This window comes from Coffea arabica, chromosome 4c (genome assembly GCF_036785885.1).
Source record: "Coffea arabica cultivar ET-39 chromosome 4c, Coffea Arabica ET-39 HiFi, whole genome shotgun sequence".
Classification (NCBI taxonomy): Eukaryota; Viridiplantae; Streptophyta; class Magnoliopsida; order Gentianales; family Rubiaceae; genus Coffea; species Coffea arabica.
The window spans coordinates 13,153,414-13,225,502 of record NC_092316.1 but is presented as its reverse complement, the minus strand read 5'-3'; the positions used below and the strand labels follow the sequence as shown (position 1 = coordinate 13,225,502).

General features: G+C 33.1%; 4 protein-coding genes and 1 non-coding gene across 5 annotated transcripts; 1 reads left to right on the top strand and 4 right to left on the bottom strand.

Annotated features, from left to right (window-relative positions):
* Positions 1-17,915: 17,915 nt before the first annotated feature.
* Positions 17,916-21,876, bottom strand: LOC113742996 (uncharacterized). Its single transcript, XM_072046082.1, has 2 exons — positions 21,632-21,876; positions 17,916-21,403 (listed from the first exon to the last, which is right to left on the bottom strand). Exon 2 carries the CDS (start codon positions 21,335-21,337, stop codon positions 18,254-18,256), a length of 3,084 nt encoding a protein of 1,027 aa, XP_071902183.1. The 5' UTR covers positions 21,338-21,403; positions 21,632-21,876; the 3' UTR covers positions 17,916-18,253.
* Positions 21,877-36,717: 14,841 nt separating this feature from the next.
* On the bottom strand, positions 36,718-36,789 carry TRNAP-UGG (transfer RNA proline (anticodon UGG)). Its single transcript has one exon. It is a non-coding gene; the product is annotated as a tRNA-Pro (tRNA).
* Positions 36,790-36,973: 184 nt separating this feature from the next.
* On the bottom strand, positions 36,974-51,461 carry LOC140005295 (pantothenate kinase 2-like). The gene is made up of 22 exons (XM_072046077.1): positions 50,914-51,461; positions 50,052-50,264; positions 49,832-49,887; positions 49,266-49,382; positions 48,295-48,414; positions 48,118-48,212; positions 47,938-48,031; positions 46,833-46,964; positions 45,603-45,715; positions 45,236-45,428; positions 44,030-44,238; positions 43,453-43,497; positions 43,303-43,351; positions 42,407-42,489; positions 41,352-41,468; positions 41,042-41,105; positions 40,175-40,321; positions 39,896-40,054; positions 39,627-39,710; positions 38,827-39,021; positions 38,336-38,407; positions 36,974-37,507 (listed from the first exon to the last, which is right to left on the bottom strand). The coding sequence occupies exons 1-22, from the start codon at positions 51,230-51,232 to the stop codon at positions 37,418-37,420; spliced, it is 2,766 nt and encodes a 921-aa protein (XP_071902178.1). The 5' UTR covers positions 51,233-51,461; the 3' UTR covers positions 36,974-37,417.
* Positions 51,462-55,259: 3,798 nt separating this feature from the next.
* LOC140004689 (B3 domain-containing protein Os03g0212300-like) lies at positions 55,260-59,233 on the top strand. The gene is made up of 6 exons (XM_072044831.1): positions 55,260-55,372; positions 57,698-57,923; positions 58,055-58,117; positions 58,204-58,543; positions 58,658-58,758; positions 58,877-59,233. Exons 1-6 carry the CDS (start codon positions 55,260-55,262, stop codon positions 59,171-59,173), a joined length of 1,140 nt encoding a protein of 379 aa, XP_071900932.1. The 3' UTR covers positions 59,174-59,233.
* Positions 59,234-60,164: 931 nt separating this feature from the next.
* Positions 60,165-65,078, bottom strand: LOC140005293 (iron-sulfur cluster assembly protein 1-like). The gene is made up of 3 exons (XM_072046076.1): positions 64,630-65,078; positions 63,175-63,229; positions 60,165-60,616 (listed from the first exon to the last, which is right to left on the bottom strand). The coding sequence occupies exons 1-3, from the start codon at positions 64,934-64,936 to the stop codon at positions 60,460-60,462; spliced, it is 519 nt and encodes a 172-aa protein (XP_071902177.1). The 5' UTR covers positions 64,937-65,078; the 3' UTR covers positions 60,165-60,459.
* Positions 65,079-72,089: the final 7,011 nt, after the last annotated feature.

Here is a 72,089-nt window from a genome sequence, read left to right as displayed (position 1 = left end):
TATTTTTACGGATGCTACTAAAGCTTACATCTATATCCCTCTAAGTCCACCCCCGCCTCCTCTCTTCCCTCCTGATCTGGTCTAGAGAGGACGGAGATGGGTGGTGAGAGAAGGGGAGGGTGGTGGTTGATAGGAGAAAAAAGATATTAATATGTGGATAATTTTTATATTTTTATGTAATTTTCAAGTATTATTTGAATGTTCCAAGCAAAAACAGGCATCCAAGTACATTTTTTCACAAAATTTCATGTAAAATATAGATCAAACTTTAACTTGATGTACACATCATTGGTTTTTGCTTTTTTCTCTTGAACGCTACAAGACAAGAGAAAAAGGAAAATGATATTAATACTCCTTAAAAAAAAAAAACTCAAGCACTCATTAAATATATTTCGAGAAAATTTGTTAGATATACTTTAGCATGGACTAAATGCAAAGATGCCGTGCATTAGAGATTTGCTCCATGTACTAGAATTACGTGGCACCAATTGTGTCTGAGTGCTCTCAAGTCATCCATGATGTGATGTGTAATTACGTCATAACTTGTAAAATAAGTAATACAAAATTCAACCACTAGCCTTTGTCTCCTCCATCCAAGTATAAGAGTAGTTGTAAATAATTACCCTTTGACCAAAAAAAAAAAAAGAAAAATTCTACTAAGGAATTGACGGACTACAATCTTTTCCTTTTTGATATAAAAATTAAAAACAAAAAGTAATCAATAATATACACATAATATTTTTAGTTTCTTGAACATTTCCAGCATGACCTTTGACTGTACTGCTTTAGTTGTATTGGTGGATAAGGAGAGGCATATTATAGCACTTTTTTTTTTGTTTAAAAAAAATGCTTTTTTTTTAGGCAAGGAAATAAATGGTTCCGTATAGCATCCAATTTGAATGGTTAGAAAACTTGTTATAAATACGTATGTACTGATCCACTAGTAATTACATAAAAAAAAAACATATTTTCCATGTAATATTTTGTTAGAAAAATACATGAAGTAAGGCTACAAATCATGGACAAATTAATTAAGTTTGAAATCTGTTACCAGCAGATGGTAATTTTCTGTAAAATTCTATTTCTTTCAACCCACTCCCGTGCTGGACAGCCAAACTATAGGATTGACATAACAAACTAAGGCAATAAGGTCTGAAAAGTACTTTTAAATTCTGCCAAATAATTTATGTAAAGCCCCTTATTTGACTAAATTGATAGAGGCATTCCATTCAAATCAATGTTACAATTTGTCAAGAAAAATTCCTGCTCACCATCTCTGGTCCAAAAGTTCCTTGTTTTAGTAAGAGCAAATTACCCGACTAGCCACTTAACCTTTCAAATAGTGGAGTTTTGCTCACTTAACTTTTAAATGTATATATTTACCTATTAAACTATCAAAAGTGTAAATTTTGCCTCATTCCATCTATTTCAACCATTAAGCCTGTCAGATCTGGTTGTCTTGTGACTCGTGTGACCCTTAGATTGGTAGATTTAATTGTAACATGCCAATACATATTCTTAAAAGTTGAGTCGTCAAAACTCCATTATTGGAAAAGTTTAATGACTTTCCAGATAATTTGCTCTTTCGGTTATTATTGCACTGCCATGTAATTTGTGAAAGGGCTTAACAATATCCCAAAATTCTTGAGAAAAGGAACTCGCATTGAGAAAAGTTCTCTATTAGTAAACTAGTCCAGTGTGCTTTAGCCATGAACATCTTAGAAGCAGCCCCCTTGTTCGAACAACGAAAAACTACATATATCCCACCTATCCAGGAGAAACACCAGAAGCAAATGGAGCATTACAAACCAAATATCGTGATAATTATGGGGAATTTCTCATAGAGATACAATTCCAAGAAAGAGATACACAATCATCTTTTACAGACAAAATTCAAAGAATCTTAGAGAAAACTTTTGTTTAAACAAAATACAAAGAATCTTAGAAAAAAACTTCAGTGCACTCAAGAACAATTAAAATACCAACCAAAGTTGTGTAATACTTGCAAAAAAAAAAAATTGATAACAAGCTATTACAATAGCCCTAAGTATACAGGCACAAAACTACTAAAAATGATTAAAGAACAAAACACGAAAGCTACCAAAAAAAATATGGGGAACAAGCATGAAAAATACTTAAAGAACACAAAATTGCTAAACAAAAGTGTCGTTATGTACGACGAGAGTTTGAACTCGTAGAGGATTCGACACTAAATCAGCCAGGCTCCAAACTTAAGAAGCTAGTCGACCTTCTCGACAGCTAGCTATGTTCCTCTTGTTGTGATAATTTTGCAATTTTTCTAACAGCACCAACCTCTAGACAAATGTACGTCCCCATTTGGCAAATGAATTTTTTGAATGTTTGTTTAAAACTTTACTATAAAAGTTGGAGAAAATTTTTTTGAAATATATAAGCTTTTAAATATTTTGAAGTGTATAATTTTAAAATTTTGAAAAGTTTTTGCGATTACTATAGTTAAAATTGTTAAAAAATTTGTAGCAGACAAACTTATTTGCCAAACAGGCCCGTAGTTTAAATTTAACACACATACATCTGAAAAACACTAAAAATAAATAAAAATATTAAAGAAAATTATGACAACTACGCTAATTAAAAACCTTGAAAAATTTCTTGGGTAGTTTTATTGAAGGAAGCTTGTCAAACTCGAACTTAAGATTGCACGTCTCGTATCAAATCCTTCCACTTTAAAAGAAACTCGCCCTCATGTTTCACGAACAACCTCTGGATGCAAAAACAACCTGTAGAAAAGGCCACTGACCCTTCCACGAATTTTGCACGGCCTATGCTTTCTCAAAAAGTGGGATAAATGGCACCAGGTTGAATTGGACTAGTGGTCTCAGTTTTGCAAGACTAATTCATTTCCTATTGGGCTTTGCTTTTGTAAGCAATAGCACTCACTTTGGAGCGGCCGTGATGAGTTGGTTCCGTAGAAAGTATGTTGGGAGGGGCCCTCAAATTCTGAAAATCTCCATCATACCCTAAAAGAGTTTTTGATGTGTATTAAATTGGTTATAGTTAATAATTTGCACCCCTCAAACTATACGAATTTTGTGTTGCACCCTACTTAAAACTAGTGTAGAATAACAAAGAAGTCAAAGATAATTAACTGTTAGGAACCAAAATAATGCATAAAAGGTCAACAATATTCATATTGGACTAGGAGTAATGTGGAAGCAAAATGTAATTGATCATGTATCTAAGGAAGAAACAAGTTAATTATGGAGAAAGAAAAAAATGAACAGAGAGATAAAGAGCTAAATTTGGAACCATGTAGAAAAAATATACCTGAGATATTTTATCGGTTAAATTTGAATGACCATTCACTAGTAATTTTTTTTAGTCAATTAGCCACTAACGTACTCTTGGATGATTTGTAATCGCGTAACTTATTTGGGCATTGAATGCTTTTGTACATTTAATCATTGACTGAATACATATATTAACTAGTGACTTAAGCTCAACAAATTATTGGGGAAAAACTCGAGATATTGTACAAATAGCCCCAGAAGTTATTTAATCAATCTAGGACCCTATTGCTTAAGCAAGCTTTATCAATTAAACCCATAATATTGTACGACAAGGGGATGAAAGTTGACATTAGCAGTATAATTTATGACACAGAGCTATAAAAGATCCTTGGCTCCTTGCCACGTCACGAACCATTTTTCTTTTTTTTTTTTTTTCTTACCTCTACCCGTTCATGTTACCCTTGGGGCGAAAATACAATTTGTTTGTATAGTAGATTATTTGTTTGTATTATCAATATTTTATTCAATCACCTTTTTATCTCATATATATTACATAAAAAAAAAAATACTACAGTATTTTTTCAAAATATTATTCTAAATAATCTACTATTCAAACACAACACACAATTGTAAATAATTCGTATTGTGACTTGAAGCTTGGTCCACTGCCATATATATATATACACCAACACTAGCAAAGAGTCCCACGCAACGCGTGGGAGCTGATACCTGTGTGGTGAATAAGTAGTTAGAGTAGCAATTAACAAATTTGTAATATTCAGTTGAAAAGAGCATGGGACAAAGTAAAAAAGAACTGTCAATATGTAATACTCTAAATTGAGTCTTCTAAATATATAGAACTCATCATTCATAACAAGTGAGTGGTTTAATCGGTAAATTCACCGTGAAATAAAGCATGATTTTGTATAGAATAAAAAATATTATTTTCTTAAAAATGAGGGAACCTAGTACCGAAAAAAAATAGAGGAGATCAAGGCTATAAAAGTGAAACAGGTGCATCGCACTCTCATAAGATGAATAATAATAAGTTGAGTTTTCAAATGTATAAATTACCTGTAAGTAGTTGCACACCATACCTGGAACAATATCATCAGCTGAACCAATGATTATAATAGGAAATTTAGGATGAAAACACATTGCTCAAATACCATGGCCTTCAAGCATTCCGAGACAACTTTTGGCTTGATCATCCCACAGCTGATTGGAGTAAGACATGAAAAGGAGATCAGAATTGTATATAAATTTAAACTATTTAATGGATCTTAAGTATATAAGGATATGAAAAGCAAACCTTAATAGTGGGATCATCAAATCCAATGATTAGTTAAACCTGCGTCTACCAGGACTTAAACAATTAAACAAAAGCAAATTCCAAAAAAAAAAAAGATACAACCCATTGATATCTTATCATACATATATAACAATGCTAACATGGAAAAAAGAACATCGGATTTTTTGAATCAAAGAACTTAAATAACAAAAATCAAACTTTTCAAATCTAATCAAAGAATATAAGAAGGAGAAGGGTAAAAAAATAAGCATACCTTCATGAAGGGTTGAAATGGAAACCACAAGGAAAGGAAAGAAAAAGAGTAACAACATGTGGTATGAACCATAACCAACTGAACCAATGAGGTTTTATATTAACAACCCTCATTATTCCAACTACCTCAAAAATTTGCTCAACAAATGCTACTGAAGAGGAAGAGTTTTGCAGTTACACTTTAAAGATGCTTTCCAAGAGATTCGTCATCTCTCATGCATTACTCCTATCTTTAAGATGCCATAATTGCTCATTTTGATCATCCCACTCTTTGTATGAGTTCAATTGCACATGCATAAGTTCAAGAGAGGAAAACGTCTACAGTTGCACCTCCATTATAGAGTAGTCAATTAATCATCATCTTGATGCATTCATATGGTCTTAATGATACTTCAGTTACTGAATTCAATTAATCCTACTCTTTGCACAAGTTTAAATTCCAAATTCACCCAACTACCTCTTTGTCTTAAAAACAGATTTAACGGATGGTTAAAAGGGTAAAGCTGTCACTACTGCTACATAAGCTTAATTTGAGAATGTAATCATCATGCCACCAAGGGTACGCTTATCAACTCACATAGCAATAAGCATAGTATGCTTGCACTCGAAACTGGATCAGTTGTACTATGCCAACATGTTACCTAAATTACCCCTAAAAAAGTCGGATGAAAAACAACGAACAGTCAAATACCAACTCCTTTTTATATATATATAGGATTTGTGAAACACTAGGATTAATCAAATAACTTATGAGATCTGATTGCAGTTTGCTTTGTGATCTGTACTTCTGTATTTAAATAACTGAACAGTAAAAGCAAAATTCGTGAACTTGAAGTTTTATAACCTGAGAAATTTAATTAAAAATATATGATAGGGTTTAGGTTTTTTTTTTTTTTTTAGTGAAGTGGAAGGACTTGAATCCGAAACTTTTCACTTACATTCCTTCCTTCGGAACTATCCAACCCATCCCTCAACCCAAGGTTTAGGTTAACAAAGAGGAAGAAGTAATTATAAAAGATTGTATATCGTGTTAAATTAGTTACAATATTCTTTCTAATAGTTGTCCCTACATATATAACGTATATACTCATTATAATAATTTTTTTGTAAAATTAATAAAAAATTTCCTATTTGAAGATTAATTCATGTTTTGTCTTGTATTAAGTAAATGTTGTAGAATTAATTTTAATTCAAATTTTCATATAATGACCACTGCTTTTGAAGGAACATAGTAGCCTGTTCATTGCATAGGATTATAGCAAGTGCCAAATAGTGGCGGATCTTCAATGGGGGCACTAGTCCCCACTGGCCCCTAAATTTTACTAGCAGCCTCACAATTTTCTTAAAATTGCACTATTACCCTCACTAAATTGTTTAGAAGTAAACATAAAAATGAATAGTTTTGTAACTTGATGGAGAGGGACTATTAAAGAATTTAAAACAAAAGGCCTTTTTCTTCAATCATTTAATTTTCTTGGAACTCGTAATAATTTGTTAATTATTAGTTAATTAATCGATTGGATTTTTTCTTTCAAGAAAACAAGAAAATACAAAATATCTACTAATGCGTAAATCAAGAGTAGTTTTTTGGATGAGTTAAAATCAATCAGATGTGACTTTTTTCCATAAAGCAGATGAGACTGTTATTAATTAAAAAAAAAAGATCTGCAGGTCCATTAGGAACTATTAAAGATTTCTTATGATTTTAAAAGAAAATTACTGGTCCATTATTTAATTTGAGTATGTTGCTTTAGTTATATTATTGATGAAACAATGCAATACTCCCTCCCCTTTTTTATAACTGACGTTTAAGGTTTTGCACACCAATTAAGAAAAGTTTTTCATTGTTTAAATCTATACACTACTTTCCTTTTGTACCCTCATTAATTGTCCAATTCACCCATGTTTTCTCTCACTAGAGTATTAAATGGTGCTGTTTTACTAGGCCAAAAGCAATGCAAACTAACTCCCACCAATTATGAAAAGAGAGATAAAAGGGTAAAATTGTGAAAAAATAATTAATGCTGCATGGGGATAATAAAACGACAGATAAAAGTACTTAAGAGCAAATTTCTTAAACGTCAATTATAAAAAAAGGGAGGGAGTACTTTTTATGTGAATATTGTTGTTATGTCCTATTTTTAGCAAAGACAAAAAAAGAAATTTCCATCTTGTATTTGCTCCCAGTAAATGTACTCTTGACTCTGCAACTGGTTTGTAAAGATTAAAAGCTATTGATGATAAGCTAGGATATTAAAGACGATGAGAAAGAGAAAGAAGGAAAGTGACAAATAGAATGTGGGATGATTAAAGCTTGTGATTGATGTCCCTTATGCACGAAACATCTATTTAGAGAAGCCGATTTGTTTGAAATTAGTGTCGTATAATGGAAATAAACGGATAGTTTAGTGAAATAATGCATCAGTTGACAGCGGAAAGCAAGATTACAGATCTTATCAGTTACCTTGACCAATTTATATAAACATGCATCACGAGATATTCAAGAATATCCAAAGAGAGATGATGCAGATTTCAGTTAATCAATTAAAAGTTGGCATCATTTAATGCAATAATTGGTGAAATATATATATATATATATATATATATATATATATATATATATATATATAAAATGAAAGAAGAAATTTGGTATCTAATAGCTAAGGTTTCAAATCAGTCAAACTCAATGGAATCACTCGTTGACTTGCTCATTTAAAGTTTGAATCAAAACTCGCATTAATCAAATTTAAGTCAAAAAATATGTATAAAGAAAGAAGAAATTTGGTATCTAATAGCTAAGGTTTCAAATCAGTCAAAACTCAATCAAATCACTCATTGAGTTGCTCATTTAAAGTAGTTTGATTAAAACTCGCGTTAATTAAGTTTAAGTCAAATTCTAGCTGTTCAATTAGTTTGACAAGCTCACTAACTTGTTGGAAGTCATCACTTCAAACTTATCTCACACTTCAAAAATGCTACTAAAACTATTTCCTCTGTCTCATTTTATTGTCTTGATTTTTTTTTGGCATTTTAAATTCTATTTAGTTTGTCTCAAATTAATTATTTGTCAAAATCTTAAAAAAGAAAAAAAGGAACTAACCTCCCCATTTTATTCTTCATGCAATTTTCAAATAGGGCATTAATATCATGTTTCAACATTTAATATATACTTTAATAAAACATTGTAATATTTGAAAATTCAGATAAATTAACCAAATTCAAATCTAAATTAAGAAGTAATCACCCAGAAAGTTACTTGTTTCAAGGCACGTCGATACTATGCTGTAACTACAACACACTAAATTTATCCAAAAACAAGATAACAACACATATTAAACCATGATATTCCTGTTTCACAGCTCTACGAACGAGGTCTAATTAAAGCAAAAGTTTCGACATTAGCAGGGATACTCCCAACTTCTCCCCCCTCCTCAAGTACAGAGAACACCTCTGCAATCATGCTATGGGTGGCCATGTCTCTCAGGTTCTGAAATTTGCATGCAAGAATTCATTAATTCCCCAAATTGTCTTGTGATTTTATGGAGGACTACAAGAGAGAAAGAAACACAATGAAGTAGTTTAGTCACTAGAATTGTTCAAATGTATGTATTATAGTTTTACAGCAGTACAAACTGGACAGAGTCCATATGGAATACATATAGTCTATATAGATAAGGTCTAAGAACATTATATTTGCTATACTGAACATGGATGAGTCTCTCATCCATCACACACTGCATCTACATTGCAGCATTATTCATAAGCCAATGACACAAACAATAAACCATTGGTATTACTAGTGCAACTGTCACCGCTTGAGGTCTTCTATTACATGTTTCCACATTTCTTTGTCACACAGCTTCTTAAAATGACAAATGTCCCGTACAGAGAGAGATTTCAAAACTTGGACTCTTATTTATCATTGCATAGTACAGGTGTTAATCAGATAGATAGTGTAACAAAAGTATAACGGGAAAAGTTGTAATAGGGGATCCTTTGCCTTTGTTCTTCAATAGAGCATTGCGGAGATCATGATATTTGTTGGCGCACAATTGTGGAGCATTGCAGTCACTGCTGCATGCAAATACACAAAATGCATAACAACCAAATTTTTTCCACCAGACTTGCTTTTCACAGCATTTGAAAGCGTTTTCACAATCGTTTTCGCAAAATTTTTGGAGATTTTCCAGCTCATCACTTGATGAAGATCCAGGAAAACGAAGATGTACCACCTCTCCGACCCTGTTGGGAACCGCCCCAACAAAGGCTGTGGTGAACAGCATTAGCACGATGAGTTGGGCTGTGAAAATCTTCCCAGTCGTGTTATCGGCCATGATCCCTTTATTGTGAGGATTAGATTGGAGAGACTAAGTTCTTTGCAGTTGATTATGAGCTATAGTTTGGTAACTTGTAGCTAGTTGTATGAATAAAGCTCCACGGATTATGCAGCTATTTAGAGTTTGCTACATCTCGAAGTGACAAAAAAAATGATGGTGATTCTTTTTAAACTCAAATCTTGGTATAGTAGTTTTGCACATGTCATTTGTTTACAAAAGAATAAAATACCATGATAAGACACAAAAGGGGCACGAGGAAATCATTTACCATATGAAAGTTTCTGCATTCATGTCAACTTGTGCATGCTTGGACTGCATTGGTCTCCTGGCACATAAAGTAGCTACATACGTACGAAAAATACTTGTGAAAGCTTAATCGACAAGTGTATATAGCAGATAAATTTTTTTGCATCATCATGCACATGTATTTGCCTTATTATATTATTTTCTGTTAATGTCAAAGGAATAGTAGGTTTCAGATTAATGTATGTAAATAAGTGAAATTGTAATCCTTAAGAATCAGCTTAGCTGGAACATTAACCAAGTGACAGTGAGATTTTTTATCCTCTCGAAAAATAAAAGGGTAAATTACACTTTACCCCCTATAATTTAACGTTTTTTCACGTAACTTCCTATGATTTTAAAAACTATATATAGTTTCCTTATGATTTGGATTAAAAGTGCCAAAGTGATGGAATTTGTATTTCATAATGGAGTCAACTAAAATGCCAAAAATATCCATACATGAAGTTGTAAATTATTTATTAATCACAGTGAAATTATGTATATATTTTGAAAGTTATAAAGAGATTATATGATAAAACATTAAATCATAATGAAGTTATGTGGTAAAATACAAAACTATAAAGAATTAAAGTGTCATGCATAAATCCCCTGATTCACGAGGAAGCCAAGAAAAGATAAAACAAACTCCTGATTCATGTGGAAAACATTAACACCAAAAAGAAACTAAATTCTTGATCTACTAGGTAATTACATTAAGTATTCAAAAGGCCCTGGTCAAGGATAGGACAGCAATACATCATTATACTATGGTCTTAGTTCAACCTTCCTGGGCAAGTAGTATCATATTTAGGTGAGCATGCTTTGATACATTTTCTTGCTACCTTGAGATGTTGACTAACCACCAACTCCTTTCCCTGGAAATCTTTAGCATTGAAGACATGGTCATAGTAATTAAAATGAGTTGAAGAAGCTTGAACTTTAAGCAAGATCAGTAATTAGTGGTGCCGATTTTGAGTTATTTATTATCCCATATGGCTCATTGTCTACTTGAACAAATATTAAAAGACAACTGATGTTCTGCTAGGTTACATTGATATGAGCATCAGTGGAGGATGAGCGGAAGCAGAATTTTTGAGCCCCAATCTCCACTTCTATAGACTGACAATGAAGCAGTCCAGGTTCATGTATATTACAAGCGCAGTCCAGGTGGATGGAGATCAGCATCTTTCATGCTGGGTTAGTAAACATATAAAAGTACATACATAGTCCTACTAAGGTATTTCCCAATAATTGCTAAAGTTCTTTAAGCATTACCTTCTTTTTGTCCAATTTTCTAAGAACTAGTAATGATTTAGAAGCAAAACAAAGTTTATGCGGAATGCAACCTGATCATTATGATTTGACTGGGTTGACTATAATCTATAGCTGGAGGATCTCTGAAGAGGTTTGCCTATTATGGAGTAGAATCTAATCTGATTAGCTGTCTTACCGGACCACTTGGAGAATCCGTGGCAACAGCAGCTGCAAATGTCAATACATGGATTGGTGTAGTTTCACTTGTACCAGTTTTAGGAGCATATTTGGCTGATTCTTTCCTTGGTCGATGTCGATCAATTATCATTGCTTCCATTCTCTATATCTTGGTCAGCTCACAATTTTATTTTTATAAATTGTTATTGGCATTTCCTTGTTTGTTAATGTAACTTTTGTGCACTTTTCTAGTCATACAAAAAGATAAAGATATCTACATTTTTGTCACTTGAAGTAAAATTTGACTAGATGGGAGTGATTGTGAATGCAATGAAGTATATGGGTACTTTAATTCAAGTCAGAGGATCAGAACCTCAAACGGCGAGCCAAATACAAATAAGGGGGTGAAATTGTGAAAATAACAAGTCTCCATCTCTTTGGAATTGTACATACTTCAAGCTCTTATTACTCTCTATGGTGATAGTGCTGAAAATGTAGCAGGGACTTGGTTTTTTGAGACTCTCTGCATCAATTAGTCCAACTTTTCTCAGCAGCTCAAGCTATCAAGCCATAACCAAGAAATCAGGCTTGGATACGGGAAACCAAGTTTGTTTTTTGTCTCACTTTACGCGACTGCATTGGCTAAAGGATGTAAACCTTGTGTTCAAGCTTTCGGAGCTGATCAATTCAACGGAAAACATCAGGAAAAGAGCAAAGCCAAGAGCTCATTTTTCAATTGGTGGCTCTGTGGCCTATGCATTGGTTCTATAGCAGCACATTTGATCTTGCACTATATTCAAGACAACATTAGTTGGACAATTGGTTTTGGAATTCCATGTCATGTTATGATTCTTGGGCTAATTCTCTTTTTACTTGGACACGGACATAGAACTTACTTTTTGATGTTAAAAGAGGTGGTGAAGAGAGCCCTTATAGGAGGATCTACTGGGGCATAGCTAAAGAGAGGGTGATGCTTTGATCAATAGAGCACAGGCATCAAGCAGTCAAGAAGAGTGTCAAGAATATTTGTTGTCGAAAACTCAACAAAGATCTCAAGATTATAGGCAAGGAAATAATACCAGACCAGTAAGAAATTTTTTGATCATACAATAAATTATGGAGTTCTCAATTAAATCTTCCTGAACAATTTATCCAGTTACCAGAGATTCAGAGAAGGTAACTCACCGTTTTACCCTTTAAGAAAGGAAAATGAAATCGGTCCAATTTCTTTTGTGAACAGAAATTTTGCATTTTGTAGCCAACCTTTTCAAGAATCTTCTGTTCTTTCCCTTTATTATTTTACATTCAATTATGTCAAGTAGGCAAAGGTCTAAAAAGCTAATCAAAGTTACTTTTACTTTAATGTTTTGCTCATCTCCGTATTTACTACTTATTTTCTTCTTTAATGCAGAAAAAGGCTGTTCATTCAACCTTTTTGGAAGATTGGTGAATAATATCGAAATTTCCAGCACGAGTCTTTGCCTTTGACTGACCGACATTGGAGATGAAGATGTCTTTTTTTCATGCAGCTCACTTACAAGTTTTCTACTTCTTTATTTCAATAGCCTTTTGTAAAACTACCTTATTTTGATGTAAAATTTGGGACGGATAGACCACTTATCGAAACATTTGTTTTGTGATGTAGAACTTATATGACATTTGAAGATAATTTGTGGTATATTGGCATCCAGCTTCTCATGCAGTTATTGCTTTTATTTGTTAACATGTCAAGATATATTTTTTCTTTTTATTTTATCATGAGTACTGTTGGCAAAAAAAAATTAATTGAAAATTTTCATTGACAAATTAAGTTGTCACAGAAAAAACACCTATCTAACAAAAAGAACTTCCTCTATCACAACATAATGTCCTCACTAGCACCAAATCATATTATCGACAAAAACTGTTGTCGGTAACGTGACAATATAAGTGACATCACCAATTTTTAGTGATGATCTGCATCCAGATATTTTTGACAACAGGTTCAAGTCATCGATAAAACTGGATCCATAATGTCGTCACTAAAAATGATACAGTATTTCATTGACGACTTTTAAGGTCGTCATTGGTTATTTTTACCGATAGAGGTGTAGTGACGACCTTTTGACGATTTGAAAGTCACCAATAATTATCGTTTTTGACGACTTTTTACTATTCTGTGACAATTCTATGCTGTCACTGATGACCTATTTTCTTGTAGTGATATTATGTTTATATATTTTGATTATTTCATTCATTTCAGTTTTTAAACAAGAGTAATCTTGACATTTCTATGGATTCCATTACAGTGGATCATTTCTGTCAATTTGACATTTTAATCCATATCATCAGAGAGTTTTATATAACTTTTGAAACTATAGCCTTATTTTAGTTCAAAATTCGCTCTTGTTTTGCTAGAATAACTAAAAAGAATAAACAAAATTCATGAACTTAAAGTTTTATAACCTAAGAAATTTAATCAACACTATATGATAGGCGTTAGGTTAATAAAGAGGAAGAAGTAACTATAAGAGATTGTATATCGTGTTAAATTAGTTACAATTTTCTTTCTAATAGTTGACCCTACATATATATAATGTACTAAACTCAATACAATGAAATTTATTTTGTAAAACTTAATAAAGGTTTCTTATTGGAAGATTGATTCATGTTTCCTCTTGTATTAAGTAATGTAGTGGAATTAATTTTCATTCAAATTTTTATATAATGACCACTGCTTTTTGAAGGAACATGGTAACCTGTGTATTGCATAGGATTATAGCCAATTTGGAACAGTAGAGGATCCTCAATGGGGCAATAGGGACCCTCACTGCCCCACAAAATTTAACTAGTAGCCTTACAATTTTAAAAAATTTTTATTGTTGCTCCAATAAATTGACTAGAAGTTAACATACAAATGACTACTTTTTAAGGGACTATTACTGAATTTAAAACAAAAGGGCCTTTTACTTCAAAGATATATTCAATTCTCTTGGAACTTGTAATAGTTTGTTAGTCGTTTTCTAAATAAATTGATTGGGCATTTTTTTTTCCAAAAAAGCAAAGAAAATACAATGTTCACTAGTATGTAACTCAATATTGGTTTTGCTGCTTACTTAAAAGTAATCCATAAGTGACTTTTTTCAATAAAGCAGATGTGACTGTTACCAATAGGGGAAAAAAAATGGTCTACCAGGAACTGTTAAAGGTTTTTATGAAAAAAATGCAATAGTTTTGATGTGTATATTATTGTTATGTCCTACTTTTAGCTAAGACAAAAAAGAAATTATCATTTTGTGTTTTCCCTCAATAAAATGTGTTCCTGATTTTGCCACTGGTTTGAAAATAATAAAAGCTATTGATTAGAAGCTAAGAAATCAAAGAAGGTGAGAACCAGAAGCAGAAAAGTGACACATAGAATATCCAATGATTAAAGGCTGTGATTTTTTTTTCTTTTGGATCAAGACTAAATGTTATGATTGATGTCTCTTAAGCATGAAGTGCCTATCGTTATTTTTCTGACATAACTATTAGATTAAGGATCGTGGCAATGGCTCACTTTGAAACAAATGTACTTTAGGGAAGTTGATTGTGTGAAATTAATATCGTATAATGGATATAAATGGATAGTTTAGTGAAATAATTCATCAGTTAAAAGCGGAAAAGAAGATTTGCCAAACTAAAGCAAGATTAGAAATCTTATGGTAAGATTCTTATCAGTTACCTTGACTGAATACATATAATGAAAGGAGAAATTTGATACCTAATAGCTAAGGTTTCAAATGAGTCAAGTTAAATCCAACTACTCACTAGTTTGTTCAATTAAAAACTGAATTAAAACTTGTATCAACCGAGTTTAAATCAAGCTCTAAAAGTTCAAATAATTTGACGTGCTCAAATTCAATATGATACTCGAATATTGATTGAGTTTATAAAGCAAGGTCAAATGTCTATTGTACCTCTTAGTTAAAAATATATTAAAACAATGAATTTACTTTACTTAAACTCAAGTAGACTCGATCACATGCAAACTATTACTTAATTAAGGTTTTGTATTGTGTTGAAGTTACTCGAGTCAAGTTCAGGTAAGCTAAAATATTATCGAAACTTTAGTTCAAACTCAACTTTTGCTAGTAGTAGCTCTAAGTCAAACTCGAGTATTGCACTGTCCGATCTCAACTCAACTTGATTGTTTCCCTAGTAATAGCAATTAGATATGTCACTTAATATGATATTCATTTGCATTTCTTGATTTAGTGGCACGTTCCACTTCATTGGATTAATGCATTTAAAAAAGATAATATTTTTTCTACAATACATTAGATCAAACACAAAAACAAGATAATAACACACATTAAACCAACATATTCCTGTTTCACAGCTTTACGAACGAGTTCTAGCTAAAGCAGAAGTTTCAGAAATACTCCAACTTCTCCAGCCTTCTCAAGTACAGAAAGAAACATAATGAAATAGTTTAGCCACTAGAATATTAACTTAAAATTTACAGCAGTACAAACTTATGGAGAGAGTCCATATGAACTATTGACAAGTTCTAAGAACCTTATATTTACAATACTAAAGATATATATGTGATTCTCACACCCAATCACACATTGCATCTACATTGCAGCATTATTCACAAGCCAATGACACAGACAACAAACCAGTAGTAGTAGTAGTAGTACAATTGTCACAAGGACAGTTGAAACCACGCATATGTAAATTGAAAAGAAAGAGAGCCTGAATCAGTTCTCCAAATAGAGCGTTGTGGAGATCATGATATTTGTTGGTGCACAGCATTGGAGTATATTTGCATTTAGCCCTGCATACTTACTAATGCACAGTATGCATCACAGCCAAGTTTTTTCCACCAGACTTGCAGTTCAGAGCATTTGAGAGCGGCATCACAATTGTTTTTGCAACGTTATTGGAGATATCCGGACTCATCACTTGATGAAGCTCCAGGAAAACCAAGATGTACCAGCACCACCTCTCCGACCCTGTTGGGAACCGCCCCAACTAAGGCTGCAGTGAACAGTTTAGCATGATGAATGATGCTGTGAAAATCTTCCCAGTCGTGTTATCAGCCATAATCCCTTGATTGTGAGGATTAAATTGGAGAGACTAAATTCTTTTCAGTTGATTATGAGCTTTAGTTTGGTACCTCGTAGCTAGTTGTATGAATAAAGCCCCAGGGATTATGCAGCTATTTATAGTTGCTGCATCTAGAAATGACAAAAAATTTTGATGGTGGCTCTTTTTAAATCAAAAGAATAAAGTACTATGATAACGCACAAAGGGGCACGAGGAAACCTCGTTTGGAAGTTTCTCCATTCGTGTTGTTGTTGTAGTTGGATTATACTTGTGTATGTTTGGACTACACTCATCTCCTGGTACATAAAATAGCTACGAATGTACCAAAAATACTTGTCAAAGTTTTTAATCTACAAGTATATAGAATAGCTATATACTAAAATTTTTGCATCATCATACACGAGTATTTGCCTTTATATATTATATTCTATTGATGTTAAAGAATAGTACCTTTCAAAATACAAGTATTGGTGTACGCAAATAAGTGAAACAGTAGATCTTAAAATCCAGTTTAACTGATAGGGATATTAGTCAAGTGACCGTGAGATTTTTAGTTTAACTCTCGAATCTTCTCATTTCCAAGTGATTGCGAGGCACATTTGCCTAATTTTGTTCTTATACCCCATAATTGATTGAAAGTTGTATGTTATATGTGGGCCTATAAGTAATATATGATAATTTTTAATAGAAGAACAAGTTATAGACACAATTTTTAGACATTTAAAGTAAATGGATGACAAAGGACTAAAAATGATCAAGACCAAATTGAATTGGAAAATGCCCGAAACAATTATACTAACTAACAAAAACTCAGATTAGAAAGGCTATGCACATGAACAAAGTTAAAAAAAATTTTGTTGAAGTGAAATAAAAAAATCATATTAATTATCGAAATAGTTGATTGCTTTTATGTGGATTATTATTGATATAAAAAAGCTAATCCTTTATGTTAATACACCGGGATACAAACTAGTTAATATATATCAAGGGCAATGTAAAATTTTACTAAATCAACCATCAAGGATTCCTCTATTGTTTCAAGAACAATTTCCAAATCAACTAAAAATTCTGAGGATGATCCAGTTTTTCCTAAATTACACGTTACATAAAAATTGATTAAAAAGTTCTACAACTTTGCATATTGGCTTTTATTAGATTTGAGTTACTTTTTGCAGTATCAGCCCTAATATAATAGGTCCAAGACTTACAACCACAATGGCATGATTCATGTAAATATGGCCCAATTACTCCCTAAAAGAAATGGACAGATGAGATTACATTTTCAAGTGTTGGACCTTTGATTGAGCTTTGCTTATTAATTTCGAAGCACTTAGAAGTTAATTATTTTCCCCTTTTTAGATTAACGCAGAAATCTAATGTGTATTATTTGAAAATATTTTAAATAAATTGTATTATTTTATTATAGGGCATTAATTGTGCACGAGTGCTGAAGCCATGCATGCTGTGACATGCAAATACATGTAAAAGGGGAATAGGTTTGTCCAACCATATAAAAAGGAATTTTTCTTGATAAGATTTAACAACTTGATAGTTATGGTAGTGAATAAGGAGAGACATTTTCTTTTTCTTTTTTGGTTCCAAAGATAATATTAAATGCTTTTCTTTTTCTTCTAATTTTATAGGTAAGAGACACAAGAACTAAATAGTTACATATAGCAGCTTATTCAATAAGTTACAAAGATCAGTTATAATCCAGCAATATATCAAGAAGTATTTTTAAAATCTACCAAATAATCTATACGCACACCCCCTTATTTGGCTAAATTCATAAAGGCATTCCAAAGCAGGGCAAATCAGTGTTAAATCTTATCAAGAAAAACTTCCTGCTCACCATCTTTGGCCCAAAAGTTTGTACCACTATATAAAAATTGGAAGTTCCATCCTTGTGAGCAGCAAAAGGGCTCATCAACATCCCAAACTCCAACAGAATCAAAAGATCAAAAGAGACACGGAAGCTCCTTTAAGATATTAAAAAACTAGCATTGTAAAAAGTTCTAGATAACTAAACAAATCCAGTGCTTTAGCCATGAAAATCTTAGAAGCAGCTCCCTTGCTTAAACAACAAATCACTTGAGTCATCATCTAACAAAGATGTAACTATCCAAGAGAAACACCAGCAAGTGGAGCATTACAAACTATTCTCACACAGAGATGTATCAGAAACGAAAGGAGAAAGAAGAAGCTACACCTCTATGTAAAATATGTTATTGTCGCATACCCTTAAAGGTATCCTACCTCAACTAGACAAGGGAGAAATCACAGTCTGAAGTAAGCTAAGAGGACGAAGAACCAACCATGGAGCTGATCTTCTGCATAAAAGCTTTGATCTCACTTTCTAACTTTGCTCTCATCTCTGGTGAAAGATTGTTACCTGCCTTCTCCAATGTTGATTTCATCATCTCAAGATTCTTTTTGATAAACAAAAGATCAGGTGGATCACGATTCTGAGGATTTGAACCAGAAGGTTTTGCAGGGCTCTTGAGTCCATCCATGGGCAGAAGGGGTGGCACCAAAGGAGTCAATGAAGGGCCTGAAACACCAAGAGAATTCTGCACCTTATTGTGATTGGCACTAATATCCAGAACTGCAGCGGTAGACTTGTTTCTTCTCCTCCTTTTCCGTGGCGGTTTAGTTTGTGCCATAGCTGAGTTTGTATCTGTTGCATTATTTCCAGGTAAGACAGATTCAACAACATTACCATTCAAATCTGGGAGGTTTGAAGCTTTGTCCTTTCTTTTCCTGCGCACAGGTTTAGCAGCTGGAGACAATAAGGGTGTTGGCTGAAAGCTGTTTAATAGTGATCCAAATTGAATGCTGTTTCCACTGGCATCTGATTGCTGGGCAATGACTTCTGAAGTAAATGCAGTTTCACCCTGGATATTATTCTGCTGAGGAACAGTGTTCAGGAAATTCGGACTCATTGCTTGCACATCTTTCAACAACTGGACAAATTTAATGTTGTTTCGACTAGGATCAAGCAAGCCTACAGTTCTGGTATAAGCATTTTTTCTAGCTAAATCCTCCGTCTGTCTAATGTTTGGTTCTAGTCCACAATGAAATGCAGTAGTTCCTGGATCCTGGCAATCTTCGGCTGATGAGACTTGGATATTCCCATTCAAGTCTGGTAATCCAGTCGCCTCTTTAATATCAAGTACTCCTGGAACTGTTCCTGCCTCCGGCCGGCTGGGTACTTTTTCACTTTCTGGCATATCAGAACCCACTCCCTGGCATTTAATTACCACTGAACTACTTAATGCATTTATAGCTGAGCCAGACAAGAAAGTGCCTACTGAGGTTCCATCTTCCTTCTTTGTACGTCTCTTCTTAGGCTTGGCACTGGATGAATTGTGTTCAACTGAATCCTTTCCATTTGTTCCTTCTGAGTCATAATTTGAAGATTTAGTCATTCCATCCACCTTAATTTCAACTTCATCACCAATATGCTTATTAGCTATCTCAATGTCTAAAAATGAAAATCTCCTGAAATTGCATAAAAACCTGTTGACTGAACCAGAAAGTTGTCTTCTCTTGGGATGCAAACAATCAAGAGCAGTAACAAGGAGTTCAGAGAGTATTTCAGCCGAAGACGCCTTAATATCCTTCGCTTTGCCAAGCATATCAGAGGAATTAGTAGATCTATGTGGCCCAGCTTTCCGTGATTTCTTATCACCATTTGATTGTCCAGAGTTGCAGTTCATTTCCACATTTTCTCCAGAAGTTGGTGCATCTGCATTGCCCTTCTTGGGGTTTATGTAAGGATAGGATAAGTACTTGCTCTTCCTTCTTTCTCTTGCTTCATTGCCTTTTGCAGATCTGCTATCCATCCTCCGATCATTTTCTCCATCTAAAAGATCATCTTCGGTACCTTCTGCAGAAATGAAGGGGCTCAACTGCTGAGAAAAGACCTCAGCTTCACCAGTGTCATTCTCCTTTCCATCATTATTTAGGTCTTTGTCCTTTTCTCCCAAATTCAGACCATTATGACGACCATCTTTGGCATCAGCTGGCCTGAGTTGATGCATGGGCAATTGACAATGCCCCAAAGAATGATAAAACGCTGAAAGACAATTTTGGGTGATGGTTAATTTAATTTTACCAGGCACAGGTGCTCCCTGTGCAATATACTTTACCGATTGTAGAAAACTAGCAGGTTGAAAATGAGATCCCCAAAAAGCACTGGTACCCATTCGGTCCATTGATAAGTATCTCTTCACAGTTTGATCAGCAGACTGAGCAGAATTTTTTTGGTTTTCTTTTAAAGAACAAGAACAGGTCATCTCTGCCTTTACACGCCTACCAATCTCAATGACAGCCCTGTCTAGTGCCCCACGAAAGTTTCTAGAGTTGTTTTGATGAGACATCTCGTCAAAGTACTCAAGAAAATGCTTCAACTGAGATGAGGAGCACCAAATAAAATTAGCATTTCCATAATACTTAACCAGGAAAGATTCTTTTTTGTGGGAATCTGCAGCACCCTTTGATGAGTTTGAGGGATCAGTAATCATTCCAGGCCACCATAACTGTGTCTTGGTTTTAGCCCATACCAAATCACCAACATTAAAGCTGTTATTTCTATTGCATGAATCCTTGCCTGCCGTTTCATTCTTTACAGGTACTTCTTCACTTATTGGCCTATTCTTCATCACATCAAGTAAAGAATCACCAGCCTCTGAAACCTGGGCAATTGTCTCTTCGCCAGATGACAATGCTTCATTTCTTTGGCATGAATCTTCAAGATCAGGTCCGCCCTCTCTCAATGCATGCCAGTCACTGCAGTTCCCTTCATCAGCTTGATTAATACCGTCCATCGGACCGAAAACCTCCACAAACAAAGAAAAACCGTCACCAGAAACTTCAATCTTCCTCGGAGAATCTACTGCCTCAGACTGTTCCATTGCATCATTGCCTTTCTCAACTCCCTCCTCAGTCTCCACCTTTTCAACTTCAATCCCCTCATTCCCCTCAAGAATCAAAGCCTGGCTATTGGCACCATTCATCCCATTATTTTGTGGTTTCCCTATGTTTTCTTGTTGGACATCCAACCCCAGAGAGCCTCTTGTGTTCTGATTTTCTTCAGCAACAAGCTCACTCACTAAAGCTTCCCCTCTATTCACCAGACCATCTAATGTACAACCATTATCACCACCGTCAAAGCTTTTATTTATTTCCGTATCACTTACTTCAACGTCTCTACAATTTACATTAATCCCACCACCGTCTTCTCCTGCAACCAAAACTGAAGCGCTAGAATTCTCATAACCTTCTCGAGGCATTTGACCACAAGGTTTCAGACTTTGACTCTCTTTTAACTGCACAAAACCCCCCTCTACAGCTTTTGAGTCCTTTTGAGTTTCCATTTCAAGAATTCCATTAAAGGTCTCAACTTTTCCCAAGAGCAGTTAATCCCTCATCAATTTATTTCACTGTCATCCAAAACAGAACAAAATCACAAGGATTACAAAACACATTTTTCACAACTTGCTGCTAAAAGAAACTCTCCAAAAATGCAAAAAAGTCAATCTACAGCAAAAATAAGAAAAACCCACAAAAAATCTACCCATAACTAGTTAAAATCACACACACATTTACCAAGAAGTAACAGAAATGGACATTAAAAAACCTGCTTAAACAAGAAAAAAAACGTGAGGTACCTGGAGGAAGAACTGAAAACGATACTCATTTCAGAAACTAATTCTCAGGTAAAGAGGAGAGATTCCACTGACTAAAAGATTGATTCTTGAGGCAAAGGAATAGCTCTTTCTTTTGCGGGGGGATGTGGGATTTTTCTGCAAAGAGCGCACCGGAGTTTAGGCAGAAAAGACAGGTCCAGTAAAGAAAGAAAGAAGGGCTCTTTTGCTGCTGTGCTTGTTCATGTGGTTTGGTTAAAGAAACATGTCCTTTGTGCAACGGCATTGTCTTTGCTGTCACGTGTTTGTATTTTACTAGGATTAGCCCTCCACGTCTCCGTTCAACAAAAATTAAAAATAGAAAAAAGAAAAAATGAATTTTCTTTTTGATAAGAAAAAATGAATTATTACTTCATTTTTTTTCCAAAAATGAATTATTACTTCATTTGAAAGCCAAAAACTTAAATAGACTTGAGTTATTAGAACCAGTGACTTAAGTTTTATCACATCTTCATTGTGCATTTAATATTTGAATGGGTAAGATAATTTGACGAACTTTGAATCACTTGAATCTGCGGATGAAATTATAAATCAGGTCTATCCAAGTTTTTATCCATTTTGAAAATCATTTAATCAAAAAAATAGTCAAAATATATCTAATAATTAAATGAACAGGGGCATTTAATTTTGGTGGTGGCAGTCTGACACGTAAAGATGATACCGAGTTTCTGTCACCCAGCCGAGGAGCATTCTATCAGGGAGCATAGCATCAAAGGGGATTAAGTAAATAAGGAGCCGCAAGAAATGGAAAAATAAGGCCAAGAACAACCAACTCTTTGTCAAAAAAAAAAAAAAAAGAGGTCAAGTACAAGCAAAATAAAAGATTTTTTTTTTGTTGGTTTTCAAAGTATTGTGGGGGTAACGTTTTCAATTTTGATACTGAGTAAGAAAGACGGGAGAGGCCTAGGATAGTTTCTTGTGTGTTTTTCCAATGTTCATATTTTTAATATGTTTTTCTAATATTTCATGATCCATTGTCCACATGGATCACATTAGAATTTGGTTGATAATTATACTATTGTTAAATTTAAAAAGACAATTTAACAAGATAGAAAGAAGAAAGGAGAGTGGAGGGAAATGCAAGATGTAAGGAAATGAAATAGTGTATTTTACAATTATTATAGACTTGTACGATTGCTAAAATTAAAAAGATACAAAGCAAGAAAGGAGAGAATGGTAAAGGAAAATACAAAATGTGGAGCAGGATTGCACCCTTCAACTATACTTTGTTCTTAGTTTGATATTTAATTTAACATGTGACACTTTAATCCTTAAAATACAAAATATATCCCACTAAAGTATAAAATTTTGTCACACATTGGAGAATAAAGTACAATAAATATCATACTTTAGGGAACAAAAGTATAACAAGTGGGACAGATTTTATATTTTAGTGAATAAAATGTCCCACTATAAAATTTAAAAACTAAAATTGGAATTCGGATAGAGTTGGAGTGTGCAAAATAGAATTAACCCAAAGGAGTAAAATATTTTACGCTACAAGAAAGAAAGTGTTCTTCTAATTTAATTGTTTCATGACTTCCAAGCAATGCATGGACTGGTTTTATTCCAAAATCTTTCATTACTCGCGTATTTGAATGAGTTAGGGTTTACTACTTCAATTACCATTCTATCAATATCATCTGTTTTTAATCGATAATTATTATTTTGATAACTTATTTAATCATATATTGTCATTCCTTCCATCATTTAATTGCTCATTCTTGGTTTGGTACCTTATCATTAGTAGCTCAACTCTTCTTTACTGGTCATTTTGAACTTTGTGGGTTTTGTAACATGCTCCTCATGCTTTACTCTTTTATTACCTTTTCTAGTCAAATAATGGAAAAGTTAAGTAAACATCTTGCTTAAGTTTGAATTGTTAATACATCTTAACTTCATGGTTTTAAGTAATTCATCAATAGTTAATCTCCATATAACCCTTTCCTAGTTTTCAAATATGGCTGCCAAACTTTTGAAAAGTGGTAAAAAGGCTCTTATTTATTGAATATAATATCGTCTTTTTGTTTATTACTATTCATTTCTACATATGCATCTTAGAGAAACTATTACAATGACAATTTCCAAATTAGGATTCCTTGTTTCTTGTATTTTATGACAATCTAGATTAATTTTGAAACAGTGGGGTCTTTGATAACTCCACTAATTATTGAAGTTCATAAAGTAATTACTTTTTAAAACTCTATGCGTTTAGTAATGAAAGTTTTGTACTTCTATACATAGACAGAGTCAAACATTTTGTTGGGGAGGGATGAATAATGAAGAACATAAAAAATACAAAACAATGAAGCAAAAGAAAGTATCACAAATTGTAACTCAAAATTCAAAATTTTATAATTAATATTTTAATGCAATGACAAGTATAAACTAAAACACTCAAAATCAAATTCTCTACCATTTTAGAGTTTACCAATGCAAGTGTGATGTGATGAAAGATATTATTTTAGTATCACTCACTTTATAGAAAATTATGATTGATTTTACTTTTTTATAAAAAATTATCTTAGAATTCAAGAAAATTAACTGTAATTGGATATTAAGGTAAGAAAATATAGGGAAAAATTCCCATATTAACATATTGCATCAAAATTAGATGTGAAAAGAATAATCATGGATTAAGAAAAATTCTTTAAATAAAGAATAAGTAAAGATTGAAAATATAATATAGGAATTTCCAAAGAAAAATTTTTAAAATAGTAGTTGCCTTGGAATAGTTGCAGTTAGAGTCCGGAGACTGATAAGATAAAGTTGACTATAAGAAGTTCTGACTTTTTGTGTTTATCACAATGACAATTTGTGAGCTGTGTATGTCACAATTAGTTACAATTATGTTTTGACTTTTTATGTTGATTTTATTTTCATTTTATAATTTTGCTTTTGTTTTAATTAATATCTTAGTTTAGTTTAATTAGGATTTGATTAACATTTTACCCAACTTTAGGAGATTACAAGTTGGTATATCATGTGAAAGTTATGTAAAGAAGGGGAGTAAAAGATTATAGTTAATTGTATTTGGGAGACAAGAAAGGAGGAATTTTATTAATTTGTCATAAGAGGTATACAAAAAACAGGATTTTGAAAAATTTTGGGGTGGTGTGGGGGAGGGAGGGGGGAGGGATTGTCCCTCCATGCCTCTCCTATCTCCATCCTTGCCACTAAATATATTAAGCATCACTTAATTTGTCTACATATATTTTAAGTAAAACTTTTTATTTAATTTACTAAATTTTGGATAAATTTAAGAGTAAATCTTATATACAATAATGGTATATACACTATTACAGTTGGATATATGACACATATGCAAAAATTGAGTTTCAAATTTAAATTCGGATTATGTATTATACATCTAATGATGAAAGTATATATACTGTCAGTGTATAGAAGTTTAATCCTAAATTTAACAAGACAAATTAGTGGTGTATGAAATAATAACCTTTATATAATTTCTCTTTATGTTTCTTTATCACTATTGTTCATAAATTAACGACGGAAATTCACAAATGCATACTCTTCTCTTATTTATGCATGTACAAACAGTTTTCCTTCTCTCACACACTTGCACATATTATTCTCTTAACTCGTATATTTTTTTCAGACACATTCGCACATAGATAGTCTTTCATCTCTCTCTCATGTCCAAAAGCCATCTCCCAAAAGCAAACATGCTTAGTTTTATCTTTCTCCTGTACATACTTTCTGATAGTGTATGTATCTTTAGTTCTCTTTCATACATGTAGACTAGGGGTGGGGCATTGCCTATTAATTCCTCCCACCCCCGCCCTGTCCTGCTTCCCACGGGGTTTAAAAAATTTTGTTATATAATTTCATTATAATTAAATTTTAACAAATAATCAAGTACTAAAATATCAACATATCACCAAATTATTATTCATTGTAACTTCACAATTGAAACTCATAAAAATAATTAAACAAAGTTATTTGAATACAATCTAACATGATAAAATAAATATAACTAAAATAATCAAGTTTCCACTTTTGATACAAATACAAATCACTAAATTGTTATTGTGTTTTTTTTCTAAAAAAGTGTTATTGTATTAAGTGTAGTTAGGAATTTAATATAAATGTATTAATAAATTTAGTATAATTAATTAATAATTTTTATTAATAGACATGTATAATTAGTAGTATAATTGATAATATCAATTATATTACATATAATAATATACATTGAATGATACACATAACTAATAATATCATTATTATAAATTTATAACTAATTAAATTAAATATTATATATATAATTATGTACACATATAATAGTACCCCGCGAGGTGGGTGCCCCCATTGTCATCCTCAATGTAGACTCATGCATACTTTTTGTTCTCTGACATCACACACATTTGAACATATTATATTTTCTAAATCAAATTATGATATAAAAGAGAAAATATATATTGATTCAACATGTAAATTAGTTAGTTATACATGTTTTTGGAAAAATTTAGAAAAGGTAACAAAAAATAAAAATTTGCATGAAATATGTAAATTTTTACTAACTGCTAAGAAGAGATGATGTACGTTATTTAATAAAAAATAAAAATTAAATTAATTGACAACAATCATCATGCATAGGCATCAATGTTATTTCATTAAATTTTTAGATAAAAGCATTATCTCTAATGTTTGTATGGTCATCCTATAGGGTAATATATATATATATATATATATATATATATATATATATATGTTACTAGGATACTCCAACTCTAAAAAGGCCAAATATAATATACAAATGAAAATTCCTATGCTAATTACCTAGTCACATGCTGCTAACATAACTACCAAATATAATGTAATTAACAAACGAAATGTAGTATTATAACTATCACTTGGTTTAGTTTTAAAAAGTTTCAATGGATTCATACAAAAAATTATTTATTTTTATATTTGATGTAGTGCCTTTAGCACTTGTAACTATTAAAGTTCCAAATAACATTTTAGATAATTTTAGAACATGTGAAAATCAAAAGTTTTTCTTAGAATTTCATATCTATTCATCTCATATAACCCCACATTGGGAATTAAATATTTTGTAGTAATGCTATAATATATCTTAGTTATTTGTTCTTAGAGTTTATGAACATACCAAATTTATTTCATTTGATTTCATTTACTAAACTTTCTAAAATGTATGTAACTTAGATTCTCACCATTTTTCTCAGATTACATGTACATGCCAAATGTAGACATGTATTAGATTAATTTTATGATAAGAAAGCATTTAAAATAAGGAGTTTATTGCCATTATGATCTTCGTCTTAAAAAATATTTCCAAACTAACGCAATTTCAAAATTTATTCCCTTGTTAATATATTTGCTGCCATGTGGACTTTAAATATAGAAAACTAATCACACTTAAACTTTGGCTTTGATAATGATCATAGTTTAGTGTGAACTATAAAAGTTCCATTTTAAAGGAAAAGAGAAATGAAAAAAAAATCTCTGCATTTTTTTGACTCAATCACAGAGAATCTAAGTCATAATTAACATTAAAATTAACACCAAGGTTAGTTAATAGTCAATATCTGGAAAAGTTATCATTATGCATTCTAACAATAAAAAAATCATAAATTAACACAATAGATCTCTAAAGATTTCTATTTATCTATATGGCAATTCATCATACACAAGGCAAGAAAATTTTTTAGTTGCTGTGATGATTTAAGAAATTTCCAAATATATTAAGAATTTCCTCAAGGTAGGCAATGAACAATATATAGAGAAGAAGTAACAAAATTTGAGCTATTGAAAAATAATGAAGAATTCTTCTAATGTGAATTTTAATTAAACTCTTAAGAGTAGTTAATGACATTTTAATGGGATTTACCTTTCAAGTTCAAAGAAGATAAGAGCAAAAGTTTAAAAGTGATTAGTTTTCCTTATTTAAATTCCACATGGCAACAAACATATTAACAAGGGAATAAAATTTGAAACTGCATTAGTTTGGAAATATTTTTTAAGAGGAAGATTATTGTGGCAATAAACTCTTAAAATAAGAAAATAAACTAAAAATAATATAAAAACGTACATGTTATATAAGGCACATCATAGTACATAAATAAATAATACTAAATACAACTTTCTATCATATTTCGTTAAGATTAGAGTTTTGCTTTTCATACATTCAAGTAATACAACTTTGATTGTTGGAAATATTTGATGACTGGAAATGTCAATAACTTATTATTTGTTTTTATTTAGTAGTTTCGCAGATTCCACTAATTATACGTTCAGCATGCTAGATTCTTTTTTTTTAAGCAATTTTTTCAGAGGCTATTTTGCTATTTGCACACAATGTTCCTATTTCTTCCTCTTGCTTATTAGCTTAACTTAATGAGATTATGAGCCTGTAGATTGATGTTGAAACGTTTTTGAAGTTATCATGTATTAATAAGCATAAGGGTAAATTACTCCATGCATATCAGATTAATTTAGTTTAACGAGGGATGGCTATACTATCTTAATTATCCTCCACCTTATATTTTGTATGTGCCACTGCTATTATGAATCCTAATATAATTATTGTCAGTATCAATGGCGACAAGAGTTCCATGATGAATTTGCAGAGTTGGCACAATATATGTGAAAATCTCTCAGTCAGAATTATGGCTTTAAACAAGCGCATGGTGATTTGATGGAAGGATGGATTCCATTTATCCATAGTCAAACACATAATATATAGGAAATACTTCAAAAGAATCGAAAATGTTTACGATGTATATACCAATTTGTCGGAGGAAATGTTGTGATTCCTAAGTTTTTTTTTTTAGTTGCTAGGGAAGACTAACTTGTCTATTACAAATTTACAAGGCCGGGTGTTGTCACCCCCCATGAGATCAAAGGACATCTTATTGTGTGGCAACTATGATGGCTCAACTAGCAAATGCACCCCTGGTTGTAGGTTCTGACTCTGTTTTGCCAATGCATCAGCACACTGATTTCCCTCTCTCTAGTTTTGAAGTCTGTTTCTAACACCACCTTCCTTAGTCCCATCTCCCAAAGTAGTTTTAAACCTTGAGCAATCGCCCGCAGCTCAGCCGATAAACCCAAATTGATGCAGAACCTTTGTAACCATACACTTTTATCATCTCTAAGTAACCCTCCTCTTCTTGCTCTTCCTGGGTTATTTGTAGAAGCACTATCCATATTAATTTTAACCCAACCCAATGGAGGGGTTTCCCAAGTTGCGAATATATATATTTAAGATGTGATTGGATATAACTTGTCATTATTCTCTAATTGTCTTACTCCTAATCCTGAGACTAGTATTAATCCAATCTCATCAGACATTAAAAGTGACAGAATTTTCATGATGGATGTGTACGTCACGTGTAAAACTTGAATTTTAAATTCAAATTAATATTATCTGTTAGACTGATAGTGTATACATTATAAGTATATTGATGATTAATTTAAAAAAAAAAGAATTGTAGATGCCCCAATAATGAACCTATGTTCCTTAGGTAGAAGTTCTAAGTGGAGTAAATCTAAGACTATAAACATTCTTGTCTTTGCTCGTAGCTAGCTCTAATGCCACTATAAAAGTAAGTGGCAGATATTTTCACATAGGCATGAAGATAGAGACATTTGTGAAATTGAAAAAAATGTTTGATATGCCCAAATTAGAGTAGTTTGGCTTAAGGAAGGCATGGTAGGAATCAGCCATGTGTTGCATCTATCAAAATTAGATAGATCAAAATTATTTGGATGTGGCGGTGGTGGTTAAATAGGTGCTGAAATATATCTATCAAAATTATTTGGATATGGAGATGGTTAAATGAGAGGATAGATTACATAGTTTCTATGAATCCAACAGTCAATCAAATATGTATACATAGATTCTATCAATCCAACACTTAGTGAAGTATGTATCTATGAAAATAAAAATTTTCAAATAATCATAAATTGATTTTTTTTTTCCTGAACTGTGTATGCTTCTAGTTTTCCTTTATCTTTTGCCTATGCTTCATGCGAAAGATGTGTTTTTGAATAAGTATTAGTGAGGTAAGCACTTAAATTTGTTTTGATTTTAGTGTTTTTGCTCAGCTTCGATTTTGGTGAGAATATAGAGTGTTGTCCGATTAGATTCCTTATGTTTCATTGCTACCAATTCAATCTCTCATTTTTACAAAATATTAATGGAATTAATCACATGCATGGCATGTTTACCATTAGCAGTTACTATTTTGGTCCCTTATATTTAAGGTTTCATCAACCAATTTAAATCCTAATCCATAAAATAAATTCAATGTAAAAATTTTTTAATGAGAAACTTGAAAGTTCTAATGAAACTGGTGCATGCACCGCATTTGTACCATTAAAATAAGGAGTAGGAAAAAAATCCTACAAATCCAATTACAATTTTATTAACTTTTCTCTCTTAATTTTCCAAAATCCCTAATTATTAATGCATTAATTCATAAATTTTGTCTACCCTCTATTTATCTAATTACAATATCCATAATTTTAATATTAACAACACTGAGTGAAAATTCATGAATTTAAAGCCTCTATTACGAATATTAAAAGGCTAGAAAAAGAAAATCGATAGAGTTGTGCTTAAGGCTTGTAGGTTCTTTTTTCTAGTAGTACACATGACCAACTACAATAAGGTTATATTTTCTCAGCAAGTTATACATTAGATTTATTTTATGGAGACAAATAATTAACTTAATATGCGATGATATATAAGATATCCAAATGGTCATATTAACAGTGTTCTTGTGGTACATATGACCAATTCCATTAGAGTTTTTCTAATTTTCTATTAACTTTCTTTCTTTTGTAAAAATGATGGACTAAATTAAAAAAATAATAAATAAGAAACCAAATTGGTCAAGATCTCAAAGATAAGAGACCACATTCATTATTTTCCTTTTGGTGAAAAGTAATAAAGAGATTACAAATTCAAAAAATATATAGTTGCTGGAGTCTTCTTGACTCTAATCTTTGTTAATCTCTGAATTCACATTTAACTAATATGATTTTGCCTAAACAAAGGCCCCGTTAGAATTGTTTGCTTTGTTAAAATTTGAGTCTAAATGACTTAATTCCTTAAAACATTCCTTGAATAGGAAAAATAAATAATTGTTAATAGATGAAGTAGACTGGATTCATCTTTCTCTATATAATGAATTCATCTCTTATTATTGAATAATAGTAATGAAAGATGGAACAAAATATACAGAAGTTTCACTAAGCGAGCTTTTTCTCAGTTTTAATGAAAGTATGTTGCAATGTTGAATAAAACTTTTCAAAATTGTCATACAAACTCAAAATGACCATGGTTAAAGTGTTAGAATTTCAACTCATGAATTTGCATCTACTTAATTATACCATGATGAACTATATATACCTTAAATTGGTGATTGCTGGGATGCACATTGGAGTTTACAAGTATCTTGCTTGGTAATAACCACACTTCGTCATTTTTTTAAAAATTTTGTCGTAATAGAGACTTCAAATCTTACAAGGAAGAAATGGAAAAAAAAAAAAAAAAAGTGATTAAAATCACACTAGGGATCTCATGGTCACTTGACCGATATCCCTATCGATCACTTTGGATTCATCAATTAAAACAACAGGCTTTTGCTTATTTATCTATTTTTATGTGGAGAATTAGTGCGATGGGAGTGATGTAATTTAAATTGCAGCATAGTGTCAAAATAAAAGAATAATTGATGGTAGAAGAACCATTATATTTGTTACAAACCAAAGAACAATTGCGAGATCTCCAAATTATATCTATTAAAAATAGTTCAAGTCAAGTATTGACTTCATCAAGTGTTTCTCTTGGTACAGTTAACTTTAGAATTCAATGTTTTCTTTATATATGACATTCCTGTGAAAGTTAAATTGCATAAAATATATTTATCATATCCTCTAAGATATATTTTAACTTCAATATTACTTTCCTTTCAATTCGTATAAGCAACATGAGGGAGGTGCTACGATATATGCATTTAGATGTTTGAGATAGTTTATCATGTCCAATTTAGCTAATTGTTATTCTACTGTATTGTATCTAAACAATCACTAATGGTGTAAATACAATGCATGCTATCAAAACTCTTCAAACCCATGAACAAGGTATGCAAATTTTTTTGCTGCTAAGTTAATACATGAAACAAATGAACTCTAGGTTTTTAGTTCACCATTCAAACAAAACAAGCATATCTTTTTCATTTCCCTATCTTAGACTACTTTGGAAGTTGATTTTATTATTAGGAAATGCACCTTCGCTAACATCTATTGTAATTATATTAATCCAACGATAGATATAAGGGTGGCTGGGTAGAGGTAGCCGTCCCCCCAAACTTTCCAAAAAATTACATTTAAAGTTTTAGTTTTAAACTAGAACTTTATCAATTTTGCCCTCCCTCACCCCCCAAAACATATTTATCATTGGTTTTGTTAATTTCCTTTAATTTCTCCTTAAAAAGAGTGTCCTAGAATAAAAAGAGCTATAGTTTCCTTAGATTAAAAGTGTTAATTTCCTTTAATTTCTCCTTAAAAAGAATGTTCTAAAATAAAATAACTCTAGTTTCCTTAGATTAAAAAGTGTCTCACAATAAACAAACTCTATTTTCCGTATAATATAAGGTAACAAAATTTTAGTTTCTTTGTTAAGGTAGTTTCTTTATATCAATTAATGTTAGGAAAACGTTATACAAATAGGATACAAATGAAAATATTAGAGAAAATTCAACAATGGCATGCAATAATTCTATTTATACATCATCTATATGAAATAAAAAACAAAAAAAGAGAACAACCATGCATTATTTATGAGTTTGAAGCCAACTTCTGAAGCCAACAAATTTCTTGAGCAACCATGCATCAACATTTTGATTTTTCCCAATTTCCTTCAACTAATCTCAAACATCCACTTTTCCTTAAAGGTAAGTCTAATTTTTTCCCCTTTACAATTCCTTTAAATATATTTTGATTCATAATCATTAATTTTTTGTACATTTATATTTATTTTAAGTTTGTCATTTAGAAGTTTTTGATAATTAATTTATCAATTATTCTTACTTTTAATTTGTATCTTAAAAATTTAGTACTAATTTGCATAGCCTTAATATGATTTATAGAATTTAGTTAATTTTTGTATGATTTTGGCCTGTGAGTTTATTTTATCTTTCATAGTCAAACTTATGAAATATTTCAAGTTATAAAACAACAAAATAAGCATACCTCCAAAATTTGATTTTCTTGCCCATTTATTGATCACATATATTGAGAGAGGATTAGTTCAAGAAATTGATGCTAATTCAATATTAGATATATTTGATCAAGTGAAAGAGCAATGAGCACAATTTCATAAGCCTCGTACTGATATGAAATAGTGGAAAGTCTAATTTTATATTTTATTTTATATGGTGTCTTTTATTATTAAAAACATTTATTTGTTAATTATCATCTATTGAATTTTCATTGTAAATTCATGTACTTTATTTGTTAAGATTTTTTATCATTTTCTGAATGTCTATTCACCTGTTGATTTAATCCCTTGTCATAAATGTTTAAGTGTTATGATATATCATAATATCCCTCAAGATTCTCCTAAGCCAAAATTTTGCGTCCGTCACTGATAATATCTACTTCCTATTGAGGAATGTTATGATAAGCAATAACACATAAATATTTATAAAACCAAACTATCTATATAGTTTTGCTGCATCTTCATCTTACTTATAGCTCAGGATCAAAACAAAACGATGGCAATCTCTCCAATGTTAGAATCAACTCTAGTAAAATTAAAGTGAGGTCCTCCAAAATACAAAATACAAAATCACATAGTTATACTAAAAACATTTTTTTAACAAATTACGATTTATCGGTTTCTTCATCCAAAAGTTTATTTTTGAAAATATGTACCATCATGCATATTAAAAACTTCGTTTATAATTAATAGTAACCAAACAAACCAAACCAAACTCAGGGCATTTTCAAGCAATGCCTGAGGCCTCCAGTAATCTAGTAGAAATGAAAAATGATAACCACATTAGCATTCTTTATTAAAATATTAGAGAAATGAATTGCACAAATAAGTAAAATAATTTACAAAGTATCGTCTCCTCATTCCGAATCTAATCTGGTTATAAGAGGAAAAACTCATTCCAAATGGTTAATTTACTTTACTCTCAATAATAAACTGCAAATATAAGGAGTGGTTTTAGTTTTGACGTTTCTCCATCACGAGGAATTAAGTGAGTATAGGATGAAAATTACAAGTTACTCTCTTTTGTCCACATTAGATTGAGTTATGATATAAACTCTTTTTCATATTACATTAAATCTTAGTATGAACAATTACTTGAATTTCTTCTCCATTGTCATTCCATTGTTTGTAAGTAGCTTACTTTTATTAGAAAAAGAAAAGATCTTGTTTGTTAGTAACTAATATTTATTGAAAAAGAAAATGTGGTATATGAGTAGTTAACTTTTATAATATCCAATTAGGAGAGAAAATACAATTTCTTGAATTTCTTTCAGCTATTATCTCTCCGTTGTTTAGAAGTAGCTAATATGTAGTTAACTTTTATAACTTCCCATTTGGAATAGGAAAAAAAGATATTAGTTGCTAACTTTTATGGCTTCCTCATTCAAAAAAAAAAAAAATATTTCTTTTTGAATTTCTTCTATCCGCTCTCTCTTTCATTTATAAGTAGCTAACTTCTATGGCTTCTCTAGGTTGCAAGATAATTTCACAAACCTCCCCTACGGTTTATGACAAATGCAAGTAATTCCTTTCTTATTTCAAAAATTATGTTACTTCCCTTGGTAGTTTAAATGACTACCATACTCTTAAAATTATTCTATGCTTAAATACAAAAATACAAAAGAAAAAGTAAAAGAGAAGGCACTCACACTTTCTTGTTTTAAGTTTCTTTATTCCCTTTTCCATATTTAACTTGGTCAACCTAAAATCTCAAAATCCCTTAGTCAAGTCTGTACTCGCTTTTCGTAAATAAAGTGTCATTGTAATAGAACTGTACGATTAGGCTCCAAAACCACTACCTTTTTTCTCATTCTCTCTCAGCTTTTTCCTTCCAACAACACCAAATGTTGAGATTCTGGTTCCAATTATGACAAATCAAAAGCAGGGTAGACTTTAAAAGTTGAAAATTTAATAGAAAAATGCCCTCTCTAGCCTAGAAAATTTAGTTTTTATTTGTTAGTAAATATGATGATTTTTAATTGTTTGTTAGTAAATATATTGTTTGTTTGTTTATTCAATTATGAAAGGTAACTAATTGCTTGAAAATATTGTTTGTGCTGAATATGCTTGATATTGTAGAGAAGCCTATTGTAACTCTTTAAAAACAAGATTATACGAAGTTTTTTTCTCATGCCATTCTTAGTTTGTTTACAGAGCTTATAGAGGTCATTTTAGAATATTTATAGGCTATATTTGGCATGCATCATCAAATCGGATTTTTGTGCTATTCAAAACCTGGGGGTGTAATTGTAATATTTAAAATTAGAGGGTAGTTTCCTACAATTGTCATATACCTCAGGAGAGGTTTCTGAAACTATCCCCTTGGTCATTTATAGAGTTTTTTTGCCAAAATAACACTCTTTCTAAAAAATATTCCCAATGTGATTCACTTTCAAATTTTATTCTCAAATCGATGTTATTGTTGCCACTTAATTACCCTGATTGCCATGTAGGATAACAAGAAAGGAAAGCTTTAATCTAGTATATAGTTTCCAATAAAAACTAAAAATTTAAACTGTTTTATTATAGAGGCACAAGAAAATTTCATAACTTTGATAATTTCCTTATAATTATTTAAAATAAATTTTACCATTATTGACCTTGCTATTATTGCTCTCTGCAATTTTTTTAAATGTATCAAACTTATTGCATATATTTTTTCAAAAATAAATTTGCAAAATACAAAAATTGCAATGAACATTATAAGCAATAATAAGCAAAAGTTAAAAAACTTCAAGAGTATCATATTTGTTTATGTTATGCTTTCTACTCCTTGAAAAGTACTTTTACAAAAAGTAATCAAACTAATGCAATTAAGATAATGCTAAAGTTTCTCAAAAGTAACACAAGCCATTAATTGATATTGAATAAATGTGCAAAAATACTTCAAGTATACGAGATTATTTGATTATGTGATAGAGAGGCACTACAAATGAACATGCTTATATTGAGCATGAATTTATGTTGTTACGTAGTTTTCCTCTTAGACATTTTATCAAGCACGCGGTGTGAGAAATCATTTGTTAAAGCAATTAGTATTCAAATTTTTTTGAAGGCCATAGGAATGTTCCAAAAACTGCACAACAGAAAAGACAAGAGAATAATCTTCATTTACCTTGAAATTATCAATTCGAGGAGAATATTTTCATCTACAGATACAATATCAGGAATGATAATGAAGTTTTAGATGTTGTTAATATAAATATTGACTTTTAACAATTACATTTGACAAGGAAAAATAACGAAAGGACAAAAAATAATGAAGGAAAAAAAAGTGGGTAGGTTTAGAGAGAGAATCAGGGAAAATATTAATTGGGAAAGAGAGATAGTATGTGCCTCTATCTCTATCCTACCACATATACAACCTATGTGGAAAAAAAAGAATTATAAAGGTAATAAATTTTAAAATTAGGTTACTTTGGGTATATGTTTCAAAAGAAGAATTATTTTGGCAATAAACTCGCCATTTATAAGTTGCTAAGATTTATAGTTTCTAATTTGAAAAAGGAAGAAGGCAATACGTACGTAACCTATTTGGCTTCTAATTAAGGGGGGAGGGGGGGAAGGGATTTCAAATAAAAGGAAAAATCAAAAAAATAAAAGGAAAGGTCTTGCTGTTTTTTGTAATGGCTACTGTACTCCATACTCTATAGTGTATCGGTCCAAAAAAGGGAAAGAGGACTCCGATTAGAAAAGTGGAAAAATGAAACAATAGGATGAAAATAAAAGGTTTCACTCTTGTTTGCGTAGACGGAAATGCTGTAAATTATACAAAGGGGCATTCCGAGAATCGAACTCGGGACCTCTCGCACCCAAAGCGAGAATCATACCACTAGACCAAATGCCCAACTTGCACTTCGAGGTTCTGAAAATTTTATAAATAACTTTTAAAAGGTAATCAAATTTACACATTATTGACTTTAAATATTCCTGACGGAAATCTGGAGTCTAAACTTGCAGTTGCAGAAAAGAATTTACAATAACAATTAGTTTACTCTATATGTGATCTGATAAAACATGCAACTTACAGGTCCAGAAAATCAAAACCCATCTTTGATGAATTATAGATTATCCAAAGTATTAGAAAAGTATCCAAAGTATTAGAAAAGTATTAGAAAAGATTGGCCGCATCAACCTTCTTACAAGAATGTTGCATGACTTATCATGTCAAGGGAGAAACAAGTATAGAATCTCCTGACTTGATTTCAGAAATGTTATCTATTTAATTATCACATCAAGTCCTTGTCATTTGATGAATACTTCTGCTCTACATTTCCAAGCTGTACAGGTTTTGAGGCACTTGTATGGATGCCCAAAATTCAGAACATTAATTCACTTCCTAAGGCACTTTTGGTTGCTCTATAGGTATTTCATCAACAAATCCCAATCCCCAGTTTGAAGATATGGAATCAAATCCAAGATGCTGCACTCAGAGGAGTTCTCTTTTCCACTGGTAAGATGCATCAGTGTAGCTTTCAACTAGCTGGTTCAAATCTGCAGACACAGTCGTATATGCTCCCTTTGATTAACTTTTCAGCCAACCGTTGATTCTTCACCATGGCAAGCTGCAACATGAAATTGAAGTCATTAGATGACAAGTTCAGTTTAGTAAACCCCAATCTGCCTCTGGTATTTGCCCAATATCAATATAGGCACGTCGTTATTACTATCGTTGATCATTATTCCGTGTTACTAAGCACCTTTTAGGTCAAAACTCAAAAGCTAACGATTATTTCTTGAAACATGAAATCTATTCAGTATTTAAACAACCATATCAAAGATATAATTGTATTTGTAGTTGTACATACATATAAACAATGTACAAGAGAGCAACAGATAAAAAGTTTAATGATTAAAGGGTAGAATCCATTCAATGTCGAATGTGAAAACTATTAACATCACCTGGGAGCCTGGGGAAGAGATGAGGATATAAAAGCAGAACCAAACAAGTAGTGGGAGAAAAATGAAGGGTGAAGGGTGAGAGATTTCTGGAAGAAGGAAAGACAATAAATGAAATGAAAAAGGAAAAAAATGAGAGAAAAATTAAAATTTGAAACTCTTTAACATTTTTGTCCAAGAATGGAGTTAAGTGACACAAAATGAAGTTAACAGAGGCGTCACGATACCACTGGAGAGGGCATCAGATGTTGCACTAAGTATATAATTGAGAAAGCTGCTTTTTACCATTACTGTCCTTCAGATAGAAAGCATCCTCAATAGGTCAAAGTAGAACAAGATCTCCATGAACTACTAGTTGAGTACATGAATGCTATTGCTTAATTCAGAGGAGCACAATTTTTTTGCAATCATCAATTCACTATTAGCAAGTCAAGTCTAAAATGAACAATATTTTTTACGTGTCACAAGAATATTGTGGAATAGAACAATCCTACCTTAAGAGCGTCACATCTGAACTTTGCATTGAAATTTGTATGTAACGATCGTCCCATGCCCTCCAAGATTACCTGCAGGAAAACAAGCTTAAAGAATTGATGAAAGCATTACATTTAACCTTTACTAAATACGTGTTTCCAAAGAATTGCTCAGTTGCCCCAAGTTCAACAAAGAAATAGGCAGACAAATTAAGAAAGAGTCATAGAAAACAAAGGCAGAACTAGACCTGGGCTAGGGGTAGTCCTTAAGACTATTAAGTATTCTAGAGCTGATATGAAAATTCAAAAGTTTTGATTTTCCATTGGCTGAAATTGGTTAGGTCCTGAACAACTTTCCAACCCATCAGCCCCCACACCCCACTCCATAAAATGGTGTACTATTTAAACAAACACACAAAGGTTCTAAATCGTACTTTCCTCTTTTGCCTATTTCTTCCAAGATGATAACATGGTCGAATTAAAAAGAACACAGAGTTGGGGAAACATCATACCAAATCAGCCTCTTTGGCTGCAGCAGCCAACTCTGAGCTAACTTGTCTCAAGTCGATGCATGGGCTTCCACATCCATTCTCAACCACCATCAAAGGAACAGAAGATGAACTATCTATGGAACCATCTTGAATATTGATCATAGCATCCACAAGTAGGCCACCTGCTTCAGCAGCCCTCCGGAGAATGTCACAATGCTGTAAGAAAATTGTCAACCATCAGAAAATTTTCAGAAGAGAAAGGGTATGTAAAAGGAAGAAATGCTAGAAAAAGCTTGATCAACAGATGGGAGAGGCAACATGAAGCAGAGAAAAATTGATAGATCAAAATGAACGTACTAGGAACAAATCAAGACATATTTAATCAGACCAACCACTACCCAATTATAGCAGAAAGCGAAATGCCTTAAACTAAAAGTTCATTCGAGAGAAAGAGAGAGGGTTCTAGAAATGAGTGTGCAAATAGAGAATTTATTGATTCTAGAATCCAATAATTATCTACAATACCTTTTTTCTTTCTGACACCTATTCTGCACTTAAAAAAGTCCACCACCACTTTGGAATACAAAGAAAGAGAATACATCATTCAACAAGAAATTTAGGTCCAGAAGTCCAACTAGTAAAGAATAGCTCCATTTTCCGTAATAGGTCTCCATACGGAAATTTCAGTTAGTCAGTAGTCTGAAATAAGTGGAAGTACTTGTTTCTGTAGCAGCAAGAGGTAAATGAGTTGCTGAATAAATTCAGAAACCTTTTGAAGCGAGAGAATACTTCCTGATAAACAATTAGAGGTTCTTACACACCTTAGCAGCCTCGGCAACAATATCTGGTAATTCCATTGCAGTAACATCATTCAATGCTGGAAGGGAATTTGCTACCAGCACAACCTGCAAAAATGTTCTCATTAACTAATCCATAACATAAAAATGAAAACAGGCGATTTCTCAACATGGTAAAGAAAAGCAATTTCCAAGCCACAACTACCATGCAAACGACCAGGATAAGGCTTCTTGAAATCTACAGGTAAACTAACATATTTGAAAAATACCTCCAACACCTAAAAAAAACTTACTTCAGTTCCACGACGGAGAAGCTCCCTTGCTAGGGGAAGCATTCCAAGAATGATATCAGCACCTGAATTGTCTACAAAGAGCAAAGCTCTTTTATGTTGGTAAGGCTTTTTGTCTCCAAAGCCTAGCATTCTCTCTTTGAAAGCATCAAAATTGTCAACCTGGAAAGCCAGTGAGTTGAAATCTCATAATACAGCAAATTTCCTTTCTAAAATAGATCATTGAATGTCTTCAATATCTATTTTGAGTAGTTTCTGTAAGAAAGTTTTCATAATACTTGCCCGCCAAGGTCTTTGCATCTTGTTGCGGCTCATTCTGTATATTTCAATGATAGTTCCTTTGTGATAAAGATCAACACAAGCACGAGAGCCCCAGTCAAAGATGTTTGCAGCTAGGACACCTTCAACAAGTTTAAGCAGTCTTGTTTCCTGCAAGAAAAAAGAAAATGAGGAAATTGGAGAAAAGATTAGAGGGATGTTTCAAGATAGTAAATTTTTGACAGCTTTATCCAAAAATTTGGCACTAGTCAACAGAAACTAATGTAACTAATGTGCAAATGGTACATAAAATTACAGTCCTCATTGTTCAGCTACACCTTTGGATGCACTAAGCAAAAGCAAGTATCATAATAGATGTCAAATAGATTTTGAATCATTATGATTTGCCAAACTTAAAAAATAGGTTAAAGGCATGGGCGGATCTAGGGTAGGTGGCAAAAGATATGGATCTTACGATTATGTTCTCTTTCCCATAACAGAAAATGAACAATTCTGGTGATATCGTTACAAAGTTAAATTTCACCACCCCTAATGTACATATAAAGCTTCCATCTAGTGCATAATGCCTAATCTTGTATATCACCAGCAAAAATATTCTAAAACCTTGGCTGTGCCATTGGTTTGAAAAACGAACTTATCTAACAGCCGAACCATTTGAAATGGTAGAAACTTAAATACTCAAATCAAAATATAGTTTTAAAGGACAATATGAGCTATTAATTTCTTATCCCTCCAAAGATCCTTATTTTCTTTTCCGTCATTGTCTTGAAATACACAATTCCAGAAACAGGAAAAGAAATTTGTAGTATAGTTATTCAAACCCCAAAACACTGAGTAGCGAAAACAGCAATTTCATTAAATAAAAGATACCTCATCCATACTATCAATCTCCATAAGCAGATCAGGTAAAACAGCAAGTGACGCTTCATTCTCCCTGCAAGTACAAAAATGGGAGTTGACAGGAGAGATTGCACGGGCAAAATAACCAAGCTTGTAGGACAGCTAATGAGGCAGGACTTATGCACTGAGTGTAGCCGAATAAATGAATTAAAGAGTAACAGCTAAATTCCTTAAGTTTTATTAGAAGGATTATGTAGAATGTATGAAGATCGTGTACTGGTAAAGTGACACAATGAGCGTGGCTCAAGTTTCAAATCAATATATTTCAGCAAAAGCCCACCTCTGTTTTATGCTCCTGTAGGCATCAAAAAAATGAAATTCTCTCAAGCACTCTTCCCTTAATTCTAAAAGGTTTGCGAGCCCCAATTTTCCATAAGCTGCAGGCTCCTCCATCAACCTAAAAAAAACAATCCAAATGATGATGGTTACAACAGTCCAGTACTAGAAAAAGTTGCATGCCCGACATGTAGACACTGTAAAATAAGTAGCACAATACGGATGCCAAAATAAAATGCAAAAGTTAAAAACATTACGTTCCTGAAATATAAAATTTGACATATAGGCGCTGTGAAAAGGAATACTGGATAAGGTGGAGCTTGAGAAAGGTAGGAATGTGAAGTTCATAAGAGTAGTAAGGACATCCTGGGGATAACAAAAAGGGGCATTACACCAAAAGGGGACTCTTCTACTTCGTCAATAATTTGGTAGTTAAAGTTTTGGGAGGTCAAAACTATGGAAACTAAATAAAGACTTTGCAACAGCTTGACTTCATCCCAATTTTTTTTTAACTACATTCCTTACGGCAGAATTCTCCATAGCCACCTTAATTAAACCATAGAATAGAAATCAGTTTGCACGAGTATACACAGAGAAAAATGGTTAGTACAACAAGCACCAGTTCTTGAAGAACATAAAGAGCCAAAAGGTAACATATAAAGAAAACAGACAGAAACTTGTAGATGAGGGATTAAATAAATAAGATCTGTCTACTACTATATATGCACTTGTCGATACTGAACCAAAAAACACTACTAACATCGTGCATGAGAGAGAGAGAGAGAGAGATGGTGTTAAGGATGCAGGGAGTCTTTAGTATCAACATGAGTGTAAGCAGTTTAGTAACTAGCAGTAGTATTCAGACGACCAACGTGCTGGATGGGCTCATTCCACTCTTGAACCAAAGAACATTCGACCAACTGAAAGTTCTTCTACCAATGCAATTATAGTAGAACAAAAACAAGTTGCCAATATTGTTACCCAAACCTCTCATCTAGGATCTAATTTACAAGAGAATGAAGCAATGAACATTCAAAGTACATGGAAATATGAAAGTACCTTGCTAAATGAGCAGAAAATGCGCGAGCAAATGCATCACCTCTTCTTTTAGCATCATCTGTACCACCTTCACTTGCCACTGCCTGTGAATTCCACATCAAGATTACAGGTTGATTTTGCTAACAAGGGCTTCAGTTGTTGCTAATTCCAAACAAAGTATGACAATACTAGGCAAAAAAAGAAACAAATTTCAATCTCATGCAACCAACTCTTTAATTTTCCATTATGAGATTTTCCTTTTAAGAAATTCCAACTGAAAGTAAGGCATACACAAAACCTAAAGAGGTATGGGGAGAGACAGAGAGAGAAAAAGAACTGAAACTCAATAATTGATCTTTCTGAGTCCATCTCTTATGGCCAAGATTACTTCCCGTTCTCATTTCTTTTTGAGCCCAAAAGCTCCCCAAGAATGTCATTGGCAGATTATACCATGTAATTTGCATCAATTACTCCTTACCAAGGCAAACAAAATTAGGCACCATTGACAGGGCACCAAAGAATTGTTGCTTATGGGAATGATACCACTGACCAATAAATATATTTATAGCTTCTAATAGGACAGAAAGTTCTGAAAACTGAAGAGACATATTATTGTGTCCTTCAAAAGTTTAAATTCCAGAGAGAATTACTTGCTCTCCCGTGGCCTACTAAATCAACAAGTGCCCAGGCTAATATATGTTCCATTCACTTTCTTACATACCAATAGTAAAAGTAAAAAGAAAACTTGCTGTTGGCCTGTTAAGGTTGAATATCAAACAATTATATTAAATACTAATTCAACATGTTTAAAGATGAATCTGTTCTCAGATGAGTATTCTTTTTCTTTTCATTTATCACAAGAAGCAGCTTTAATATGGGGGAAGGAAGACAATAGAACAAAAATGTAGGTTGTTCACCTTGTCAACAAGGTCAGGCAAATGCCCTGACAGCACAGTGAACCAGTACCTACAGGAAAACACATAATTGAATAGTGAAGACTCCAAAATCCTAGAAAGACTTATAGAGCATAGCCTTTTCAATTAAGCATGCTGATGGCGTGAGCTCACTCTAGTTCACCAGGGTTTGAGAGATCTATTGTGTTTGGCTCATACCTGCAAATATGCACAACATTAGCTATTAAAGGTACTACTACAGTAACTAACCTTTACAAATAAGTCACACATGCTTATACTAGTTCAATCGATTCCTAAGAAACAATGAGTTGAGAAGGTTGGGCAGAGCGGGGAAGGAAATGAAATTATGGAAACATCATGTGCACACTGTTACCGAGACGGCTGTGGACAACACATTGCAAAACCACCAGTAGGTAACAGTTGGTATTTTCCTAAACCTTAGCCAATAAATAAACCATGACATGAAAATAGAGAGTTGAGTCCAAACTAGTTCCAAGAGAAAGATATCTCCTCTCAAGGAAAGAAGTCAGTTGAAATTAACCACCAAATTACAAAATTAATAAGCAAGTAAAACAAAAAGAAACCAACAATGTGAGATAATACGACACGATTTTAGAACCTGGAGGTCCTATTTCACCTCCTGAGAAACTGAGTAGCCCATAACAGAGTCTAGAACTAAACTCGAATAAAATTTGCAGCAAAAGCAACAAATTTCGAAAAATCTGCTTACATTTTCGGGTCTGCCAAAAGTGGAAATACCTCCAAAGTTGGCACCAGGTGGAGAACGCCAACATTTAATTTACTTGCATCTGGTCGCAAGATACCCCCTCTGGATGATGGAACTTCAAAGCCTCCAAGGCCGGTAGTTCCAGGGGGAGCCATTGGAACAGGAGCTGTAATTTCAGTTCCCTTCAGAATGAACTTTTCCATCCAAGAGATCTACGAAAAAATTCACATATTTTCTTTAACATAGCCCACAAAACCAACACAGGTACAGTAGATACAGTACACCATAAACATTAATTTCAAGTCCCATGTTTTCATTTGCTCAAGAAAAAATAAGAAATAATATTGCTGCAGAAACACGGTACTAAAAGAAGAGAATAAAAAAAAATCCCATATGCATGCTTGCTACCAAAACTATCAAGGTTTCTGAACAAGGAAAAATTTGTGGTCTCTAATCTGGAATCTGGAAGGAGTGACAGTAATAACATGGAAACTCAAGAAACAGACACCTTGAAGTCTACAGTATTGCCTTAAGAACTAATTCACAAAAGTAATTTTCATAGTTGGCATTAACTCCAGGTTACTAACCAAAGTGAAACATCAAGAAACACTAGACATCCTGTTACACTAAGTGAAGAGAGATCAATTACAAAGAACATGGCAGACTATGACGCAGTTAAATGGACATTTTAGACCTTGTCTGCTTATTAAAAAATTGGATTCCAGCATCTTTCCCATGACACATGGTCCCAGCTAGCTCCACAGGGGATATATTCTATGCCATGATCATCCAAAAGATTATCAGAAAAGATGGCAGGAGAATAATTATGAGAATATCACAAAAGAGAAAGGAAAAAGTAGGATGACAAACACAGCAGGTAGGCCATTTCTGATCAGAAGATCACTTTTCATGCAACTTGTATGTGCAAGTCTAGTAACACCAAAACATGGAAACTGAAGTATCTCATTTGAAACCCATTTATGAAAATAGAACCAGACATAAATTCTCTGGAATATAGATCAAATCAAACTAATACAAGAAGGAAATTGAAAGATTTGTTATATTTGCAGAAAACAAAAGCCAGGAAACCAATCAAACACGGTATATTACATGATTCAACGCCAAACTCACTCTTGAATATGTGAAACCAAAGTACATAGGATCAGTAGGTAGCTATATATTCAACCTAGGCATCAACCAAACACTTGCCTTCTCATTCAAATCTCCCAGGGGTGGCCCATGAACATTGCCTCCAATATATGGTGCACCCATCGGGAACCTTTCTACCAGCTGATGAACCATCAGATCGTCTAAACCATGCTTTTCATAGCTCATAAATGCACCTAAAGCTCCAAGAAACCCTTCATGTCGCAAAAACATAGCTTGTGATGTTCCCTTCGACCTAATAACCAAACCAGGAGGGAATGAAATAATGTATTAAAAAATAACATGAACAAAAACCAAACATTGAAAAGAAGAACAAACTGAATAAACGTGAACTGCATGGTTTACAGTAAACAAAATATTAGTACTTGTTATCATATTCTTTAGATAGTTTACATATATCCTCAGTTACCAGAATTGCACAGCAAATGAGATCGTGTCCATAGTATAAGCATGGCCCCTTATGAAAAATCCACCAAAAAAAATCCTTTTAAGTCCAAAGCGCAATGCATTCAGATATGATATCTACAGAAAAGAAACTGTAGGTCAGATGGACATCCAGAATTATACTCATAAAGACCAAGAATATGATGGCAGAGCTTAAGAGAGACATGTCACAATAAGCAAGAACTTCACAAGAGAAAGAAAATAAGCAGGTAAGTAGCAAATTATAAGTGAATAAGTATTTGGCGAGATAAGCCAACTGCTATAAGTGTTCAAAACCAAGATCATTTTCCATCAGACTTTTACATATAATAAATGGAGAAGACATATTAGCAATTAAAGTACGTAAAGAATTAATTACAGAGTCAGAAGACTCACTATGATATTACAATTTTCTAGAGTTGCTAATAGGTTGTTGCTACTGAACTTAATATCTTTTACAATTAAAGGCAGAATCCTACACACAAACTACAACCACAATAAAGCAGTGAGGATATAATGATGTTTCAACGGCAAGAGTAGGTAAAACATCAGTCATCAAACACTGCAGGAGTGTCATAGACTTGTCAAAGCAGCATAGTACATGATGATACATATAAAGGTAAACGAAGCACTAATACAGGGTTGTCTACTCCTAAAGTTCAATTGTTTCACTCTGTCAATCAAAGTCCACAATTTTTCATTTGCTGCCTCTCAAGCTCTTTCTTTCCTTTTGGGCATCCATCTAACCTCACAACCTGAGGCTCTGTATATCTTGAAGCTTCGACCACTGAACTTGTTCTATGTAATTAGTGTACGAAAACTACTCCGAATATCAATTTTGCAGCAAGATAATAGTTTTGTGTCGTGGAAAGAGTTGATTCATCAATCTTTAAGTTGCGAGAAATTATTTCCTTCTTCAACATTATTCCTGAAAGTGCAAACAACATTGCACATTTCTCTGTCCTCATTTACAAACTCTCTAGTTGAGAAACAAGATCGTTAGTAAAGATGAAGTAACAATTCCTATTTGCTGAACGAAGACAAGTAAAAATTAAGTTCCCTGAAACTAGTTTACACAGTACAGCATGCTATTAGTTTCTGCTCCCACTCAAAATCCAATAAAATAGAAAAATTTTAGAAAACTACCTTTGCAAAGTATTCTTAACGGGAAGGTATACTATTGAAGTATAATTTAACCTGCAGCCTTGGAACTGACCTGGCCAATGTTATACGAAATCATTCGGAGGAGGGACAAAGAAATATCTTCAGGTCTGTAGTCTTCAAGATCCTTATTATCAGAAATTGCCTTGCCGAAACTAGAAGCAATTGTTGATGCTGAAAGACCAATCTTCACAATAAGACATAAGAGACCAGTCAACTTAACATAAAAGAAATTTTAAAAGAGATCATATTCAAGAAAGCAGTTACAATATATCTGCATTGACATATTTCTCAAAAGGCAATGTTATTTGCTGGCATTCCGAACATTGTATTTTATTCCTTGAGTTCCCAAAATTACCCTTTGCCATCAGCCGCTCATCATGTTTCATCTGCCACTTGCTCATGTCCCAAATTCATGGACGTTGCTTTGCCAAATTACACTCATCTTTCCTCATGGATGGCAACTCAACATAGCCTTCTATCCCTAATAATCTCTTTTTCATTGTAATCTCTCAGTGTTGCTTAAAGCCTAAACCAGCCCCAGGATTTTTATTTAGCCTCAATGCATTCAAATATCGCCAACTATAGCCACCAATTACAGTGTAAATTACTACCCCCTCCAAACGAAGATCACCAAACTTCACAAAATCTAACTCACAGTACATAGTACATATTCTAATCTTTACTTAACTGCAAATTCTAAAGAAAAGAAAGAAACACTAAATTAACTTCAAATACTTTCACAAGAAAAAAATTATAACAAAAAAACTCAATAATCAAGAACTATTGAATTTTTTTTTTTAAGTTTATCCTTCAATATAGTGGATTACCCATACTCAGATGCTCCTTAATATTGCAAGTTTCAGGAATATGGTTCAATTTTGATCTAAAGCACTACATATTGAATATTAAAAGAGAGCCACCACCATCACCAAACTTCAATGACTGGCCACAATTGCAATACTTAATTTAGTACCCAAGAAGGATAGTTTCATGCATTCAATCAAAACTAAGTACCCAAGGAACACCAGAAGCTTTTTTAGGAGTGTGAATGTCATTAACCATCCAAAGATACGCTCAATTTATTCTTTAGACAGCCAAAAACCCATACATGGAATCGTAATGTGCGGAGTTAAACATGGTTTTGAAACAAACTGTACCTTTGAATAATCCATTCCACCATAAATGTCTCCAACAAGCATGTCGATGGTTCTATTATCACCTCTTTGACTCAGCTCAAGCAGTTCATCAAAGCTGGAGATTAATTAAGACTAATAATTAGAAAATAAGTTTAAGTTAAGCTGGGTACCGAATCAATATATATTGGAGACAATCATCACCTATTGCATTTTGTTAACAGTTTTCCCAATCCCCAGTAGGTACCACCACCAACATTCGTTCCACTAACCCGCTCAAACTTTCCATCACCGTCAACCTGAAATCAATATTATAAGTTTAATACTTGTTCGACCCTAAATTCAACCTCAAAATCAAGTGAAGAAGAGTAGGAATAATACCTTTATTATACTGACACCAGATCCAACATTGACAAGAAGATAAGGAAACAGATCATTTTGGTCTATCTGCACAAATGCTTTGTGACCCTCCATATGAGTGAAAGCTTCATGACGAATTGCCTATCAAGACCGAGTCCAGTTACATGGTATGATCATTGAAATCAACAAACAGAAGGCAGAATAAGTTATTTCATTCTCTTTTCAAGACTATTGCCATTTTAGCTCACCAAATTGTTAAGAGACTAAATCCATACAGCCTGGTTGAGTCTCACGTAAAACTGGAAAACTATTTTGTTTAGACTTTATTTGTTACGCTATCACATGCAAAAGGAGCACATCAATCATAATGTTTATATCCTCAGAAGATACCTAGGCCGAAGACACAAACAGAATTAAGAGATAAGGAGCAGATAGCATGCCCTTGGCAATAACGTGATTACATCCTAACAATTAGTAATCAAGCTCCACGAAGTGCAGATAATTGCAGAACATAAAATTGGTGGCTATGAATGGTGGATCCTCATCCAGAAATTATTGCATGTGAAAAGCTTCGTACTCTTTTTTTGAGTATCTACAGATAGAAGTACATACAGCATATTTACCCTCTCCACATTCTTAAAAAAAGAGCATTAGTAATCTTTTAGCTCTACAAAAAGGAGGGAAAAAAAAAATGCACAAGTATACACCCATAATTTTTAAAATTTACTAATATTGTCAGAAGCAATTAAGCTAAAAACAATAAAGATGACAATGGTCCATGACCAAAATGTGCACTTGCAATTTAGTGCAGAGTTGGGTTCCTGTCTCATGCTATGAGAAACTAGTCTAAAAATAGTTAAGCTGGCACTAATTACTAGCCAAAAGAAATGCTCTGCATGCATATTATTACAACAATTAACTATCTGCATGTGCATTATTCAGGGATAAACATCTCAAGGGCTCGATGAAAGCTTGCTGAGTTCTGATCGCACCTTAAGCAAAAAATTTGCACCAGCCACCAGACAATTCATTTCGTCTTCTTTCTCTATGCTGACTCCAAGCCTTTCCTTAAAGAGATCAGCATACTTGTATGCCCCACCACCTGTAGCCTTCTCACCAATCCAACTAGTTAGTTGATATAGCACATTCCAGTACATGCTAACCATAACATTAATGACCTGGTCAAACTTTAGGATGTAATTTAATCAGGTAAACAAGTTTTGAACTTAACAATTTCATTGAGTTTTGAACTAAATGATTTGACTGATAGCTACACAACAAAATACCAATCTCTGCAACATAGACCAGAAGGATATGCAAAATCACTTGCGTGTATGTGCTATTGTATTCTCTAGATGGCATAATTGGTGGAACTAATATTTTCACACTGCATTATATACTTGATTTAAGGTGATATCTACACTGTTTCATCATTTCAAGTTCACTTGCTATGTTTCAGTATGCTAGTTGCATACGTTTGCAGCTGGAGTAAAGTGAACATGCTTCAATATGTCAGTCGTATATATTTGCAGATGGAGTAAAATGAACATGAATTCACCTTAATTACTGCATTCTCATTTGAGACTCCCGAATGCCAAAGGTGAGCATCCATACCTATCCATTTCGAAAACAGGGTGAGAAGAGATGTGCAAAAAAACATAACCAAGATCCAGTTATATGGGGATGAAAAACTGAAGCGTACACATCCAAATACCGATATGAATTGACGCCATCGATGCAAATAAGAAATTTGCAAATTGAACATGGGAAAAATGTACCTCCACAATGAAGTTGCTTGGATGAGATAAAGTCCAAGCATTGGTTAATCTTGTTTGTCTCAAACTTCACAAAATGGAGTCGCCCCCCAAGGACAGGGTAACTTCTTCTGTTACCATTAGAGATTCCTAATCTCTCCTTGATCGTCTTCTTTATCCTGTCATTGACTGGACGATCCTCATGTCTTGAAAAATAAACCAACTTGATTAGAGATCCTGCAGCAAAACAATTCAAATTAACAAACTTCAACATAGAGAGCAAATACAACGACCACATTTAACATTTCTTGCAAACTAAATGGGCTTAAACAACACAGCATGTCATGACTAACAGAAGAAGACAACAGTGATAAGAGTGTCAATTAAAAAGAGTTCTACAAGAGTAAACATTTCAATGGCATTGCAGAGACAACTGTTTTAAACAATTCTATCACATAGTTTTTCAACAGTAACATCAAACTTGGTAGAAGTAGTCAGTCATAAAGGTTTAACTGCATTCATCATCTGGTGCAGACTCAGAGTGCAGAATGAAATCAAACAGGATAATTTAAACAGAGGCAGAGACAACCAGCAATAGAAATCCTATCTCCACCACCCCATGAAACTCACAAAAATAAAAAACTTAACAATTAATCAACAATTAACCAATTAAACCACATTAGTGACATAATAAAGACCAAAAACGCCATTTTGAAGGAAACAAAAGGAGAATCAGAAAAAACAAAGAAACAGGTACTAAAACAGCTAAACTTCACCAACAAAAACCCTTTACAGAATACAGAAAAAGCAATGCCAAAATAGACAAAAAGAAATAATAAAAGGTGCTATTCTTGGTCCAAACAAACAATAAAGCTCAAAAATGGACCTCCAATATCCAGAGCCAAATGGGATATATCATCAGACTGATTAGGCAAAAGAATTGTTGGGTCCCTCTCCTCAAAATTCCCCTGAATTGCAGCACCACTGACATCCAACTGTGGCCTAGAAGAAGATCTGTGAATTGGGTTTCCCCCTATCGGAGCCATATCTTGCTCCCCTCCTCCTTCTCTTTGTTCTCGTGCTTCTCTCTCTACAAAATCCTTGTCAGACTTATTGTTGTTTTTGGTATTGTTAAAACTAGTATTACTATCATTTAGGCAGTCATTTTTTGCAATTGTTTGTTGGATTTCTGTTAGATTAGCCATTACTCTTTCCCAGTTTCTTCTCTAACTGCTTCCTACCTCCCCCAAAGCTGCTATCCACCTATAACTTCTTTAGTCAAAGGGCCTTTTTTCGGTGGGGACCTTGCTATGGATTCAGACAAAATAAATGGTAATATTTAAAAATTGTTTCGATGGGTTGGTAGGATGAACTAGCAAGTCCCACTGTTCAGTACTTGTAATCTTTGAAGCTACCAAAATCGACCACCAAAACCAATCTAAATTTAGCCATTTTCACCTTAAGACTGGATGAGGAAGAAAAGGGTTGACGTACTTCTATCTGGAATGGGATAAAGATTGGATTTTTTTTGTAGTAAGTAATGACTTCAAGAAACTGGTGGCTTTCAGTGGTTGAATGAAATAGATTAAAGGGAAAAAGAGAGAAGGCTCTTGTTTCTTCTTTAGCCTCTATGGTGAATGAAGAGCAAAGGATTTTAATCATTCATGTAAAAAGAAGGCAAATACAGTTGTATTTTAATTTTGGAAAATTTTGAAAAAAAAAAGGGAATGGGAAGATTTATTATTTATAAGGAGAATGGGTTTTGGTTAGAATAAAATAATTGATGAATTCATTGTTAAATGACTAAATTATCCACATAGGAGTGTTCATTTTTATTTATTCAATACCAATATGTGCATTTTAATGAACAAAAATTGTAAACTTTAATCAACGTAAGTGTAAATCAAATTGTGTACATATCAATTGATATCGATACACATATGCGAAGGAAAATGTGCGCGCGCGCGCACACATACATATATATATATATATATGACTATTTGTAGACACATGAATCTAGTGTTTATAAAAATGCACCTTGATAAGAAATTATGTGTACATACAAATATGCACATACAAAATATATACAAAAACATACAAGTATATGCTCAAATGTGCATATGAGTACATGCAAGTATTCGTATATGCACATACTTAGACAAAAATGTTTTAGTCAATCAACAAGAATTTTATTATTATATTTCATGAAGAGTATATCACGATCCATTTCTAAATTTTACAAAAGTTACACTCCCCTTATGCATAAACATTCTTTCCATTCCTATTTTTCAAATTTTCCCTTTATTTTTATGTCCTATGAACATCGTTGTTTTGATATTTTTAATTTTAATGTGCATTCTCTTAGTTTTCTCAAGCATTTTAATTTGCATTGAGTAGTAGAAAAAGAAAAGGGAAAACTAAAAGTATAAAAGAGGACATAAATATCTGTGCCAATTTATGAGAGAGGCGTAAGAGAGTGTATGTTTTGGGATAATTACCAAAAGATGATGATCATTTTGAAAACCTTGGCTAGGGGTATGATAATTAGACATGCCTCCTCCACTTTTTGATAAATACACTTGTCTCTTTTGATGTTTGTTAATGACTTAAATTAACATGAAATTAAGATTCACTTTCTTTTTTTTTTTAAACCTTTTACCTCTTTTCATACCATTTTCACCTCCAATTATTAAATTCAAAATTCGAACCTTACATTTAATAACTGGGAGCACTCTAAGAGTCCTGCTTAGTAGTGCATATCATTTGAAAAGAATTTAGGAATAATTTCAGAAACCTCCCTTGAGGTTTCATAAAATATCACCTAGCTCCCCTAAATTTTTCAAAATCTCACTTAGCACCCTTGAAGTGATATTAGGGCCATATACTAATATCAAAGGTAATAAATTGTCAATAATACCCTCATATTTAAATTTTCTGAACTTGTTTTTCTTTCTCTAAATTTCCTACTTTTCTTTAACAATGTCTATACAAACATACAAACATACATACATATATATATATATATATATGTATATGTATAATTGAATTGCAAATGTCAATGAAATATAGGATTTAATCAATGAAATATTCAATGCATTTGGAGAAGAATAGCTGCAGGTTCTTTTTATTTTTTCCTTTTTTTGGTATTTCACAACTTTATTTATTTATTTATTTATTTATTCCTATTCATGTAGAGCGCAAGAGAAATAAAGTAATTGAAACTCCAAATAGTTTTTCAAATTCTGACTTTTTCTATAATAAAATTTTCATATTTCACACCCATAAAAAAAGTCTGTCTATTTTGAATAAATTTTTTGTATGATATTGAAGTTAAATTTCATCTATTACTAATTTTTTTTTTGCTCAAATGTATGATTTTACATGTTAATTACCTTCAACGCTATGAAGGGTTCTATTTGTAGAAATTGTTTAAAAAATAGTATTTGCTTTTACTATCTCTTCATATTGTAGAAATGACAATTGGTTGTAACATAAAATCTTATCAATTTTCATCTCCTCACTTTTAAGATGGTTGCAATTTAGTACTTTTGTTCCTTGGTTTGTAAAATGTTCATTTTTTTTATAGCCTAAGGGTATTAAAGGCACTAAAATAATCTCTCTCCTCAAACATGAATTTTTTAATATTACTTTTGGTTAGAAGGGCTTCCAATGTTACCAAAATGTCAATTCAAGAGGTGCTAAGTGAGATTTTAAAAACTTTAAGGGAGCTAGGTGATATTTCATAAAACCTCAGGGGAGGTTTATGAAATTATCCCAAAGATTTAACACCGTATACAAGGAGTAGAGGAAACGGGTGCGAGAGGAAGGCCAACATCCAGCCCCTGAACTGCCAACCTTGTCAAACATGTGCTGATTCTGCCCCTTTCCATTTCGTAAGTCACTTAGTCACCATTAGCTAAATTTCTCTAATTGCATACTATTCTAAATTTGTCATACAAATTATTACATGCACGTGTTGGAATTGATATTACAATTAGGGAGAAAAAAGGTTGTCAATTAACAATCAAAATGGGAGGTTTATGAGAAAAAGAAGTAACTTAAGCCATATTTGATAACCCAATTTAATGGATTCAGATATTTACAAATTCAGACACGTTTGATAACTAAAAAGAGAACATCTTAATTAATTAAGTGATGCTTAATTTTTTAGGAAAATTTACTCTAAAAAATAAGTAATAACCTATTCACTTATCACTCAATACAAAATATGCAAAATAACCTATTGGTTAGTTTAGAGTTCAATATTAATAGTCAATATCTAATACCAACAGTTCTAATTCTAGTCCAACAATCCATTGTACCATTTCATCAATAGGTATATATTCCATGACTAGTCTAAATCCAAACCAATTTAATCTAATCAATAATGAGATTTTTTTCATAAAATTTGCATTATTTTTTTCCTTGCACGTGATAATACAATAAGTTTTTTTTTTCTTTTTACATTCATTCCCATATTTTCTTAGAATCAATTTTATAATAATATGTGTTTAAACATAACTAAAAGAACTGGAACCATAACTGACAAAAACCGAAATTGGAGGTTCAAAAATTGTAATCATAATCGTAATCGTCCCTATAAGGGTGCCGATTTAGAACCACCTTTCAAAAGAATCGGAACAGTCAATATTTAAATTAGAATCGACGATTCTAGAATTGTAGCCATGTCTAGATAGTATAACGGCAATAGAAATTAAAGTATCATTATCATCCCTCAAATTCTGAATAAATCACTAATCTGTCACATGATGGGAGAAAAATATGCATTCTTATGTTTTAGACCAAGTTAATTAGCTATATAGCTTATTGGTGGCATTGATCAATGATAGGAGAATTTCTAAACATGGTCGAAATTTGGATATATCCGGTTTTTAAAAGTCCAATGACTCATATTGTATCAGATTACTTGATGAAATGGTGCGGTACAATCTAGACTATTTGGGCTTTTGAATATTAGATCTACTCGAGTGTGAGCTTCTAAACATAGCTTGATTGCTCAATTTTTATCTTCAAGTTAGTTTTAGTTTTAGGTAACATGGAGATATAACCAAGTAGCCTTTAGCACTTATCTCCCTCTTCTTTCATTTCCCCTACACTCACCGATAAAAACATGAATCTCTGAAATGCCTCAATTAAAGAGAAGTAGCAATAAAGAGAAGAAAAGGTGGATTAGCCAACGTGTGGGCATTTTTAGATGGTGGAAATAGACTTATGGAAAGGCAATTGCCTACGGCGGAGTATGGAGCAGGAATTAAGGCGTTCGTTTATGGAAAACTAAGAAGTGGCCAGAATGCAAAGGTTCTTATGGAGGTCTTTCCAAGGGCGTTGGGTTGTTGGAACTTGGGGGATCCAAAGAAAAGGGGATTATAAACAAGTGCCAGAAAAAAAAAAACAAAAAGAAAAGAAAAAAAAGAAGAAAAAAAAATAAATAAAAGAAGAAAGAAGAATGAAAAATAACAAGGAAGAGAATTTCCAACTGTTGTAACTAAATATGATAGCCATATTGCACCCTTTTATTTCTTGGCTTAGATGCCAAATATGGCAGTCATATTGCACCCTTCTATTTCTTGCTTTTATTTACTTTAATATTCAATTAAAACCTTGTTTGATAACTCAATTTATCACTTAAACTTAATAAATTTAGACCTTAATATGTTCAGACATATTTGATAAAAAAAAATAGAACATTTTAGTTAATTAAGTGGCTCTTAATTCCTAAGCAAAATTTACTCTGAAAAATAAGTGATAAATTATTCACTTATCACTTAATGCAGAATACACTCAAATATTATGATTTTAGTTCTTAATAATTTAGTATCTTAATAGATTCAGATTTCAGATTTTAGATTTTAAACTCCATATTTCAAATTTCAATGTTATCAAACACACCCTAAGAAAGTAAATACATAAGGAGCAGCAGTCACCCATAGATTAGAACACACCGTACAATAGACAGAACAATGCATATGCAAAAGGGCACCGCGCACAACATTTTGAATCCTAAAGGAAAGCCTGCAGCAGAAATCCTATAAAAAGGGCAACATTTCAAATCTTAAACCTATTTCGTAATTCTAATCTTATAACAATTAAAGATCTATATGGACCAATGAATCACGTGTAATACCTAATCACAGTAAATACTTGAGACATCCTTTAGGGTATTAGTTAAACGGCCTAATCGTATTACATGTTTGTCGAACAAACAACAGGACAGAAGCTCATGCATCTAACTTGGGATCTCCTTCGCATGCTTCCTTTGGCTCAGCTTTTATTTTCACGATTTTGGAAGAATATCTCTTTTCCTGATCAGCCATCAGGAATGGACCATACGTTCTTAAAAGTTCAATTTGATGGTACAATCAGCATTTATTTTCAGGGTGAGTGAGAGGTCTCGAACACACGGAATTTTTCACTTTCCTTTGAATTAACAGATAAACTTGGTAAAGTACCAACTCAACAATTACGGTCTCATTGGCAATTAATTGTACATTTGCACTGAAGGAAAAGCCCAATTATGCAATTAAGGACCTGATACACTTGGAAGCCTATTTCTGTAGCAACCCCTTTTTTGTTTTGTTTTGGTTGGTAAGCAATAGAAAATAGGCATTAGTAGTTAGTTCACGTACAAATTCGGGCAGATAAATTCACCTCAAGCTCTCCTTAGAGCTCGCTAATGTCTCTGGTTTAGGAAGGAAAACTGGAAGAGCACACAAATATCCGGAGGGTTTAGAAATTAGAACTAAAAACAGGAGACGGAGAATCAACTTTAAATCCCATCTTAGCTGATGCATCCCTGGAAAGCATTCAGCATTCTCTTCCATTCTGCTGCCTTGAAACCCTGCTTCCATTGCATATATATGGAAAGCTTTGAGTACTGGGAAACAGGCCTGTGCAGTTAATGACTCTGCTTAAAAGAGTAATAGCATTGCTGCATCACTCTTTCAACTTTCATTTTAAGGTGAGCTGATCCGACATCTCTGGCTTTCGGTGTAAATCAGGACGACTAACTACAGAAGCAGCTGGCGGGGCTTGCTTTTCTGACCAAACAAAAAGATGGAAATTGTACTTCTCCAAATGTTAAAGAGGGAACTAAGCAACCAATGAGAGGTGGACAACCCAGAGGAATGCATTAAGGATTAAGAAACCCAATGTAGTATTTGACAACTCTGAAGTTTGAAAGCTTTTGGTTCTCTTCCCAAGACAGAAAACACCACAAAGGATACTCAGCCAGCAGTATACCCCAAGAGCTAAGGCGAAACAAAGTTAGAAGTATTCTTCAGATTCGGCAAAGGGGAGATAGGAAGAAGTGAGACATTACTAACACCGCAAGCGGAGGTTAACTTTCAACTCCACTACAAGTCTGCAACACTAGGCGCATATTTCATGTGAGCATATTTTTCTTTTGGTTTGTATGGTTAGTTTTACATTTTGTTTACTACGTATGCGTCCATCAGAAAGCAACCTCAAGAGCATTTGATGGCCATTTATTTTTGTGGGATGAGTTAATAGGGGTGCCACAGGTACTTGTTTCATTTGTAGGACATTGAAAAGCACAGCAAGTATAGAAAAACCAGAGAAACTGTTTAGAATTCACAGAACCAACTACAGTTTGACTTCGCCTTTTTTTTGCTAGGAAATATTAGATAAAGGTTTTTCTTCCCTTGTGGAGACCTGGCAGGGCCAAAAGGAAGGTTTTTCTTACCTTCGAGAAGCAAGAAGGATACAACAGTCCAGGAGAAAGATGCAAGAAAAGGTGGGGGGATAGCTATCACTGGCTTGACACTGCAAGACCCTTCAATTGAGTGCAGAGGCAGAGACCACACAGGTGTCTCCGGCAGAAAAATGAGAAGTGGTTGTGCAACAAATAATCAGCAGGTACAGTCAACAGCACAATTTAATTTGGTTTAATGTTACAAGATGATAGACATCTATAGTTAAAAACAGCTAGATCCATTATTTCTAGACACAAAATGTTCCACTTACACAGTTTAAAATAACTACATCAGGGAGAATCTCGAGTTGTCAGTCGCTTCTTCAAATTCATAGCACCTGACTTCGAAGCAGAACTGGTGTGTATTCACCAATCAAGTTGTCTAGAATCTTAAATTTAATTTATGCTTCATTACATCCTCTCATCGTTTTCCATGGTATACAGAGGCTTCCTCCACGTTTCTGTAGGAAGCTGTCTGAAAAGATTCCAGAGCAGGCGTTTCTAGGAAGCCGCAAAGGGTTTTGGGAAGTTACGATAGGCAAACGCAGCGACGGGCTACTAACCCTCGGTGGAAAGGGTTGGAAGAGTTTCATTCATGATCATGAACTAAAATTTGGAGATTTTATGGTTTTTGAACATACTGGTGGGATGGTGTTCAAAACATACGTATTTGACCCTAGTGCTTGTGAGAAGGACTACTCTTCTGCGGGTTCTGAGAACTTGACAACAAACAAAGTACCTTGTGCTCAACCTCGTACCCTTCCAAATGTAGCAGGCATCAAGGGTGAGTTAAATTATGTTACACTCTCTACTAATACTCTTCACGTAAACAACAATAGAATGTTTGGGGTTAAAAGAATTTCCACTGTGATCGCTGATGTAAAATGTGGTTATTCAGATGCAGAGGAGGAAGCGGAGGAAGCAGTAGGGGCTTATTACCCTGACAATCCCCACTTCCGTATAACAATAAATCGACGTAATCTCCGCTGCAACATCTTGGTGAGCACAATTTGTTCTTGATTGATTTATCATCTTGGAATTTATCATTTTCTCCTTTCCCCATTGTCAAAGCCCATCATCCTAGTCTGTGTTAATTAATTTCTTTGATGAATAATAGACCATCCCTTCAGAATTTGTGAACTCCAAGTATCTGAATCAGAAAACTAGCGTGACCCTCAGGAATGCTTCGGGAGGTGAATGGCAAGTGAAACTTACAGCTTATAGAACTGGCTATAAAGCTGCTTATACACAAGTTGTCATGGCAAAAGGCTGGGGTGGCTTTCATATGTCGAATCAGCTCAAGATAGGCGATGTTTGTTTATTTGAACTTGATCGTTCCACTACTCTTGGAAGTCCCAGTAATGCCGTCATGAATGTTCGAGTCCTGTCAAACAATATTCCATCCACTTCCTGACTTTTTGGGTGTGGCATTCCCTCAATTCTGTAATCAAACATTGGAATGTCTATTTAGACATTCGCGTCGGTACTGGAATTCTACTAGAGACAAAATGATTCTAATCTAATCCAAGCAAAGGAAGTTTTTCTTCTTGTTGAATTTGGTTTCTATTCTTGAATATATATATATATATATATATATATATATATATATATATATATATATATATATATATATATATATATATAAAAATGAACAGTCTTGCTGTGGATCATCACTGCATAATTTGTCAAACCATAAATATGGAGTTCGAGAAAATGCACATAGCTAATTAACAGAATTAACCAATGCCGAAGATGGCTGATAAAGTGAAGAACGTTCCCCTAAAGCAAGAGAGTGTTAGAACTAGCAAGGCCGCAAAATATGCTAATGTGATTTTTAGGTAAGAATGCGATGCAAGATTGAGGTTCCAACCGCCAAGATTACAAGTTTACCCAACTGTGCAAAGATTATCAATGACTAACAACATCACAGATCAGAGTCGGAAATCTTGAAGAGAGTAAGGCTAAAATCCAAGTGCTTCAGGGAAGTCATAGCAGAAACTTCAGCAATTACATATTTACATTGCAGCTGCAGGCAGAAGGGACTGATTAAAAACTGGAATTTACCTTAGAATTTGTAACTAATCTCTAGTACACAGATTTTTATTTTTCGGAGCCAATTTGGTCGAAAGGACTTTGATAAATTCTCTAAATTTGTTAAACACAGGATAGGCATTAATAGATTTCCTGCATTGTTGATAGCACCCGAATAATTGTTAATGACATTACCATCTCCTTTGCATCTTTCACAAAAGCACATGAACACAGAAAGTGCCATTACCAACTGAAATGCCAATAACATTACCCCTCACTGTTAGAAAGATAAAAACGGCTTACTGCAATGCCGGTCACCGGAAAAAAAAACAGTAGAGTGTTGCTGTTGAAATGGTCTCAACACCATGGGAAGATAGGTACAAACACCAATGCATACATATCTTATTACAAGCCAAGTAGCTCACTTTGTATATCAAATTTACATCATTTTATATTGTTTCTAAGGACATCATAGGGAGGCAAATTCAGCACACAAAAAACCATGTCAAATATAGCTGATCTGCACATATGATTGTGCAAGGGCGAGGAGAAAGGACAGAGACAGAGAGGCAGAAAAAAGGTGGATAAGGAGCAGAAAAAGGCTGCAACACAGTGCTACATCAATTACAATTCTGCTACTAATGTGAAAGCAGTGCCACGAAAGAAACTTCAAGCATCAGCTGCTTTCTCAAGTGGAGCTTCAGCACTCCCATTTTGTTTTGCACGCTTTGCCTCATAGTCCTTCACAGCTGCTTTGATTGCATCCTCAGCAAGCATACTGCAATGCAATTTGACTGGTGGGAGAGAGAGATGTTTTGCAATTTCTCTGTAACACCAAAAGGCAAATACTTAGACTCAGTTCAATCTAGATGACAACATAAAACCCAAGTCCAGCTCAACCCGACTGACGATATGTAATGCAGAAACTTGAATAAGGTCATCATTACGAACACGGAACCAGCAGGATTTCAAGGTTAACCAAAACCTTCTATATGCTCAGCTCAAAGAGAAATTAGAACCATTGCATTGCAAATATGCAATGCCTAGTCAAAAGTACACCATCTAAACATGGTTGAAAACTTGTACAATAATAAAGCTAGTCTTCAGAACCAAAATCAGAATAAAAGTTAATACATAACTTAAAACAGAATAACATACAACCTAGGAGTTTTACAACCATCATACTAATATAACTATGACTATAATTACTGGGATGACTTTTGAAATTAACCAAGAATCCACAGTTATGGCCAAAATAGATTGTCGAAGAGTTATCTATAATGCCAATCTGCTTTCAGTGTATGTCCATATTTTTCTTGCACTTTAGTAACTAAAGAAGAATTTTCCAGCATCTGAAATGTGACAATCTTGGGTCTTTATCATGCCACCGAAGCCTGACATGAAACTGACACCACGTCCACATATTTGAGATTACAAGACAAGATACACTAGCAAAATAGAAAACCTCATGAAGAATTAGATTGAAGAATCAGGTTGGAAAGGCAAAAGCTGCCAAAACATCACTATTCCAGTGAAGTTTCAGCAAGGAATGATCAATATGTACTTAATGGAACTGCCAAAAAAAAAATATCATTCTTCTGTTTCACTGCAGAACTTCCCCTGCATATATAAATTTTCATCCTCTATATAAACAGAAAACATAGCAATTACAATTTACATATCCCATCTTTAGCAACTTCACAGCTAGCTTGTTGGTGACCACCCCTAGAACCTTTGAAGACTCTTAACAATCTTTTCAAGTAAACAGGACACTTTTTTTTGTATCCCAGTTAAACTACTATTTGTCTAATCCAGAAAAAACAAAAGCAGTAATTATTTTACTTTCCTTGGCAGCTAACTAATAGCCTATCTCTCATAAACATGAACAGCCCATATACAGAAGATTCACGAACCAATGCCATCCAATCATCCAAATTTGCGCAAAAAAAGAACATATATTAAAAGAACCTGGTTTTTGGCAAGGATATAGGAGAATCCTAGACTAACCCCCATATTAAATAAACATACTTCAAGGAAGTCCACCTTAGTTTTAAAGACCAAGTTGGAAAGCAGAACTGTTCATAGTTCTCCCCAATACAGTGATTTTCTGTCACATAGCCTGATTTTTTATAATATGTCTGCTACTTGATTGATGGATGCTAGTTTCTCTAGGAAAGGTGATGTAACAATAGGGACACAAAGTGGGGCCGACCAAAATTAGATAGAATCGTACTATTATTGTAAAAGAAATTTCTCTTTAGCATCTTTATCAATGTTGTCTAATTATAATCATTTTTGTCCTTTTCCCTTGAGATTGTGAAAAGCAATCAAGAACACTCAACTCAAAATAAATGTTCAGATAGTTATGCCAGCCAGATGGCAAAACGATGAATCACAACCACATGTAGTAACGAGCAACTGTCTTTCGCTGTGAGAAAAAGCAGAGATCAGTTTATGGAAGTATTCCAAGTTGCTTTCAGGTTCCCTTGATGCTCAAATTCAAGTCAGATCTTCAGATAACTGACCAGAATTGGTTCCAAGAATTCCAGAACAGATTCTGGTTGGGAAATGCAGTCTTACCTGATCATTACTTAGTTGAAAAAGCTATCCACAACACTCTTATGTTATCATAAATATTGACATCCCAAAAGTTGACTACAACACTCTTACATTATCATAAATATTGACATCATCCTGAAACCTTATACCCTAGCAAATTCTGCACATCTTGAGCATTGCATTGTTCGGAAAAAAAACAGAAATCAGTTCCTATGAGTATGACATGGATAATGATATTCCTAAGAACGTTTGAATATTTTTAAATAATTTGTTGAGGGGTCTTATAACCTTTGATCAATTAACATGAATCAAAATGAGTTCACTATCAGACTGGAGATGAGAAGCTTAAAAAACCTATGTTTCTATACATAAGAATCTCTACATCAGGAAAGGAGGCTTCAAAACACCTACTTCTTGCTATATCTCCGAATTCAGTATTTCGTGCAATGTGAAGCATGAAGGATTGCAATGATATAGGGGAAAGCTATCAATTTTTCAAAATGATATTAACCAGTGAGCAAACTTATCTAATATGGATATTGTTAATATTCACGGGACCATTCCTAAACCGAATTGCAGGACTGGTTCCCTTAAAGCCAAGGAACACATATAGATTACCAATTTACCACAGATAATTTTAAAAGGATGACTTCCTATAGAACTGTCACTCAATAAGATTAAAGCTGCACATGAATGATGAGCAATAAAATTAAGTCCACCTGAAAAGCATATAAAAACCGGAAGACATACTACACATCATAGAACATGGTAAAGCATAAACAATCAGTTCAAGGAATAAAGACTTTAAGCAGAAGTTGAACTTACGTATTCTTGATGGTTAAGACTTCCTCCATCTGTTTCCCCTTCACCCATTCAGTAGCTGAAAGTAACAAAACAAAAAATTAGCCAGGTCCCTGTTGCCAATCGACACAGGCAACAATGAAGTGTCCAGAAATGACAGTTAAAATTCTCAAGGGAACTCAAGATTCTGAGCATAATACATGAATGCATCGACTATAATGTATGTTTGTTGCTTCTTTACATGTAATGTAGGCTTTATCCAAATTATAGCAAATAAAACAATGATGATGGAATGTAAGTTGGTATAACTACTATCTTGTACTCCAAAAGAAACTTGCTATCAGGGAAAGGCCAAGGCAAAAATGACAGCCCAATCTTTCCTTATAAGTTGGTAGTTTAAGACGAAGAAACATTTCATGATAAAAAAGAAATTTTTTTTCTTTTGCTTGTAAATTTTATGACAGAAGCTAGAAAACAATTAGCATAATCATTATAAACATCAATGTTACATGATTCCACAACAGCTTAATGAAATCCTCCAATTGATGGTGAAATGAATGATCTATGTGCACCTACAAATGCAAGCTTCGTATTGTGGCCCGTTCAGACCATAAATGCTTACCATGTTCAATGAAGGTCAACACCCAAAGTAAGCGTATTGTTTTGTAATTCTTCTTAGAGTGAAGACTAACAGATTGGTCAACTAAGTAAGAAGCGAAAAACCACATTACTAAGCAAATTGTCATGGATTGAGCAAAAAATACATGAAGATATACTCAGAAAATGCTTCACCGAAACTATTTTCGCTAGGCCTGCTTGGATCAAACTTTTGAAACTCAAGAGCCATCCTTCTTCTCCTCCCTTCTTTTCCTCTAAAGTTTTCAGATCATTGGAAGTTTATCAATAATGCCTACTGACTCACTACCTAGCAGAAGATCCATGCAATGCAGGCATAAAAACCAGAATGTACCAGAACACTTACCCAACAAAAGAAAAAGATGAAAAGACCTATTCCCAACAGAGGGTCTATTCTCAATAGACCTATTTCCCTTTACCTCAATAAATAAACAAAACCAAGTCGCAGTATGGCCCAACCAGAAGACTCCATCAATTAATAAGAATTTCCTCCAGTTTAAGGCCATTATTAGACCTAAACTCCTTTTACCCCAATAACCAAACGGAAAAATCACAGGCAGGTACAACCACAGTTGAAAATAACATCTTTCTGATGCCTCCTCATTTTTCAGAAAGCTATTCAAGGATTTTATAACGATTGCGATACTGGCAGTTTAAAATGATACCGTCCCATAAAATTTTGCTCGGGTTCTCAGAATCCAAAATTTCCAAATCAGAAATGTGGGGAAAACATATTAACCTAAAATCCCCAACAATTCCATAACCAAGGAATAATCACAATAATATTAATAAAATAATACACACGCAAAGAAATCGAGAAATTCAATCAGCGGATATACGAACCAACGGAAGACGAGGCGATAGCCGAGCCGCAGCCGAAAGTCTTGAAACAAGCATCAGTAATCTTTCCCGTCTCCTCGTCGACTTTAATTTGAAGCTTCATAACATCGCCACAAGCCGGAGCGCCGACGAGCCCGGTGCCGACTGTCGGATCAGTCTTGTCGAAGGCCCCGACGTTTCTAGGATTGTTGTAATGGTCCACGACTCTCTCATGGTACAACCTCTGGAGCTGCAGCACCGCCCCAGTCGCCGGAGCCCCCGCCGGCCTTGAAAATGTTCCAACGAGCCGATTAGCCACGTTTCTCAACATTTCTTGGAGATTTTTCTGAGTTTGGAGAGATTGGAATTGATGCGCGTGTTTGAGTGTGTGGGAGTGTTTGGGATAATAAAGAAGGAATTTATGCCAAAGGAACAAGAGACGGTTGGATATTACTTATATTCTAGTCTTAATATATATTTGGAGAAATAGGCGGTGCTCCTAATATATTCTGGCTGGACTCATCGGATTATTAATTTCGGGATAATTTAAGAGACCTCCCTTGAGATTTCTAATAGTTTCACTATTCCCTTATGAGGTTTTAAAAACTTCACTTACCTCCTCTATCAGTTATTTGGAACTCAATTCTTACATCGCTAATGGTGAAATGACTTTACTACTCTTACAACTTAGATTATTTTATGCAACAAGCGAAACCCTCATTTTGTGTTGCTAAGACATGCGCCCAAGGATAAAAGGTCTTTGTAATCGAAGTGAATTGAGAAGTTGAGGTTTAAAGCAAATGGCTATTTTTCAAGTAATCGGAGTGGCGATAAGAAAGATACAGGAATCTCCTTTTATTTTTTAAAGATGTTAGCAGTGGATTCGCCGCCATGAACCACTCCATAGGAGTTAGGCAAAGAAGAAGATGTCAGAGAAGGGGTGTCTAAAATAAATGGAATCTATCAGTCCCCGTAAATAACTTGAAGTTGAGACTCTTAGTGACAATATTGACTAAAAGCTGATTCAGTACGTCAGGAACAGATGATAGGCATGTGATTCCCAATCTTGTAGTGGAATTCGAATCTGGTAGTGGAAAGATGTAAGTGATCCGATATCCACTAAAGGATTTCTTGGGGAGACAACTTATGAGAAAGTAGCAGTGCTTTCCTTGATCTAGCTAACAAAAAATTATGGGAAAAAGGTAGAAAGAAACCCTATGAGGCTAACCTCTACAAATCTTGGGTTCATCTGGAGAGCATCAATCGAGAGAAACAGTTAAATGTTTGCTAACTAGTTAACCATAATTTGGAATGTACAAAATTAATTAATTTGTTACCTTAAATGGGAGCCAATACTAAGTGTATCTTTTCTAATTTATATCCTTGACAAATAAAATGACTTAGATATAGAGCACCTGATAAATAAAAAGATTCAAACATGAGAAACAATTAATTTGTTTACAAACTAAGTAACTGTAATTTGAAATGTTGAAAAAAAATCTATTTTGGCTTCTAAAATGGTGGTCCAATACTAGGCAACCCTTTTCCACTTTATATACTTGACAAATAAAAGAAATCAAATATGAAGAAATTTTCAATTGGATTGATTCTCCTTATAACCATAGCGATAACAAAAATCTTAAGGTATGGAAAAAAACTTTTGCTTTGTTAAATCTTGAAAGTTGTTATTTTTTTGTTTGTAGATGATGAAAATTTTTCATTAATCATGTGTAGTAATGGTCCCATAAGTGAATTTATAAGTTAGATCAAATAAATAACCTAACTAGTACAATAGGCACTTTGGAATACACAAATCTTCTCACAACAAATATAATTTTTTTATTGTTGCTATTTTTGAATTGGGCTAAATTGTTACAAGAAAATTAGTTTTGAATTAAGTTAGTGATATTTTTAGAATCTCGGAAGAGGATAGTGAAACTGTGAGGAATTATCCCATTAATTTTCTATTCTTTTTGTAGTTTTTGCTTTTTTAAAACTAAATTAACTAAAGAAACAGTAGTCACAAGTTGTGTTGTTTTTGCTAAAATTGCATAAAGAACTATTATGCCTAGGTTTGGGAGTTCAGCTGAGAAAGGAAAAGAAAAGAAAGTTTAAGTTAGAAAAGACAAAGAAGAGAAGATAAAAAGATTGGGAGCTTTAGGAGTTAGCAGTAGTAAATAGGCATGACAATGGGGTGGTTGCTCCCGGGAAGTAATAGGGCAGGCAAAAATGCAGGACGATCAGGGGTGGGGGATTGGATTCTTTGTCCCCACTTTAAATGAGGCATTTCCTGTCCTACAATCGCCTATGTTTTAATATATGATATATATGCATGTTTTTATATTTATAATATGAAAAAATGCTATGGTATTATTATTGTATAAATATTTCTGTGTGAAACAAGTAACATGATATTTTATTATGATAAAATGATGTATTTTTTTATTATCAATTTATTTGGTAAAATGATTATCTTATTATGTTTGTTTATTTTTCCCCCCCACATATCGCATGTTGTATATAGAGAAATAATAGCAATTAATTTAGATTATATGTCGTATCAAATATGGAGAAATAAGTTCAAAAGATCAAAGTGATAATTTAAACTTTATTTCACATTCAATTTTTTGCTAAAAGTTCAAAAAAATAAATAATAAAACTATTATATATATATATATACATAAAAAAATAAAATTAAATAAAAATAAAAATGATAGTGGGGTGCGATGGGTGCACCCATGGTGATAGTAGGACAAGGCGGGGTTCGGGGTGTGGAGGCGAGATATCACTCACGGTGATATTTAATCATTTCTTTCTTTTTTAAACTCCTAGTCAACTTGAACAGAAAATCATATCTTTTCTCTTCGTTACTTTTCTATCATAACTTGCTTTCTTTTCTTTTCTTTTCTCTCGTGAGCTCCCAAACTAAGGGTGTGTTTTATAAAATTGAAGTTATTTACTTAATGTATATCACTTAAGTGATATACAAACTAAGGGTGTGTGATATACATTCAGTGATAAGTAAATAACTTATCACTTAATTTTGAGAGCAAGTTTTGTCTAGAAATTTCAATGCCACTTAGTTAATTCAGATGTTCAATTCTTAGTTATCCAATAGTCTAAATATGTTAATATCTAATTTCATTAAATTTAAGTGCTGAATTGGATTATCAAACAAGACCTAAGCCTCCAGATGAAGGAAATTTTTAAAATGCCAACTTTACCCATAAAATGAAACAATAAAATCATAATACCTAATGTGTTCAAAATGATTTCTTTTCTTTCCTAACTCCCCATCAACTTGAGAAGAAAATCATACCTGTTCTCTTCTTTTCTTTTCTTTCATAATTTATCTTTTCTTTTCTTTTTCTTATCTTCTAAAGTTCGAAATTAAGCATTAATTTTCGAAATGAAGGAAAATCTCAACATTCTCTCCAAATTATTTCTTTTTTGACCCTTCTTTTCATCTAAATGAACTAAGAGACCTATATATTGAGGTTAATTACACTAGCATTGTAGTTTTTACTCCAAATTTAAATAAAAACTAATGATTTTTTCATGAGGTATATTCACTCATGAATGACACATGGACAGATGCATAGTCAAGGATTTAGGTTGGAAATGCATAGGATTTTAATTTTTCCTTATTGGTTGGAGACCTCCAATTTAGTAATTTTAAGACATACACACACATAGTTATATATATATATATATATATATATAGGATTAAATTTTCATGCACTATCAATATTGGGAATTTCTTATACTACATGTGTAGGTGTATGCCATATATGCAAAAAGTGAATTTCAAATTTAAAATTCAATTACTTGGTATACATCTACATTCGTCCGTGTAATCATTGATAGTGCATAAAAAATCTACACACACACATATTTATATATGTATGTATCTATGTATGTATGTATACATACATATATATATTTATACATACGTACATACACGGATGCACATATACACATATATTAACATGGTAAGTTAGGTGTGATTTATCTCCATTAAATTTCTTCTCTATTTTATATACATTAATATTGATTACATCTTGGGTGGGGTTAAACCCACATCCCCTCAATCTAAATCTATATCACTAGCATTAGGATGACAATAAAGCCCATGGGAGTTTGATAGAAACTTTTTTCAATACAAAAATTTGTCTTTCATACAACAAGAGATGTTTAAAAATTCAATTACAAATTTTAATTAATTGAAATTGTTTGATACCATCATCCTACCGCTAATGTTTTTTTAAAATTATACTTCAATCAACTTTGAAGTGCAACATGCTAAGAAGGTATAAATATTTTCTTAGTGCAATTAAAAAATCTCTTATCTCTTTTTACATGATAAAAAAAAGATAACAACATCCTCTCCACCAAATAAGAGGAAAAAATAAATGCCATCAAAGTGAAAGAAAAAATTATTAGAAATTTTAAGCCCATTCATAATAGTGTAAATTTTAAATCCAAATTAGCACCATGCATTTTCACCAAAAAAAAAAAGTCTAATTTTTTATTGAAAAAGTTTCTATCAAGTCAAATAAATGCTATGGGCTTTTTGGTTAACTTGATTGTAAGGGTGTGGATTTAGATTATGTAGGTGGGGATTTAGCCTTACCCTTATGTCTTTCTTGATTTTTTATCGATCAATACACAGTTATCCTCCTTTTTTTTTTTTGTTGCAGAATATTTCCAATCACATTCTCTATCTTTATCATTTGGGCTAATTATTGTTAACAATTCTAAAATTTGACAATGTTCATCTTTTAATCATTCTATATTCCATATTAATAGCATAGTGCTAATAGTAATCTATTTAAATTGTATAAATAGTCATTCTTTTCCTGAAATTTTCTTCATAATTATGTTTTCTCCATTAGAATTCAATTTCTTTAAAACTTATTATAGGCTAAAGTCATATCAATACAAACACAATTTTGGAAAAGTACTCTATTAGTTTTCTTTTTATGATTTTAATGATTTTTTAAACAAATTAAATATTTCTTTCCAAATTTGTTTTCCTTTTCTAATTTCTAATAGTTTGATCTAATAAAAAAATCATTTATCCATTAGTCCAAATTCTTTATTCGTCGAAGAATCAAAGTTTAAGTGTATTTACATTCTATTATGTTACTCTTACACAAAGAGATTTTACATTAATTTCTTTTTTGAAAGAACTACACATATTATATTTCCTAATATACCTTCTTTACTTATATTTCAACTTACCATCATTGATTAGACAAAGAAAAATTGTATCATGGAGTAAGATTCAACTGAAACTAATCATTAAACTGTATAAATTAACTATTTTTACTCTGTTTTCTGTTATTTGTTTTGCAATGTATCTTAAATTTTATAAAATGGTATTTTAATTCTTTTATATCAATATTCATTCAAAAAATAAAAGCTTTAGCAAATAAACATCATTAACTAGTTATTACAAAAGTGGTGTACTTCTTTTTTAAAGATCTATATTGGGAAAAACTATTAATTCCCAATATGCCCTCAGTATTTACACTACACCTTTGAACAATTGCTCGTTGTTTGTAATTTTGGCACAACTATTTATAACATATAGTCAAAAGAGCCTTGGGCCTCTTGGAGTTTCGTCGTCCCTTGTATGCATATCTCACGTGACTAAATTTTTTACTGACCAAGCACTTAATTAGTCAGAGCCGATTGGTTGTTGCACTTTTGACCATATGGTTTTTCCTCTTGTTTTAAAAGTTTTCCACGTTGACAGGCAGCACCGCTTCAACAAGCGTCCTTGGATTCAGGCTCTTGCAGCCGATGCCTTGCAAAGAAAACTAAAAGCTTTCCTTTCTAACAACCACACCCAGATTATCTGGTAACAGTCATTTCGTACGTATCTTTTCCCCACCAATTTTCCAATGTCAAACCTTCTCTCTCTTCTTCTGGTTGTACGACATAGCCTATGCTATGCGGGTTTCCTTCCATTACCCCTGCATGGTGAATTTTTCCTAATTTGTTTGTTGTCTTCTCAACATTGATCCTTGGGTGGGTTATATAGGTAGTTTAATCCGGATGTAATGATAAAGCTTAGAACTGGTTTACAGGACAAGCTATTTCCCTATTTGTGTGCCTGCTATCGGAATTGATTGCTGATGACTGGTTTAGTTGAAGTGAACGTTCCTGTGTCAGAGGTAGCTGTTGCTAATTCAGGCTTTCTTTTCACTATATGTTAATTATTGAAGCGCTATTTTGTTCATTCTTTCTTTGTGCTTCCTCTGGCTTTGTTATTACTCTTGCTTTCATTATTCTTCAGCATTTCTTCTCCTTCTGCCATTGCTAATTCGCTCGTTTTTATTTAATAGTGAGTGTAGTCTTCTAATGATCTTAAAACCAGCAGATAGTGGCTCTTAAAATCAGTCATGGAACCTTGAAGTTAATAATGGCAGTTTTGCATTTGGATTGTTGGAATTTACAAAAAACAACCTAATCCATACATTTGACAAGATACTTCGTTGACACAATGGAGACTTAAAGTTTGATCTAATGTTATTCGCAGAGTTCAAAATGAACACAAAATTCCCTTGAACAGTTCCACTTTCTGATATACTAAAGCTACATGTTCCAGGAAGTAACGGTAAGTTATGCTCTATCCTTGTCTACCAAATTCAAAAAGATTAGCTGCATAGTCATGTCTCACAAATTTTATTATTTATCATTTATACCAGATAAAAGGGCTACATACATCTTATATCAACATGTTTGCTCATCAATAGAGCCAAACATGGTTGAGGATGAAGCAGATTATATTAGCTTTTTATCAAGTTCATAACAAGAAAAACGGAGACGAATTTGTAAGTCTATATGCTGAGCCCTTTTATCCTTTCCTTATCTAATCTCTTATACACTACTTTATACACTGCACCTATTTTCCCCACCTTTTTCTTTAGAAAATTCCAAAGTTTCTTGAACATATCATAGACAACAATAAAACTCCAGTTGTCACTTTAAGAACTGGTTGTAAAGCTTTTCAAGTTGGAATGCAAGGAAGGCAATTCACAAGCTATTGGGAAATTTTCGTCGAGACACGTGAGTTGGAACTAGGCGAGACTTTGGTCTTCATCCCGGAGTCCATTGACAGCTTTACAGGCCAGATTTACAAACCAAATGGAGTTGAGAAACTTTTATCTTGGTATCATAAGTATTATGTGTATTCTTCTTTGTAGACTCCTTTCAAATTCTAGCTATGAACACAGAATTCATCTTTTCTTTAAGTATGTATCACTAATGTCTTTTGCCAATTATATGACAATATAGATTCTTACTAAGATTTTTGTGCTACAACAGTTTAAGTTTTAAAGATTTTATTTACTTTGCTTTTCCTTCTTTATCAGATAGCACCAACGGATTTTTCCTTTTTAATTTATAACCTTTTAATTTACCAAGTCCTATATTGCAATAAACATAAAAAATTTATCCAACAATCTGTTATTAGC

Coding starts and splice junctions, on each gene's coding strand:
- LOC113742996 (XM_072046082.1), bottom strand. CDS start 21,337: ATGGAAACTCAAAAGGACTCAAAAGCTGTAGAGGGGGGTTTTGTGCAG.
- LOC140005295 (XM_072046077.1), bottom strand. CDS start 51,232: ATGGCTAATCTAACAGAAATCCAACAAACAATTGCAAAAAATGACTGC. Junction 49,888..50,051: donor CAAGCAACTTCATTGTGGAG/GTACATTTTTCC, acceptor CGAAATGGATAG/GTATGGATGCTCACCTTTGG. Junction 48,415..49,265: donor GTGCAAATTTTTTGCTTAAG/GTGCGATCAGAA, acceptor CGGTCTTGATAG/GCAATTCGTCATGAAGCTTT.
- LOC140004689 (XM_072044831.1), top strand. CDS start 55,260: ATGGAAAGGCAATTGCCTACGGCGGAGTATGGAGCAGGAATTAAGGCG. Junction 55,373..57,697: donor ATGGAGGTCTTTCCAAGGGC/GTTGGGTTGTTG, acceptor TATTAGATAAAG/GTTTTTCTTCCCTTGTGGAG. Junction 57,924..58,054: donor GTGCAACAAATAATCAGCAG/GTACAGTCAACA, acceptor TAACTACATCAG/GGAGAATCTCGAGTTGTCAG.
- LOC140005293 (XM_072046076.1), bottom strand. CDS start 64,936: ATGTTGAGAAACGTGGCTAATCGGCTCGTTGGAACATTTTCAAGGCCG. Junction 63,230..64,629: donor TATCGCCTCGTCTTCCGTTG/GTTCGTATATCC, acceptor TGTTACTTTCAG/CTACTGAATGGGTGAAGGGG. Junction 60,617..63,174: donor GTCTTAACCATCAAGAATAC/GTAAGTTCAACT, acceptor TTGGTGTTACAG/AGAAATTGCAAAACATCTCT.